The sequence below is a fragment of the Chenopodium album genome, chromosome 5 (assembly GCF_948465745.1).
Source record: "Chenopodium album chromosome 5, dcCheAlbu1.1, whole genome shotgun sequence".
In the NCBI taxonomy this organism is placed as follows: Eukaryota; Viridiplantae; Streptophyta; class Magnoliopsida; order Caryophyllales; family Amaranthaceae; genus Chenopodium; species Chenopodium album.
This window is the reverse complement of record NC_137838.1, coordinates 35,584-105,893: the sequence shown is the minus strand read 5'-3', so window position 1 is coordinate 105,893 and position 70,310 is coordinate 35,584. Positions and strand designations below refer to the sequence as shown.

Genomic DNA, 70,310 nt, shown 5'->3' with positions numbered 1-70,310 from the left:
AAAGATCTCGGCCGTTCTGGAGGGACTGCTGCTTCCCTGTCTGACAATATTGACGATCCGTTTCAGCCGTTATCTCCAGAAGAGCAAAAGAAAGCCTTTTATCGTCACAAATTACTAACCGACTGTGAGAAGGCTACTCGCCCTGTTAACCCCTGTATTCCGGAGGGTACAGAAATTCTTGATATCGAACCAGTGAACGTCCGTTATCATCTGAGGAGTTTTGACAACACGCGGTTCGACCAATACGGCTCTAACGTTGGGAATATTGGTGTAAATACCACATTTATGCCGAGAATGAAACAAACAAGTTACCAACCCGAGGTCGCGACCAGAGAAGCTGCTGAATCAAGTAAAAAACCTGGGCAAGGTCAGGTGGTAAGTCCTAGCTCTTTTGATTCCGACAGAGAAGAGGGTCCCTCATCTCGGCCTGAAGATCAAACATCTCCCGTTCATGAATCCGCAATAAACTCGGTTGAAGATGACGATAACTCTGACGACGAGAGTAGTGACAATGTCATTGACTTAACCGCAGAAATAATTCAAGAGGAGAGACTGGACGAAGAGTACAACTCTGAGACCGATGACAATAATTTTCGGCAACCTCTTGTCTTGCTGAGGAATAGTAAAGTAGGGAAAGCCATAATAAGCGAGAAATTCCGAAAAACTGCAACAGAGAAAGATTACTGCCGTCGTGCCAAGCGATTTTATAACCTTCCTAACGGCTATGACCTTTATCTTCCAGCCGCAGGATTTTCTGTTCTTGATTGCCCTGCTGGTCATGTTGCCGTTTATGCTAAGCATATTGATTTTGGTTTACGATTTCCTCTTCATCCATTTGTAGCAAAAGTTTTAAAAGCTTGGAATGTCTGCTTAGTTCAGCTAACCCCTCCCACAATTCGTGTTGTAATCGCTCTTGTGTGGGTTTTGTTGTATAGAAATTTTCCCCTAACTCTTAACGCTTTCCAGAAGCTGATGACCCTGAAAAGAGATGGTCAATCTGAGGGTTGGTGGTCTTTGTACACTGCTTCTAGAAAATATACCGTTCACCCTAAGTTATCTAGTTGTAAAGGGTGGCAAGACAAGTTTTTCTTTTTATCTATTCCCGATGATTACCCTATTCGGAGAACTTTTTATCGGCCACATCCTCGATTTGACACTATTCCCGAGAGGGAACTCGGCCGCCATGAACTTAGAGCTGTCAATTACTTTGACATTATTGAATCCCAAGATGATGAAGGTAGACCTCGCCTTGCTCCAAAGGTGTGGGTTCCTAATGTGGGATACATTCTCGGCAATGCCCCATTGTCACATGTTGGTCTGTGCTGGACTGACTGTTATGGTACCAATCCCTTATTTGTAATTATGTTTATGATTTGATTTTGTGCTGTCTTTTATCTTCATAACATCAACTTTATCTTAACCTTAACCCCCCTTTATATGTGCAACAGGTGTTGACAAGCTAGATAATAAGCAGCTTGGATTGTCAGCTGACGGCAAAAGGGTTATTCGGAGGTGTCCTAGAGCTCCTAACCCTAGTTACGACACACTTGCTTCATATTGCAGTCGCGCCTCTCCAGTCAATCCAAAGAGAAAAGTTGAAAAGATGGCTGATGATCAGTCAAAGAAGAGAAAACTGTCCACTTTGAGAAATCGTCGAGGTGGTAATGTTGCAGCAGCGAACACCAGGGTATCTGACACCCAGGCTGAGAAGAAATCCAGGGCAGATGTCAATAAAACCACACACTCCTCTCAGCCTTCCAAGCCTTCTGCTGTCGAAGACAAGACAGTAGTTCAAACCGAACCAATTACCAAAAAGATGACCGAGAGGGTGGAGATTGAAGATCTCACTCGAACTTCCGAATCTCCCCCGCCGCAACCTACCGAGACAACTCTACCAGCTGGTCCAAACATCCCCATTACGGCTGGTGGATCTGATACCAGCATTCCTGGGTTTATTTATCGATCTCAGCAATGGATCGAGCGCCCAAAAGGGAGGTTTCCTGAAGTTGTCCTGAGAGGGTTCTCTGTCCCGCCTGGCCATTCTAGGGATCGATGGCAGCCAAACCTTGACGTGTACCGAAATGAATCTCTATATACCGATGATCCGATGCAAGGTGGTAATCTCGGATATCGGCTGTTATGCAACTTGGCTCCTCCCCTGGACAGACCGGTGGGCGAAATCGGTCCCCTTGCTGTTGTTCATATGCATAATATGATGAAGGTACTCATTTGTTTTATTTAACCACGATACTTTATTTGTATGGGCAAAATTATTATAACTCGGCTACGAGTTTATTATTATTTTTTGTTATTGTTATTTATTATTATTTTTTTTATTTATTTTACTGTATTATGTTCTTATACTGAGACAACTTTTATACGTAGGCAGTCATGTCTGGTACGGAACTGGTTGAGATGTACCGCTACTATCAGGAGCAACATCATCAGTCTTCTGCCAACCAGAATGCCTTACAAACTGCCTTAGACAATGCTGACAAGGCTTTAAATTTGCTGAAAGAGGTCAATAAGAGAGATGACCTGGAGTTGGCGTCTCTGAAGGACAAAGCTGGCAAGGTTGAAGGACTTGAGAAGGAGGTTTTACAGTTGAAGAGCCAAATTGTCGAAAAGAACCTTGCTCTTGAGCGTCTTCCTATACTTGAGAAAGACCTCAGCGATTCTAAGGCAACGATTTAAAATCTTGAAGAGAAGGTTAATAAGATGGAGGCTGACAAGCCAGGTATTCGGCAAAGAGCTGTCGGTCGCTACTTGGCTTCAAAAGAATTTTGCACTCGGTTACAAGATCGCTTTGATGGCGGTTGGACGGCTGCGCAGAGATGTATTGCCCAAGCCGCCGGTTGGAAAAAGGAAGACTGGGCTAAGGTTGAAAAAGCCTTTGATGATGAAGCCTTCAAGATTCCTTCCGGTTTTGAACAACAGGAATTTGCTGAGGAGGATCTTTTCAACGCAGAGCCAAGCGCTGATGAAAGCCTGAAAGATCCTAGCATTTTGGACTCCCCGACGACGTCTGATAATAAACAATCTTGAAGGGGCGGGCAGTCATCACCGACATCTTCTTGTGGGTCTTGTGTTGTTGGACCTTATCGGTCTTAGTTTGAAGTATTTTCTTTTCGTTTTTATCAAACTATTTTTGTATATTAAAGCTGCTTTATCGGCATATGCCCTTTTTGTGGTGGTGCCTGTCGATTGTTCTTGTACTATTTCCAACATTTAATCGTTCTCTTTTAACTTACGCTATTTTTATAACTGCCAACGTTATGTATTACTGATAACTTATGAACTTTATATTATTACTCTACTAGTCTTAACGCCCTTATTTTAACATTATGAGCTCAATATTTTATTCTCATTTTTATATCCATCTCGTCAGTAAGATAAAAGTTGAGACAAAAGATAATTTGAAGCAGGTGCTTATTAAATTAAGCCTTTTCTGTACTTCTTGCTACACTTCTTGCCCCCCTAGTGCATATGCTTGTTGTACAGCCATATGCACTATAATATTTCATGTTACTGATTCAGAGCATAATACCGGTCGCTTGCTGCACTAATTTAGTCAGTCAAGCACCCTCTCGGTTATCATTATCAGAGCTACACCTCTTGTCGGTGTATACTCGATTTGATTTGACCGGAATTATATTTTGAACCAGCAACCTCGTGGGGTAATGACTACAACTGATCAGGTTGCGTTTTTATTACCCTCACGGAAGTGGTTTTTAGCTGTCCGTCCTACTTAACGATGTTTTGTTAAGTAGAGGATGCCTTTTCAATCGATAGAATTTACGGTAAAACACATATGTATTCCCACTGTAATTATTGCCGTTATTGATTCAAAATTTCATTAAACTTATACATAATACTTTTTTAATACTGCAGTATTCCATACATTCTTCAACGGTTTTCCATCTATTGTTTCTAAATAAAACGATCCTTGTATCACCATATCCCTTATTCGGTATGGTCCCTCCCAATTAGCTGTTAACTTTCCATCATCATTTCCTTTCCCTGTGGCCGATGTTCGTCGCAGCACTAGATCTCCCTTATTTAATGGTCGATAAGCGACTCTTTTGTTATAAGCCCTCGACATTCTATCTTTGAAGGCGGCTGATCTGACTACCGCTTTCTCACGTATTTCAGGGAGAAAATCCAACTGTTATCGCAGAAGCAAGTCATTTTGATCCTCACAGTAATGTTGAATTCTGAAAGTTGGCAACCCTACCTCTGCCTGTACTACTGCCTCTGTTCCAAACACTAAGTTGAATGGCGATTCTCCTGTTGCTTCTTTTGCTGTAGTTCTATTTGCCCACAAAATTTCCGGTATCAAATCGGCCCATAAGCCCTTTGCATCCTCTATTTTCTTTTTGATCGCCGCTATTATCTGTTTATTTGCCGATTCTGCTTGCCCGTTCGATTGCGGATGACAGACTGCTGCATATGCAAATTTCACTTTATACATGGATAACAAGTCCTTCACCGGCTTACAGTCAAACTGAGTTCCGTGATAAAAAACCATCGCCATAGGCAACCCAAATCTCGTGAAAATATTTTTCCAGATGAATTTTTTTACTTCCGATGCAGTTATCTTTAACACTGGGTCCGCCTCTATCCATTTTGTAAAATAATCTACTCCTACTATGAGAAATCTCCTTCCACCCGTTGCTGAGGGAAACGGTCCTACTATATCCATTCCCCATTGTGCAAAAGGAACTGGATTAAGTATGGGTGTTAGATCGTTGGACGGCAAATTAATAGCGGGTGCAAATTTTTGACATTTCTTCACATACTTAACGGCGTCTTCATTCATTGTTGGCCAGTAGTATCCCCTTCTCATTGCTTCCCGGGACAACGCTCTTGCATCGAGATGATTCCCGCAGGTGCCCTCGTGTATTTCTTCGATTAATTTTACAGATTCTAGATCCTTTATGCAACTTTGTAATGGCAGCGAAAATCCTCTCTTGTACAGCTGGCCTTGATACATTATGAACCATACACTGTCTTTACGCAATTTTCTTGATTCCTCCCTATTTGGAGGTAGAACTCCGTAGAGTAAGTATGCTAGTATCTTGTCAAACCACTGTGTGCTGTAATCAACACAGCATACTTCCGATTTCTCCTCTATGCTTTTTCGCTGTAAAATTTCAACCATAACCGTTCTTTCAAAGTCATTGAAACTTGAAGATGCCAGTCTTGCCAAAGCATCAGCTTGCACATTCTGTGCTCTTGGTACTAGTCTGATTTCGAAATGTTGCAACTGTGCCGTCAACTGTTTCATTTTTTCAGTATATTTCACCATTGTTGGCTCCCTTGCTTCATATTCTCCTGAATAATGATTGGACACTAATTGAGAATCGGTGACCAAAATTATTCTCTTTGCTTCAGCTGCTATTGATAATTGGATCCCGGCTATGGCCGCCTCATATTCAGCCTCATTATTGGTGGCTTTAAACTTGAATTTGATCGCATACTCAAAAGTTTTCTGATCTGGGGCCGTTATAATTATTCCTGCCCCTGAACCAGTTGACGTTGCAGATCCATCTACTGATACCTGCCACATTGTAAACTAATATTATATGTGCAATATTTCAGTATCTTAAACATTTAATCTTTATATTTATATTTATATGAAAAATTGCAAACATTGTTAACTGCTGAAACCTTTATATTTATACTTATATTCAACATTTAACCTTTATATTAAACATTTAAACATTATATTTAACATTCTACAAAATACATCATAAGCATAGGTTTATTAACCACTGAAACCTGCCAAGTTCCCAGTTCTTCTTCCTCATCATTGTAGGTAGTTTCCACTATGAAGTCCGATAAGGCCTGCGCTTTTATTGACACTCTCGGCTTATAATTTATCTCGTACTCCGATAGCTCTACAGCCCACTTTAGCAATCGACCTGATGTATCCATTTTGTGCAGTGATTTTTCCAGTGGATGGTTTGTCAGGACATCTATTGGATGCGAATCAAAATACGGCCTCAACTTTCTAGCCGCTACGACTACTGCCAATGCCATTTTTTCTATTACCGGGTACCTCCTTTCAGTTACACTCAGAACATGACTGACAAAGTATATCGGCATTTGCATCTTCTTTCTTTCCACTAGCAATACTGCAGCTATCGTCTTTGGTGAAGCCGAAATGTACAATTGTAGCAACTCCCCCTTTTCCGGCCTTGCCACTGTTGGAAGAGACCTTAAATGATTCCTTACCACTTCCAGAGCATCTTTTTGCTCTTTTCCCCACTGAAACGCCTTGTTCTGCCTCAAAGTTACAAAGAACGGGAGTGCCTTGTCAGCTAATTTACTGATAAACCGAGTTAACCCTGCCATCCTTCCAGTTAACCTTTGAATATCCCGGATTGTTTTTGGTTGCTTCATCTCGAGGACTGCACTCACCTTATCAGGATTAGCATCTATACCCCGCTCGCTAACCATAAAGCCCAGAAACTTCCCTAACCGAACACCAAAGACACATTTCTCTGGGTTCAACTTCATCTGATACTTCCGCAATGTCTCAAATGTTTCCTTTAAATCGGCTATGTGATCCTTCTTTTCCTTGCTTTTAACAATTGTGTCGTCCACATACACCTACACATTCCGGCCCTTTTGTTCTTCAAAAATCTTGTCAACTAACTTGTGATATGTTGCCCCAGCATTTTTTAACCCGAACGGCATGGCTTTGTAGTAAAATACCCCTGCATCCGTTATTAAGGCCGTCTTTGGTCTGTCGGCTTTGTGAAGGCTGACCTGATGATACCTCAAAAACGCATCTAAAAAGATGAGCATCTCATGACCAGAAGTGGAATCCACCAGTCTGTCTATCCGGGGCAATGGATAACAATCCTTAGGACATGCCCTATTCAAATCGGTAAAAGTCGACACACATCCGCCACTTTCCCGTCGGCTTTCTAACCATGACAACATTTGCCAACCACTCCGGATATGTGCACGGTTCAATAAAACCAGCCGCTAGGAGCTTGTTAACCTCAGCCTGTATAGCCTCTATCTTCTCAGTAGAGAAGTTACGCCTTTTCTGTCTTATCGGCCTAAACCCTCTATTAACATTTAATTTGTGTTCCATCACCCCTGGGTGTATTCCTGGCAGTTCACTCGCCGAGAAAGCAAAGACATCAACATTTTCGCGTAACAGGCTTATCAGATTGCACCTCATGTCCACATCCATATCAGCTCCAACCCTAACCGTTCTGCTGGAGTCACCCGGCTGCAACTCAACCTGCACCGTTTCTCCTCCCGGTAACGGTCTCGGAGCTGATTCTGGCCTTGTATCAAAGTTCCCCATGGATAAGTCACGTACTGTGGGCTCCAACTCCTTTTTAGGATTACTCGGCACTGATCCACCTCCAACCGGATTTTTCAAAGCAGTTAAATAACACGACTTTGCCATAACTTGCCCCCCATGAACCTTTTCTACGGCTCCTAAATTCGACACATAAGCTATTGTCAAATGGTACGTTGACACAAACGCTTGTACATCATGTATTATCGGTCTGCCGATAATTGCATTATAAGCTGATGGGACATTGATCACCAGAAACTCCGCCATTACATCCCTTGCAGTCAGCCCATCGCCCAATCGCACGGGTAAGACTATGCTTCCTTCTGGTCTCACTGTCGACCCATTAAACCCGATAACTGGGTAAGACACCTGCGTCAGATATTGCCTTCCAATCATCATTTCGTTGAACGCTTTCATGAACAAGATGTTTGCAGAACTGCCCCCGTCCACTAGGACTCTCTTAACATCTGCTCCGTTAATCTTTGCAATGAGTACCAACGGGTCATCATGCGGAAATACGATACCCCTAGCATCTTCTTCCGTGAACACCACGTCTGGGATTGATGCTGGCCGAGGACGATTGTTGGTATCTAGGGCATTGATAATATGTCGGTGCTCAGACAAATGTTTCTTGGCTCCACTGACAGTTCTCCCATGAACTGGCCCTCCAGTTATCACATCTACTCCCCTTCCAGTCGAGAGGGGAGGCATTCCGCCACTTCCCTGTCGGATTACTCCTTGCGACCTCTCAGGCCTTGCCTCCAGCTGCTGCCTTTCTACTTGCCTTGGAGGTGGTTGAGTCCCTCCTGCCCCTAACCGATATTGAGTCAAGTGACCTTTCCTTATCAGCTCTTCAATGTTGTCTTTTAATTGTGTACACTCTTCAGTATAATGACCCACATCCCTGTGAAACATACAGTATTTCTTAGCATCTCTTGGTTTTGCCTTCATCGGAATCGGCCTTGTCCATGCCTCTCTACTCTGATTAACTGAATAAATCGCCGTTCTTGGTGTATTCAAGGGTGTGTACGTACTGTACCGCATTGGCGGTTTTGCAACTCTGAACTCTTGCCGATTTCCCCCTCCCCTTCCTGGGGTCTGAGCTCTCGGCCTACCACTTCCAGACGCCGACCCTTCAAACTGCTGCTGACCCTTTCCAACGGTCACGCTCCTGCTACTTGTTTTCATCAACTCTTCACTCTTGATATAATCATGGGCCTTGTTAAATGCGGCTGCCAGCGTTGAAAAATTCTTTCGCGTAAGATAACGCTTGAATTCAGAGTCATTCAGACCATTCATTAAAGCCATTACTGCTATTTCTTGCTGCAACCTTGGAATTGTGTTTGCCTCGTTATTAAACCGTCTGATATAGTCCCTCAAAGACTCATCTGCCCTTTGCTCCACCGCCATCAATTCCCCTGATGTTCTCTGCCGCACACTGTTACTAACATACTGCCCTATAAACACCTCAGTTAACTTTTCGAAACTATCTACCATTCCATTTTCTAGGTTGTTGAACCAATCGGCTGCAGCCCCAATCAACGTGGTTGGAAAAACTTTGCACCACACAGCATCTGTATTTGTGTAAAGCATCATATGCCCTTCGTAGGACGTTATGAACCTACTTGGGTCTCCTCTTCCATCGTACCTACATGTCGGCATCTTGATTTTTTCCATTGGCTGACTCAAGATGCTCTGCGCAAACGGGGATGCCCTTAATTGTACCACAGTTCGCGGTACCTGCCCCCAACCTGGGAGACCCCCTGCTGATGGGCTCTTGTTATAACCGTACGACTTGATGATTGCCCGTCCGAGTGACGCGGTGTGGTATGCGTCCTTATCGGTGTTTCTTCATGACGGTGTCTTGGCGAACTTGTTGCTCGGTTGAACTGTTCTCCACGATTGGCTAGCGACACCTCTCCTTCTGCCTGAGCCATTTCTGCCTCTTTTCTTTTTTTGCTCATTGCAGTCATTACTCGTGCTGCCACTTGTAATTCTTCTGGCGTGAATTCTGCCATGGGATCTACTGTCGTTCCCCCCTGCCTTTCTGGGGTTAACGGCATGTGGAACTGATTTTCCTCTAACGTATGTGTTTCATCCTCTACTTCGATTGTTGGTTGCGTTATAATCGGTCGGTTTACCGTTTTGCTTATTATGGGTGTTGCGTTGTTTTCAGCCATTGCTATTGTTACTTTTGTATGTGTTAGGCTCTTAGGCGATAGAAGTGATCACTGCCCCCTCCTTCTAGCGCCAAATTGTTTCTGTATGATCCGATAACCCGAACCTGAGATCCAGATACTTCTATCGGCAAGCTGAGAACCTACACAATGAACAGAAGTCAGCTAACCCCGGGGTGATCCGGGGAAAACCACTCTGATGATAAAGTTAGAAAGTGTTTATAAGATGATAAGTAAGAGAGAGAAAGAAGAGAGAGAAAGATAGAGAGAGAGAGTAATTAATGCTTACCATTTAATGAAGCTTACCCTACTATTTATAATAAACCTCATGACAGGTGGCTATAAGGTATGCAAGGCTTTCCTCGCCAAGTGTCAACAAAAAGACTGCTACGTGCCAAGTACTGTAGGGCCCGATATGGCCGATATGTCTGCTTTTTATAGCTTATCAGCCCTTTCCTGGCCGATATCTTTCTTTTTTAGATGATATCAGCCATCGTCATATATCATCCCATACATGCTCTATTTTCATTCCCCTCCATTTTCATATCTTTCTTCCTCCTCCTTTCCCAATATATTACTTCATCTTGTAAGCCAACAACAATCACCCTTATAATTCCGGCGGTGAATTAAACAAAAACCCTAAGAAAAATGTAGAAATAAAGGGCATGGTTAACCCAAAAGTATCAATGTTAATTTCCTCCGTTGAAGCCGATTGTCAAGTTTCATTTCACCATTGAATCTCTTCGTTCCTTCATTGATGCTCTTCTGATTTTACTTGAATACAATGATATTCTAGATAGTTTTACAATTTTAACCCCATATTACTAGTTAAAATGACAATACACCCCTTTGAGATTGCCTTTGAGATATGTGGTACATGGGAAAGCCCAAAGGATATCTAGGCTTGGTTGCTACTTTTTAGGTCAAAATCCGTTGTGATTTTTATAGCCTAAAATGATGTCCATGCACAAGTTTAATGATTAATGTGTGTGTTTATCGATAAGTAAAATTATTAAAAACTGACATTATGTAAAAGGAAAATTTAGAAATAATAATCCCAACTTTGCTCCATTTTCTTTTAATAATCCCAACTTTGGATTATTCTACAATAATCCGAACTTTTGGGGTTGTTTTCTTTCTTCAATCCCAAACCGTTTAACAAAATTCAATGACCTCTAATAGTAGGTTACATTACACGTGTCATCTTGTCAATGGTGCAAAATTTTTTTTTTTAAAAAAAAAAAAACCAGAAACCACCTAGCCTCCCACTGCAACCCCCAACCACATCCACCGCCTTGCCCTCCGCCACCACAAAACCCACGCACACACCCCGAAAACACCAGAACTCCCCTGAAACCTCCCCCTGCGTCGGAGTCCTTCGCAGTAGCATCAACTTTTTCCGACTCCGCCGATCCAACATCTAACCTTCGCCACCTCGATCGAAACCCACTTCGGGTTCTCCGCAATAGCTCAATTGCCTTTGCCGCCCCAATCTTCCCGTTGGTCACCCACCTCTACTCCCCTCCCGTCGCCCGTCGCCCTTTCTCCTTGAACCACCACCCTCGTGAGCGCACTCCCCCTTCCCCGTCGAACCACCAACCCCGTGAGCGCACTCCATGAGAATAATTCGAAGTTGTTACTGCTATTGAATGCCGAAATTGATGAAATTGGTTGTTGAATTTCTGATTGCAGGTGGCGAATCGATGATGAGGTAGAGAAGGGTGTTGTGGTTGACGATTTAGGCTGGTGGTGATGGTGGTTGTTTGGCTATTTGCGAGTTGTGCGGTAGTTTGGGCTGAGTTGCTGGTGTTTGTTGTTGTTATTTATGGTTGTAGCGTGTGTGGAAAGGGGCGGCTGGCCGACGGGAAGAAGGCTGGAGTTTTCCGGTGGGTGGTGAGGCTGAGGTTTTGGTGGACGGTGTGGCTGGGGTGGCAGGGAAGGGAAGGGGGTTTCTGATTTTTTTTTTTTTTTAATTTTAAAATTTTTTATGGCTAATTAACTCTTGACATGTGGCTTGTATTTAAAAAATAAAAAGAAATTAACCTGTTTAACAGGTAACCGGTCAATGGGATTGAAGAAAGAAAACAGCCCCTAAAGTTCGGATTATTATAGAATAATCTAAAGTTGGGATTATTAAAAGAAAATGGAGCAAAGTTGGGATTTTATTATTTACAATTTTTCCTATGTAAAATACCCACAATTCTAATAAGATTACACATTATGTTTTATCATAACTAAAATTCACAAAACCGGTAAAACAAAGTGACAAATTTACGTAATACTCCGCAATATTTATTCCGTTCACTTTTACTTGCAATGACATTGAATAATATGATACTTTCATATCTCAAATTGTAAGATGAATTCTTTCAAAGTTTAATGATTAATGTGTCTGCTGTTATTAATCACAACTTCCATTTATTTTCAATCACTCCCAACTTTGTACTCTATTAATTTTTAGGAAAATTTGCCAAGAATAATACAACCTTTCAGCGGTCTTCTAAGAATGGAACAACCTTTAATTATTTCAAAAGAAAACGACTTTTAATACACATTTGCCGGAAATTGACCAAAAAACCTGTAACATGTTTTACAGGTTACTTTTAACACGTGTCACATGTGTGATTGGTTAAAACGTTATTTATTTTATTTTAACATTTTTCTTTAATAATATGATTTAAAAAATAAAACTTAAATTAAAAAAATTTAAAACTAAAAAAAAAACGCTCCCTTGCCGGCAGCCACCCTACCACCACCTGCTATCCCCCTCCCCAAACCCGCCAGTGGCCAGAGCCTCTACATGGCGCCTGCGGGCTGCGGTACCCTCTTGACCCAGACCCCTACTCCGACCACCCATCCACTCCCCTTGAACCACCACCCGAAAATTCAATGACCTTACACCACCAGTTGATTTTAGGTTTTCGAGTGGTGGTTCAAGGGGGGAATGGATTGGAGACGAGCGTCGGAGGGGCGTAATGGATTCGCCGGCACAGGGGAAAGGGTTGGGGCGCTGGCCGGCCGCGAGATGAGGAGATGTGGGTTTTCAGGGGGGGTTTAGGGTGGGGGGAAGGTGGTTCAAGGGAGGGGGAGGGGTTGTAGGTTCGGGATCTAGGTCAGGAGGGGTGCGTCGTCGCCGGGGGTAGAGGGCTCAGGCTGGAGGCCAAGGGTGGAGAAAGGGAGAGCAGGTGGTGGTCGAGTGGCTGCCGCCTACCGACAAGGGGAAGATTATTTATTTTTTATTTTTTTAATTTCAGTTTTCTTACTTAGTTTTTAAGTATTTTTTTTTATTTATTTATTTTTTATAAAAAAAAAACAAAATTGTTAAACAAATTGACCAACGACGTTGTGACACGTTTCACTAGTAACTTTCTAAAGAGGTTACCAAAATGTCACGTTCCATTTGTGGCAAATATATGTCAAAGGTCATTCCATTTTGAAATAATCCATATGTCGTTCTATTTATGGAAGATCGGTGAAAGGTGGTGTTATTTCCGGCAAATTTTCCTAATTTTTATCACCCCCAATAGGTCATCTAATTTGATATTGCAAGTTAATTAAAAAAATTAAATCCTAACCCTACCCACCAGGTGGTAGCCCCTTCCACCTCCGGCAGGCAGCAACCCTTGCCTCTTCCTAGCCCAGACCACCGGAACCCGCCCACCTCAAATTCTTGCAGCCCTAAATGTCCAAAACGAAACCATTCGCCACGAAATCGGCCACTAACGATCGAATTCGGCTTGTTTAGGGTTAAAATCAACCATTCAGCCCTAAAACCCGCCCATTTCAGCCGTTTGAGGCCAGTTTTGGTGGTCGTTTTCGAGGGGAGGAGTTTGTTTTTTTGGTGGGTAAACTGCCATTTAGGGCTAGGGTAGGTTTTTCGCCAGTCGTGGGCTGGGAAGGGAGTGCGCGTGCGTCGGAGGTGGGCAGGGAGGAGGCGTGGTCCGTCTAATTCTGACCATCCCCTTGGTGGTTCCGAGAGTGGGGTTAGGAAGGAAGCAGCTGGGACTTAAGGAAAGGAGGTTGGTGGTGGTGGTCGATGATAAGGCTAAGGGATGGTTGGGGATTTTTTTTTTATTTCACTTTTTAACCAATTAGGTTGCGACATGTGTACAACTAATCCCAAGTCAGCAAGATTTACCTCCTCAACCGGTTTCAAGTCATTCGGAGGTGATAAAAATTAATAGGGTACAAAGTTGAGAGTGATCGAAAATAAAATTGAAGTTGAGATTAATAACAACGGAAGGAGCAAAGTTGGGACTAATGGTGACAATTTTTCCTTTACTAATATACAGTTTTCGTAATAAAATCTACAAATACACGAACCCATAGTCTATAGATCGTGTATAGAGAGGCGAATCGTGCAGCAGATTGAATAGCAAATGTAGGCCATTTAGTAGCAGATTTCATGTTAATTAATTATTGTACTAGCTCTAATTTAGCTTCCATACTTCAATCTGACGCATTAGGGATTCCCCCATGAGGACGATTTCCTAATGTTATTTCTTCTTATTTATTTATTGTTTTAAAAAAAATCGTTGAGCTTTAATCAATGCTTTAATCTGTGACGAACTAGTGTATAAACTCCGTAGTGTATAAAGTATAGGAAAAATTGATAAAATTAATCCCAACTTTCACTCATTCGCTTTTTTTAATCCCAACTATCGTTTATTATTTAATAATCCCAACTTTTATATGTCTTCGCTTTTTTTGGGCCAAATTGACTGGTGACCGGTTGGAACAGTCAAGGGAATTAATTTCCCTCCTAATCTATGCTGACTTAACTCCTCTCAACTACCCATTAATTTTCTCTATCCCCGCCATTACTCCCCTGCTTCAATTAATTTTTTTTCAACCATTTTCGTACTGGAGCTGACACCATCATCTGAAATTGGCGAAATTGGCAAGCTTTTTAGAGTAAATTGCGAAGAATCGTGCAAGGGTATCGGAGTTTCCATAAGATCTAAAGTACAGGTACCCCATAACTCTTAAACCAAAACTCGTGGGTTTAATTGTGTGTAAACCTTGCTTAACTGATTAATTATGCATAATTGAACTTAATTAGTGACTGTAATTGCTTGTTAATGACATAAAAACATTGTCTTTTTTGGTTGATATGTGTTAATTGTTCGTGTTTTTGATTTTGAATGTTGTGGTTGCTTTTGATTGAATTTGCGTGAAACCCTAGATTCGTGTTTGTTGATTAATTGGTTGTGTTATATGAATGGTTGTTGTGTTGTGTTTGAAAACATAGGATTATGAACAAAAATAGGAAGATGAAAAGTCCTTTTGACACTGTGACCTTGAAGTTTTGGCATGGTGGACAATTCAAGCATATTGCAAATGGCCATTTAGTCTACGAGGGTGGGAGTGGTAGTAATAAACAAGTTGACCCAGATGAGATATGTTATTAGGATCTTATGTTGCTGGCAAAGGAAGTATTAGAGGGGAAAACAGTTGAGGGGGTGTGTTACCTAGTTCCTGGATTAAGTATGGAGAATGGGCTTAGGAGGGTGGTTAATGATAAAGATACCCTGGAATTAATCAAGTTAGCTGACAAATATAGGTGTGTTGAGGTGTATGCTATTCATGTGTCTGAGTCACCAAACCTGGAACCAAGTGAAGAACCAATTGTTGAAACACAATTTCAAACTTCACTAATTGAAAATGAGTCCCCTGGCAGTGAGTTACTTACCCAACAAACATCACCCAATAATTTACCCTTGAAAACAAAACACACCAAGTTACCAACTAAAAGGGCCCCACCAAAAAAACATGTTTCCCCAGTGAGATTTAGTCCAAGAAAGAGACCTCTTTCAGTTGAAAAAGAGGCATCTGCCAGCTCATCCCACAACAAAGATTCCCCCATTTCAGCAGCTGTCAAAGAGCATGTGAATCCTATTTCTTTAAGTACAACTTGTCAAACCAACACACAATCCTTATACAAACCCAGATCTACTTGTGCTGAACCATCTTGTATTATATCTTCTTCACAAAATGACCCTAGTCACACAAATATTTTTGATTGGGAAGATGATAGACCTGAGAGTCCCATACCTTTAAATGATCTTATTCCTGATTTTGGTGATAGTAGTGATGACTCAGACACACTTTATCAACCTGAAAGTAGGAAAGGGAAGTCAATTATAGATAAAGATGCTGATGGAGCTGTTTATAGTAATAGTGAATCTAATGATGTTTTAGAGGGTGAAGCTGAGGGTGGTGAAGTGTTAGCTGATGAAGTGTTGGATGCTGGGTTTGAGCTCAAAGATCTACAATTAGAGGGTGAGGAATATGAGCAGCAATTAAATCAAGAGTTAGTGTTTGAGTCTGATAATAGTGATGATGAGTATAATACATCTAGGGAAAGAGTTCAGCTTTGCAAAACTCAGTTGTCACAAAAGGCTCAACAAGTGCAATTAAGTGCAGCACAAGGTCAATTAGAGTCTCAAGACCAGACTGTAACTGATCAACCAGCAGGTGGGACCTCAGAACCGGCCCCTTATCAGAGTGATTATGAAGACAGTTCAGAGGAAAATGACACACCACCTGTTAGTGGAGATAAGGGTGTGGTAGTTGGTAGGAGAGAAAGGAAGTCTTTGTTAGTAAGTCCGCAAACAGATTTTTCACAATTCAAGTGGAGGGTTGGAGAGAAGTTTGCTAATAGAGAAAACTTTAAAGAAGCAGTTGCAAAGTATGCTGTGTTTCAAGGTAGTACATTAGCAGCAACAAAAAGAGAGGACAGAGGTCAGCAGTCAGGTGCATAAAGGGATGCCCTTTTTATGTGTATGCATCTTGGGATACTAGGAGGGCAACACTGGTGGTTAAAAGGGTGTGTGGTGATCAGAGCTGCCATAGGAATATGAAAAGAAATAGGCAACTTAAAGCAAGTTGGGTTGCTAAGCAATTCTTGGATGTGTTTAAAACAAGACCTCACTGTCCTGCACAAGAAATTGTGGATTGCATCAGGAAGGCATACAAGATTTTGGTGAAAAGAGACTTTGCTTACAAAGTAAAGTATGCTGCTCACAAGCTTCTACATGGGTCAATGCATGACCATTATAACAAGGTTGGGGGTTATTTAGCAGCTGTGAAAGCATGCAGTCCTGCAACAGAGTGTATACTTGTAAGTGACACCTCAAAGAATCCACCAGTATTTCAAAGACTCTTCATATGCTTTGAGGGTTTGCAAAAATGGTGGAAGGAGGGATGCAGGAAGGTGTTGTGTGTTGATGCTTGCTTTCTTAAGACCTCCCTTGGTGGACAACTTCTGTCTGCTGTAGGAAGGGACTCAAACGACAAATGTATCCTTTGGCTTGGGCCATAGTGGAAGGTGAGAACAATAGTTCCTGGGAGTGGTTTTTCACTCAAATTCAGTCATGTTTGGAGCTAGGGCAGGGGGATGACATAGCCATCATTTCTGATGAGCATCAGGTGAGCATCAATATACCTTCAATTGAACCTTAATTTTGAATGGTTGTTAATGTTGCAATATACCTTCAATAGTTGAATGCTTGTTTGTATGTGGTTGATGTTGCAGGCAATCATACATGCTGTCTCCAGTGTCTTGCCAAATGCAGAGCATAGACACTGCGCGAGACATATCTTTGCTAACTGGCACTAATCTTTCAGAGGAGAGGAAATGAAATTGCTTTTCTGGAAGATTGCCAAATCGTACAACATGGCAGACTACCAAGAAAATCTGAAAGAGCTACATGAGCCGAATGTTGAAGCAGCTGAGGCCTTTGTAGCATATAATCCTGAGTTATTTTGCAGGGCATTCTTGTAGACAACAATCAAAACTGATGCTATAACCTCCAATATGGCAGAAACCTTGAACGGGTACATAATAAATGATAGGACAAAACATCTACTATACATGCTGGAAGAGATCAGAAGTGCCCTTATGCAGAGATTGGTCAAGAAAAGACAAGAGATGGTTAAGTGTGGCTCTGTGCTTTGTCCCAGGATTCAAGCAAAGTTGGACAAAGAGAAAGAGAAGGCATCCAATTGTGAAGTTCAACCATCATCCAACCACCTGTTCAATGTGACTTACTATTTAAATCAATTGGTGGTTGACTTGGAAGCAAGGTCCTGCACTTGCAGGAAGTGGGAAATGGTGGGAATCCCTTGCTGCCACTCAATTGCATGCATATTTTTCCTAAATAGGCAAGCTGAAGATTTTGTGGATCCTTGCTATAGAAGAGATACATATCTGAAGGCATATGCAGGTTAGAATGCTTGATATGTGGCATTGTTAATTGTGTGTTAATTATGTAGGTTCTTTACATAGCATTTGAACTTGGATCTTTTCTGTGTAGGATCAATTCCTCCAGTGGAAGGGCAGAGGCATTGGCCTAAAGTTGTTTTCCCCTTAGATCCAACTCCTATTAAAATAGGGCCAGGTCGACCTAGAAAGAATCGGATCAAGGATCCATTTGAGCACCCAAAAAAGCCTGGACATTTTACCAAGTCAGGTGTAGAGATGACTTGCAGTCTTTGTTCTGTGAAAGGTCACAACAAGCGAAAATGCCCTAATAAAGACACTGCACCTGCAACAGCAAAAAAGGCAAGGGGAAGGCCTAGGAAGGATGGCCAACCACCTGCACATACAACAACCACATCAACTGCTGCTCCTGCACATCATGCAGCAAGTGCTCAACCAACACAATTAGGAAGAGGTGGAAGAAGTATCAGAGGAGGTAGGGGGTCAAGGGGGGGGGGGTGGGACCTCTGCACGTGGAGGTGGGACAGCAGGACATGGAAGAGGAAGGAGCAAGGGGAAGGTATTAATATCTCATCTTGAACTTGGCTGTATTTTTTTTTTTTCAATTCCCTGCTACTGTCTAATGCTTATGGTGATAATTTTCAGCTGCCAAAGGGAGTTGGGGTTTTGTTTGCAGCAGATGGTTCTGTTGTGATAGCTAGAAGGGGGAGAGGCAGGCCAAGATCAACCCAGTTGCAGCAACCTGGTGTCCTTAGCCAATCCAGCCAAGCATCTACTGTACTTCAGCATACTCAGTGAATATGTGGAACACCTAATGCGAATTATATGTACTAGTGATTGGTGTTTCGAATTGCCTTTTAAATTTAGTATTTAGAACCTTGCTTTGAATTTCATTTTTTTTTACTTGCCTTTTGAATTCAAAACATCTATGTAACTTGGATAACATTTGAACTTATTATGATAAGCACAAAGCTTTTGATGGATTTGCTTTCAATTTCTAAGATGCACATGAACACAAATGAAATTAAAACACATCAAGGATTTCAATGCATAAAAGTACTTTAATGAACACAAATAACTCCTTTATTTACTCATAACTGCCACATTCTATAAAACATTACATACACCATTCAATTGTCTTATCAAAGCAACTCCATACACTTATTTTAAATAAAACATCACAAAGCCAAATAAAACCCATGAAAATAGCAGTGCCATTGACATGTGCCTTTCATTCCTAGCACTCATTAGAAGCTCAACCCTTAATTGAGAAATATCAGCCTTCATTTGCTTCACATCATCTTCCAACTTCTCCTTCTTCAAAACCAGTTTCTTCACCCTCTCTTGCAAGTCATTACGCTCGTACTCCATCTCAGCCATTGTAGTATCTCTTTCAAAGATTTGAAATCGAAGGTCGTCAACTTCAGTATTGCAATCAACCCATTTTAAAAAATTACAGTTTGTGTCCTGCGCCAAAACCAAATCAATTATAAAAAAATCAAAATTCTGATCTGCTTTAAACCTTTGAAAAACAAAACAAGAAGACTCAAATTATATTACCGGCCATTTTGGACAACCAAAGAACTTCCTACCAACATTCGGCCCTTTTTTCACACTACGTACCACCGCATCAGAACCGCAATTGCACTTGGTTCTCAACCCACCAAAACTCCTTGAGGTTGAAGATGAACCACCAGATGCAAAAGACCGATCTCCTCCTGCCATATTAAATTAAGGTTAAGAAAGAAAGGAGAGAAGAGAGAGAGAAGAGTGAATAAGTGGGATGAAGAGGAGCAGGGGAAAAACGAAGACAGGGGACATAAGGGTTTAATTGGAGAATTTAAAAAAAATAAATAAAAGAAACTGATATTACTCCAACGGTCATTGACACGTCAGACTAATAACCTGCTACAGTAGGTGTTTTACCTGTTGGGCCCAAAAAAAAGCGAAGACATATAAAAGTTGGCATTATTAAATAATAAACGATAGTTGGGATTAAAAAAAGCGAATGAGTGAAAGTTGGGATTAATTTTATCAATTTTTCCTAAAGTATAAACCTCAAAAAGAAAAAAGAAAAAAAAGAAGAGAAGAAGAATTAGCGGGGAAAAGATTAGAAAACGTGATCAACTGCCAACTCGGCATTTTTTACTCTGCTTCTCCCTCTTCTGTTTATCCGTGTTTTTCTCTCCCTATCTCTCTTTCCATCTTCCCGGCGATACTTAAGCTGATGACCGACACACATTTTTAGGGTTTTCTCTCTCCATTTTCCCCCAAATCTCGTTAGATCTTCCCCCAAATTCTAATCTCCAATCATTCTACTCTTCCTATTACTTTCAATGCTACTACATTTCCGTCCTCACTCTCACTGATTCGACAAAATCTGTGTCTAATTTGCTCGTAAACTTCGTTTTCGATTGAATTTTATTGCGGAAGAATTTGAATAATGCCGACTCACGATCCTGCTACACCTGGCCAGGTTCAATTATTTTCAATGTTGGAAGTTTTTAATTTTAATTTTTGTATGATTTTATGTTTGATTTGAGTTTTATGCTGTATTGGATTTGATCGCTAAAATGTTGTTGTTGCAGTGTTTTTGGTGGTAAGTACGTAGAAAATTCCGATCTTATTGTGTTGTTGAATCTGAGTTTTTATTATTTAGAGGATAAGGCGTAAATCATTGTTGTTAGTGTGATGATATCGAATTTTTTGATGCGGATTTGCGAGGAAAGTGTATTTGATTGATGTTAGTGTGATGTGTTAGCTTAATGTTTTATTCTCTCGGTGGAATATGCTAGTGTGATGATGCTGAAGTTTGATTCGAATTTATGAAAAATCGTATTGGTTGGTGTTATTGTCATATGTTAGCTTAATATTCAATTTCTCACTATAATATGTTAGTGTGATGATGCCAAAGTTTGATTCAAATTTGCGAGGAAATAGTATTCGTTTGATGTTCAATGCAGAAACATTGAGTAAAATCAGTGGTGTAGCTGCAATATGTCTTGTGAAAGTTCAATAATATAAATTAGTACTTGTATATATTACAACAATTACTTGGAACTATAGGTTTTAGAATAAAAGCTTACAACTGTGAATTTTAGATATTTAACCTATGAATTGTTAGAAATAGTAGCAGTATGAATATATGATTGAAATGTAAACTTTTTTTATTTTTTATTTTTTATTTTTTATTGCTACTAGGCCTACTACAAGGAGAGCCTATAAAATTAGAGATGGAGACAAATGGAAACAAGTACGAAGTACAATATAGGACATTAATTATGTACCTAGTAAAAAGAGGATAGTTGGGTGTGGATGGTAATTAGTGGGAAAAATAAGCTATATTGTGTCATATTTTGATGATCACTCCCATGCATCCGATCTTGCGGTCACAAGTTTATGCTCTATCTATTGTGTCAAGCACAGTATGACTTTGTATGTGACTAGTTAGCTTCGAATTTATATAATTTACTATTACTGTAGGTATGGTCGCATGGACATATCTAAAATGGTTATGCACACATTCTACATTGATGTGATTTTCTATCGAATTGGTTTTATTGGAAAATGTGATCTGGATGAGTAGTTTTACTGTATCAAAGGTGTAGTAATGGGATCATAGATGATAACTTCCAAATTTCTATTTTAAAACTATTGTTTTTGGTAAACAATGACAAGGCAAATGCTGTAAGCCTCATTTTCTACCTGGCTTTTTATTTGTTTTTGGCTGGGTGGGTGGGTGGGTAGGGGTGGAAGGAGGGTTGCTTCACTTATTTTTAATTTATGCAACATGCTGAGTTCCACTTTACTTGATTTTGTAGAACAGACACTAATAAGATCACATCACTAGTGTTGAGACCTAGTTCAGTCTCCATTTTTTTTTTCCTCCTGACATTTTTTTGTCTTTCTGTTACTACAGTTTATTTTATTTATTTATTTTTGCTTTCTAAAAAATATCTTGCAGGTATCATTTGTCCTTGGACTTGTTCCGGTTCTTGTGGCATGGCTATATTCTGAATTATTGGATTATAGAAAAAGGTCTACCATCTCCAAAGCGTGAGTTCCAATTCTTGGCTTTGTTTAATTTATTTGAGGGCATATATACCGGTGTTGGACCCACTATAATTGAAATGGAATATGTAGGATTTGAATTGATATTGTAATCCATGTGTTTGTTTTATTTATTTATATACTTATTTCTTTTTTTTTTTTTTTTTTTTTTTTTTTTTTTTTTTTCCTAAATGTAAACTAGTGACAATATGTAATAGCTTGGTTAAATATATGAATAACGAGAACTTATACCCAGCAACGATATATGGATTTTGGCATGCAGCAAGAAATTACTATCTATGCCAAGTAAAGCCTTCGGTGAAGTTCAACTCTGTATCGATCTTCTGTTGATGTTAGACTCTAATGCAGGTTGGATTTTAAGGAAGAATATGGTGTCTTGTGATTTTTTTTCCCTTCTAGTGTTTTGAGGTCAAGGACTATTGATAAAGAGAACTTCCAAGTATTTATCAAGCTGCAACATTTCATACACTTATCTGGCCAAGTTTTATCTTTCTGGAAGTATAAAAAATTGTTTAGGTATTTAGTTTGTGGTGAATGTTATGATAACACTTTTTTGTGTGAAATATAGCTTTATAGGCAAGGGGAAAGAGTGTTATTATCTGAATTCACCGGTCCTGTTGTATGGGTGTTAACCTGTGAGTGCTGTATACCTGCCCAATAATATTGTGAACTTGTCATGTGGGCTTGTTTATTGATACAAAATTTTCCAATTACTAGGTTAAATGCTACTCTTTGGGTTATATAAATATTATTGCCTTCTATGTTCTTTTAGCAGGCATTCTGAAGTCAATCTGGTTGAGATTAGAAATGGTGCAAGTGCAACTGAGGAAAATGAGAATGCTGTTTTGCTGGAAGGCGGAGGAACAAATTCAGTGCCTTTGGGAGCTCGAAATGAATCTTTCATGCATCATATCTCAAGGTTCAAAGATTGGCTTTCTTCTCAATTAAAGAGTTGTTTCAGAAGTTTGCGTTCTACTTTGTTCTGATGAGTCACTGTCTTATGTGTTCAGGTTTCTTTTAATGGACGAGACTTTCTTGCTTGATAATCGGTTGACATTGAGAGCTATGTGAGTAAATGAATTTTCATTGTGCTTCTTGTATGTTAAGACTTGTTCAGGTGGTCATTGTAGATTGAATTTTTTGTTTGAGTTTTGTTCAGGTCTGAGTTCGGTCTCTTTTTGGGTTACTTCTACTTCTGTGACCGTACAAATCTTTTTGGTGAATCTAAAAAGGTACTCTCCTTCCATCTTGTTATGCTTTTGCTTTGACAAGTGTAAAATTGTAAATAGAAACTAGATTAGAAGGCGGAGTGGCTAATTTTAATGCATGTAGTTATATACTGCTATCTGTAAATACTTAATATGCATGCAGTTTCTCGTTTTTTTTTTTTTATTATTTTTATTTTTATTTTTAACCTCTATCAATTGTTAGATCTGAGCATCTGACCTTAGCTTCTGAATCCTTTGTTGTCAATTTTGGATGCAGGATTACAATCGAGATCTATTCTTGTTTCTCTACTTTCTACTTATTATTGTTGCAGCTATTACATCATTTACAATACATACGGACAGATCACCATTTTCTGGAAAATCTATTCTTTATCTGAATAGGCATCAAACTGAAGAATGGAAAGGCTGGATGCAGGTTTGTTCCTCTTAACATTGATTGTTCCTCTTTGTATGATTAAATGAGTTTTATTTTCTGTTGGCTTTATATCCTACTTCGATGCACGTTCTTCAGTAGAAAATGATTTATGGGGTATTGTCTCATCTTATGGGTTCTTTCTTCGATTCTCAGCCATTTGTAATTTTCCCCGGCAGGTGCTTTTTCTGATGTACCACTATTTTGCTGCTACTGAGGTTTATAATGCTATCCGTGTTTTCATTGCTGCTTATGTATGGATGACTGGATTCGGGAACTTCTCCTATTATTATATCCGCAAGGATTTTAGCTTTGTGAGGTTTGCTCAGGTGCGATTCGCTTAAATTGGGATATTAAATCTGCGATAATTACTTGTTGAATTGCTTCTGATTTATGTTTCTGCACAAGCAGATGATGTGGCGGCTCAATTTCTTGGTGATATTTTGCTGCATTGTCCTAAACAACAGTTATATGTTGTATTACATATGCCCAATGCATACTCTTTTTACTCTAATGGTTTATGGTGCTCTTGGCATTCTGCACAAATATAATGAGATTGGATGGATCATGGCTGTAAAAATGGGTGCTTGTTTTCTGACTGTTATACTGATTTGGGAAATACCTGGGGTGTTTGAACTGCTCTGGAGCCCATTCACTTTTCTTCTTGGTAAATATATTTGTCTAAAATGGGTGCCTTCAATTTAAATTTATTCTTCATATTGACTCTCTAGATCTAACAAATGTTCTGAAACTGAAGGTTATGTTGATCCTGCAAGACCAAATCGTTCTATCTTGTATGAATGGCACTTTCGCTCAGGCCTTGATCGCTACATATGGATAATTGGAATGATATATGCTTATTATCACCCCATGGTGAAGTTCATTACCTATCTTTCTCTTTTATAGCTCTTTTCCCTTTTCCTCCCATTTCTACAAGCAACTTCACTAGAGTCTTGTGGTATGGAAATGGCATTACTTATTAGAAACTTTTGGATAGTTTATATTGATTTATAGGTCTTTTGGGCTGTTGAGCTGCCCTTCATGTCTCAAGTTCTAAATATTTTTATTACAGGTTGAGCGGTGGATGGAGAAACTAGAGGAAGCAGAAGTGAAACGGAAAATAGCTATTAAAGCAGCTGTCGTGATTAGCTCTCTGTCGGTAATATCCCTAATTTGTATCATTGGCCATCTATTGTAAAGAAATTTTATGTTGATAAAAGCTGGGATGATGACATAATCTCACTCTGACCTTTAGGTAGGGTATATCTGGTTTGAGCACATATACAAGCTAGATAAGGTTACATACAATAAGTATCATCCTTACACCTCGTGGATCCCAATTACGTAAGTATCAGTTACCCTATCTGTAACCTTAATTGCTGAAACCTTAACTTTGAAATCCCGATTTCTTCGTAATTTCTGTCATCAGTGTCTACATATGCTTGAGGAATGTTACCCAGCACTTCCGAAGCTACTCGTTAACACTTTTTGCGTAAGTAGCCTTCAAGACTACCCATGTATGGTTAAATTTGGAATAAAATGTAATGATATCGTGATATCGGTGGTCTTTGCAGTCTTAATTGTGGTTGATTTTGGTTTCGCAGATGGCTGGGCAAAATCACATTGGAGACTTACATATCCCAGTTTCACATATGGCTAAGGTATTACACTGATCATCTTATATTGGTAATATGTTAGTTATCTGCTGGAATTATTATCTGGTGAATTGCTTGAGAATTGAGATTGACATGCGATGTTGTCTCCATTCCGGCTTATTCTCATTTTATGGCCTTGAAGAGTCCATATTTTTTTTATACCCATTTTGTTTAGTCTTGGAGTTCATTATCCAACTCAGTTTAAGTAATAATAAATTCAGTCCATTGCTCCATTTTCAGATCTAGTGTGCCTGATGGACAACCCAAGTTGTTGCTGTCATTTATCCCAGATTACCCGCTGCTGAACTTCATGCTCGTTACTAGCATTTATGTAGCAGTAAGTTAATTACTTTTTAATTTTGTTTGTTTGTATGCCTTTTCAACACTTTTCATTGTGTATGCTAAATGTGTGCAGGTTTCATATAGGCTATTTGAATTAACTAATACATTAAAAGTGGCATTTCTTCCAAGCAAAGATGACAAAAGGCTAACGAACAACATAGTTGCAGCTTTGGCCATCTCTTGTGTTCTCTACACACTGTCACTAATGCTACTAAAAGTCCCTCAGATAATGGTGAGAATGACTTCTTAAAAGGTTCTATTATCTGTTATGGGTTTGCGTTCTGTAGAAGCTCATTTGCTCATGATAGCATTTTTATTCTCAATAAATTTCTTACTCGGTTTCACAGTTGTTTCTATTACTAAAAATTGGTTGTACTTGAATGGTCTTTTAATCACTGTTTCCCAGCATTGGATGAATTTAGCAATATTCTCTATCTCAAAATAAATTCTGTTTGTATATTTTGGTATAATTCTTGGGTTATGGGCTTATGGATGTGGATTCAAGAAATTCACAGGGTGCCATTTTTTCCTTTTCCTTAACTGTGCTCAAATGTATACTCAAGCTTGAGCATTTGACGTTACGTACAGTGTGTTCAGTCCTCTAATTTCCTTTTGTAGTTAACATTAATTTACTTTAACTTTGTGCACTTTTGTCCACATATACTCTTCATTAGTTCTCTTCATTAGTTGATGGTGCACACTTTACCAGTCGGCTACAGGCCTATAGCTATAAGGATGGTGACTTTTTTTTTCGTGTGTGCATGCGTGTGTGTGTGTTTTCCAGAGCTATGTATGCTGTACTATTATGCATCATCTTATAGGTTCCTCGGTTACAAAGTTAAAGAAAAAGGGTACCTTGTGAATTTATCACAACTCAGGGTTATCCCATGATTTTCTCTTTCTCATTTTCCCCCTTTTGCTACTCCTCGACCTCTCCCTCTTCATTTGTGGTGAGGTGGGGGTGTTGATTCTTTTGTTGTGCTTTGCTGCTTAATAGACAAAATTAAAAATCTTATTTGATGTTTGTGCTGATTCTCATGTGGTGTATATTTTTGTTTGTCAACAGGTGTGATTAAAGAGCTGTATAAGTATTGAAGATGCTTGCAGAATCCAAGTCTACATAATTGCTTAGACATTGATATGTTATCATCTATCACGAAAAAACGTATCCGAAAAAGAAAATCAGAATATACTATTCGTATGAAACCACGATGAAATTGAGGCCAAGTCTTTCTGATTTGTGTACAGGAGTAATCTGAAAGGCTGGTGAACACGTGCGCACAAGAAAAAATGTTACATTCATTTTATAGCCATTCTTTTTATATACTCCCAAATCCAGATGTAATATGCTAAAAATTATCAAGTGTTAGATGTGGTTAGGATGACTCTTTTGTTGCAGCTTTTATGGTAAATTAATTGTGCTCTATGAACTATGCGGTTGTATAGGTGGTGTCACCTCTTTGATTTTAACATCAGCTGACAGTCACTTACATTTTATTTGAATGCTATAGCAAACTATCAAGTGTAGAATTGTATGAGTTGGTTAGTGATCTATGTAAAACAGTATATTATTAGTGAATGCAGACTTCACCTTGGAAGTGACAGCTTCTAATGACAGTAGGCAATAATTAATACAAGTACTTTGTATTTCAGAAACAGGAATGTCAGCAAGAGTCTTCATACAACTGATTATGCCTTACACCTTGTACCTGTGCTCATAAGGTACAAGCACGTGGGCAAAGAAATACCCTCAGTAAAACCATTACTTTGGACAATTGGTTGTACATTGAAAATTACGCTTGTGTGGATGGGAAATGTTGCACAAAACATCTTTCTAAACTACCCTTATGTGAGCATGTTTCATTTGAATATCTTTCTTGAACAAAAGACATTATAAAGATCCAAATTCGTAAGTGTAGGCACATGTCATTATCACAATCTAAATACGGATGATGGCCACATTACTATATTGTGGCCACGCCGGATTCTAAATGAAAGTTTATTGATGCCACCATGTTGCCATATAAAATCTACCGAGAGGAATGGTAAGAAACTGCACCTAAATTCCTTACTAGAATATAATACTACATAAATATAATACTACATACATAATAAGAAAAAAAGAATATAAAGTTATTTATCTTTAAGTCTTAAAAAAGAGTGAAACATGTGTCAAGTTTTTCTACTCAAGAATCTGTCTACATCAATAACAAATATAACTGAAACTCCCATCAGCTGTAAGTTCCTCAAACAAAAAGACTAGCAAAGTCAAAATTGACCTAGAATATCATAAGAAACTGGAAATGACATCTGCTGAAAGAGAGTGTGAGTTCCATTAAAAATTCTGAATATGGAAACAGCAATGCAAATTGGGGCTGCAAGGGGAGCAGCAGCAGCAGCAACAACAGCGACTCTTAGTCTTGTAACATGCAGTCCATCAAAAGATGTGCACAATGTCATAGGCAAATCTACTTATTGTCAAGGAAACAAGCAGCAGGTTTTAATGCATCGTCAACATTTTGGTAGCACAGTAACTATAAGCTAGTGTTGTTTTACAGTATATATATGCATAAGCAATTACAGTAATAGAGCAATGTTCAGACTTCAGACTGTGCTTAAAGGCTAGTATTCAGGACCTAAAAGCAATACTAATCAGCATCTTGCATGAGAGACTGCTTAATTTCAACTGACAGGATTTATGAAACTTAACAATACTATACTCAATAAGACAATTAAGACATTAGCACACAGGTTGACAGCTCCAGCAGGTAGAACTGTAGAAGAGAACTATTGAGGGTCCGCCTGGATTGAGGGAATTGGGCAGTAAAAATTAATGGTGTAATGAATATGGACTTAAACCTAGTACCTGAAATGGGGTTAATTAATTACCTCAGTAATAATTCCCCCCATTTTGAGGGTAATACACCACCAGCCACCACCACGCCAGATCCCACCCCTCCCCCTGCGCCGGTGGTCCATAATCGCCGGCGAGGCCACCCCCCACCCTTCGACACCCCCTCCCCTACCCCCAGCCCCTTCTCCCTCCGTTTCCCCTCCCCCACCTCGAAACCCCCCCCCCCCTAGTGTAACGATTCACCTAGTAAAATGTAAAGCCCAACCTTCTTTCATCTCTCTCTTTCCACCTCTGATCGCTCATCACTTCCATTGAAGTTTACTCCGACCTTCTTTCCTCCATGACATTATTACTGCATGCAACCTTCCAAATCCAAGTAAATTATTCATAATTCTTTAATTAGGTATTCAATTTTATTTTTAATTTCAATTGTATTTCTGAATTTTTTTTTTTCAATCATTGCTGATATTTTCGTGGAAACGTTCCCTACTCAGCGACGCACTGTACTTCCTAGACCCGAGTGTGCGGGGTATGAGGGAGCGTAGGAGAAAGGAATTTAATTTACGGATTGGTTCTTGAAATGTGGGGTCTCTTACGGAGAATTCAGCAGAAGTGGTAGAAGTGATGAAGAGAAGACGTGTAAACATCTTGTACCTCCAAGAGACAAGGTGGATAAGCAAAGGAGCTCGATGCTTGGTTTTGGGGTACAAGGTGTGGTACGTTGACAGGTCATGAATCACATGACTAGGAATGGTTGAGTTAGGAATGAAGTTGGTGTGTTTCTTGATGAGAGGTTGTTAAAAGAGGTAATCAAGGTTTATTAGAAGAATGACAGGTCGATAAGGGTGAAGTTGCTATGTAGCAAAGAGATTGTGAATGTTATTAGTGCTTATGCTTCCCAAGTTAGTTAAGTTGGTTTAGATGCAGAACAAAAATGACAATTTTTGGAGGATTTAGATATATTGGAGGTGATCTAAAAGGGCATGTTGGGTGAGCCAAGATGGCTACAAGAGTATTCATGGAGGCTTTGGGTATGGGCAGAGGGACGTAGGTGGTGAGGCTATTATGGATTAAGCCCAATTTTATGATTTATTTTTTACTAATACTTGGTTTAAGAAGTGAGATTTACACTTGTTAACTTTCCGAAGTGGAGCAAATGCAACACTAACAGACTTCCTGCTCACTAATAGACAAAGTTGCTTAAACTACAAGGTCATTCCAAGAAAGAGTGTGGTCACCTAACAACTTTTGGTTATGACTATTTGTTTAAAAGAGAAGGGGAAGAAAAAAGGAAGACAAGAGGAGCCAATGATAAGATGGTGGACTCTAGGGGATGCAAATGCTAAAGTTTTTATAAAAAAAAAAAAAAGGTAATGAAAAAGGCAGATAGGGATGAAGAGGTGAATCCAGACATGACTTGGTGGACTCTTAGAGGAATCAATAGGGAGAACTTCGATGCAGAGAGATACTTCGTGGTGGAATGAAGAGGTAAAAAGCAGTAATTAAGCAAAATAAAGAGAATGCTATCAAGCCTTAAGAAAATGTAGGAATGACGAAACCTTTACAACGTATAAGGAGGCAAAGGGCATGCCCAAGATAACCAATTTGGTTTTCTGTTTGGGAGATCTACTATGGAAGCAATCCATTTGATAAGACAAATGATGGACTTTCAAAGGGTAAAGAAGGATTTTCATATGATCTTTACTGCTTTAGAGAAGTCATATGATAAGGTGCCAAGAAAGGTTCTTTGAACGGCACTAGAGATTCAAAAGAAGTCGATAACTTCATCTTCGACATGGAACAATACTTCCTTATATGTAAGTTGGAGGACGAGCTAATGGCAGATCGTACTGCCACGATGTATTCGGTGGAAGACGCTAAACTATGGTAGCTCACCAACTACGCCAACATCCAAGCAGAAAGGACATTGGTAGATACTTGAGAGGATATGAAGAAGGAACTCATGGCGCAATTCTATTTAGAGAACACTGAATTTGTGGCCCGCACAAAATTAGCAACCCTGCAGCACAAGACCTCTATTCGAGAATATGTGAAAGAATGTTCGACGTGCATGCTAGAGATCCATGACATGTTTGAGAAGGACCGTCTATTCAACTTTGTGCAGGGCTTGAAAGATTTGGCTCAAAGGGAGATATATCATCGGAATATGAAGGTTGATGGATTACTCATCCGATAAGAAGAAAAATGGTGGGTCACAATCAAATATCCCAAAGAGAACCATTGGAAATTTGTAGGTTAGCTCGAATAGTGATACAGGAATAGGGGAGAGGATTCGCGAAAGAACGGGGCCGCCTTGTCCACAAACAAAGGTGGGTCTTCCGGCTCATCATTATGGAACAAACCCCTCACTTGCATACTTTGTCGTGGGCCTCATAAATGGTTTGAATGTCGGCACAAAGGGGTGATCGATAATTTTTAGAAGAAACTCTCCCTTGTCGAGGGGGAGACAAAGAGGAAGATGTGGTCAGTGAAGAAGAGCACATAATGTATTATACGTATGCTATGGAAAAAGAGACTTCGAGAGAGAAGGGGGGTCGTGCAACATGTACGTAGATGTATTGATAAATGGGAAGAAAGCCCAATGATGGTTGATAGAGGAGCTACTCATAATTTTGTCACATAGATTGAGGCGAACAGATTAGGGCTAAAAGCCGTGCATAGTGGTAGTCACATGAAAACAATAAACTCTGACAGGTGGCAAAGAACGTAAATACTAAGATTAAGGACTAGAGTGGGAGTCCGGACTTTACGGTGGCAACCATAGATGATTTTGAAGTGGTCCTTGGGATGGATTTCTTATACACCAATAAAATTATCCCGATACCCCACCTAGGGTCCTTGTGACAAGCAAGCAACCAACCTTGCCTCCTGCGGACTCATGCTCGTGGTTAAGAAGGAATAGAATTAAAGATCCCCTCCTCTCTACAATGCAACTCAAAAAGGGAATGAAAAGAAGCAAGCCTACGTTCCTTGCCACTCTTTCGATGAAGGATGAGGAGCTCGGGGGAGACATCCATGAGGTGGTAGAAAAGTTGTTCAGTCAATATGCGGATATCCTTCCAAAGAAGCTCCTGAAATCTCTCCCTCCTCATAGAGGCATAGATCACAGTATTGAATTGGTACCGAAAGCTAGATCGCTTGTGCGAAGTCCTTATCGGATGCCCCCTTCGGAACTCGCCCCCTTCGAGTTGCGAATGGATTGTTAGAAGCCGGGTTAAGCGCTTAGCGCTCCTTATGGAGCACTAATCCTTATTCAGAATTGGCAGGATCGGAGTAGATTGTGCATCGACTATAGGGCCTTAAACAAGCTGATTGTGAGGAACCATTACCCAATACCCTTGGTGGCAAACTTGTTCGATTAGCTATAAACCAAAGATTGCTTGCCATTTGGGCTAACGAACGCTCCCACAACATTTTGCACCATAATAAACCAGGTCTCCACAACTACCTTGACAAGTTTGTGGTTGTTTACTTAGGCGACATTGTAATCTTCAACAACACCCTTGAAGATCACTTAGAGCACTTGAGAAAGGTGTTAGAGAAATTGAGACAACATCATATGTTCGTGAAGCGAGAGAAATGTGCTTTTGCGCAAAAAGAAGTAAGCTTCCTTGGACATTTTGTAGTAGGAGGTCGTATAAGGATGGATTCTAAGAAAATTCAAGCCATTAGTGATTGGCAAGCTCCAAAGAACATCTCTGAATTAAGGTTGTTCTAGGGATTGGCCAATTACTATCGCCACTTCATTCAGAAATAGCGAGTCCTCTCACGGACTTGTTGAAGAAAGACAACAAGTGGAATTGGTTGGAGAAACAACAACGGGCTTTCTCAAGCTCAAAGAAGCAGTAATGAAGGAGTCGGTCTTAGTGGTCCCTAACACCAACAAACCTTTAGAAGTCGAGATAGACACGTCTAACTTCACGTTGGCGGGGTCATACTGAAAGAAGGCCACCCAATCACTTATGAAAGTTGAAAGTTGAATGACGAAGTTAAAGTTGAATGACGCAGCGAGGAGGTATGCGGCATAAGAAAAAAGAACTTCTAGCAATCGTTCATTGCTTGAAGGAGTGGAGACATTACTTGTTGGGGCAAATTTCTTTGTTCACACGGATAGCACGTCCACTTACTTCCTCACCCAACCAAAATTAAAGGGGAGACAAGCCAGCAGGAGATACTTGCAAAATTCGATGTGAAGTTTACATACAAGAAGAAGCTAGTAATAGAGTCGGCTATGCCTTGAGTTATCGTGTCGATTTGCCCCCCTACCAAGGTTATCCCCCCCTCTATGCCAGCTTAATGATATAACCTCGGTCAAAGAACAAGACAAACAACACCTCTCAAAAGATCCCAAGACGAACACCATTAAAGGGTGATAAAAGAAGGAAAAACAAGACGATTTTGGATGGATGATGTGCTCATTTACACTGAGGGCAACAAGCTATTCATACCGAACGAGAGGCCTACGGAACAAAGAATGTCATGATACCATATGGGTTGGGCACCCAGCTTACTCTCCATGGGGTATTATTAGCCGGGAATGAAAAAAGATGTCATCAATTACACCCAGATTTGCTTGGTTCGTCAATAGGACAAAGTTGATCTTAAAAATCTAGGGGCCTCTTAGATCATCTTCCTGACACGTCCATGGGAAAGCATATCTATGGACATTAAAGTTAAACTTACTTATGTAAAATAGACATTAAAGTTAGACTTGTTTTTTAATTACTTAAAGTTGAACTTAATATTAGAAGACCACTCAAAGGTTAACTTATTGTTGTTAATTTTTCCTAATCAAATTTGGTTTAAGTGGTCGACCCCGCTTATGGGATTAAGACTTTAATTGATTGATTGAAAACATTCTGATCATTGACGTGAAATCATAGTGTTTTTTATTCCTTCTAGTTTTAATTTTTGTATTTCAATAATAAAACAATATCTTAAATTCATTTTTTTCCTTCGATCTTAATTTTAATTTTATTATTAAATCTATGAGATCTATCTTTTAGGTATCTTAAATTATTGTTTTATTTTCTTTTGAAGAAATTGATTTACCGTATGATTTGGAATAAGATTCAATTTTTTTTTTCTTGCGATTTCAATATTTTTTCAGTAGTAATAAAAAAAATAAACAACAACAAACAAACAATTTCTTTAATATTTTTTAGCAAAGTGAATTACAAGTGATTTTATTACCCTCATGCCAAACAAATAAAAAAATAGAGCCCTGAAATATTGCTCCCCCAAATTAGTTTCCTAGTAGTTTGTTCTCCATCAAATTCTACCCCCATGATTTTTACACCATATCCAGGCGAACCTTGACTTGAGGGATTCTAAATGCCTCGAGGGATTTCACTTGGCATTAACTGAATCTATGTTTAATATAAGAGATACTATATATCACCTTGTCTACAATGCACATATATTTAAAGTAGCAACACAAGTTTTCTTAAATTATACCTCTTTGAATTTAAAAGTGGTGTATTGACTATTGGATTGCATGTAGTAAAAGCTCAGTGATAAAGACATGAACATAGTAAAATAGAGTGTATAAGATGAATAGTAAAGGACATTAGAAACACTCTTAGCTCTACAGTTAACCATATTTATACATGCAAAAGATATAAGTAGAAAACAAAACAGATCTCTCAACCAAGCAGAAAATAAAAACTTAACTTATAAGAAGGATACGTCCAAAACAGCACGAACGACTGCATAAGACCAAAAGAAACTCATTAATGAAAAGGTAATGACAAAGATTTTGTTTTTTTTTTTTAAAAGCATAATAATATGAGCTTAATATGCGAGCATACTTCACAGGAAACAATTGAAAGGAGCTGCTGGAAGGCCAGAATGCTAGAAACCAAATGTCCATTGTCTTATATAATTGAAATAATGAGACATAACAAAAAACTGACACGCCTAGAGAAAACAGTGAACTGAAAGAGAGTGACCATGGCATTTGATTGGTAAAAGAGAAGTCAAACAAAATGGAAACAAAACTCCATTCATTACATGAAAGTTTCTTTGTGCAGACTCGAATGGCCTTATCCCTCTCCTTTCTTGGTTTATTAGAACAGTATAATAAAACTCGACTTAACGGTTAAAACTAATATATTCTCTGTACAACAAGGAAAAGTGGAAAACATTTCAGGTCCTTTGTCTCTCTAAAATGCCTAAATGTAAAGGTGAAATTTACTTATAAAAATCCTATGAGGATTGGTTGAAGATGAATAGAGAACAAAGAAACTAGTAAACAAAAGAGAACAGTACCATAAGGCCACCTAAGAAGCCATCGAGCAAAATGCGATTCCAGCTATCAAAGTAAGTATGAATTGAGAATTTCGCCTTGGCTGTAAGTCCCACTGAAGTTACCGCCATCACAAGAAAGTAGAATATAAACCCAGTTAGTCCAGTAAATCCAAGAATCCCAGCAATGATTCCTCCTACTATTGACATAAATGTCCGGCTGCAGACAGAGAAAACAAAATGGTCAAAGCTTCATCAGATGCATTTTGTACTTGCATCACAGGAAGTCAAAATTCACAAACTAACAAAGAAATGTATTGTTACTTAGAAGATAAACTAGAAAAAGATCATAGCTTTCTGAAATTCCCCAAACTCCCAAAGTCACCTGGCGCACAATTTTAAACATCCACAGAGCCATACCAAAATACGAAAAAATACGAATAGAAATACAGATGGATCATAATTATAGAGTGTGCAGGAAAAAAAATCTATTGATAAATTCACTACTTCCTCCGTTTTTTAGTTGCATCACTTTTGTTTTTAAGGACTCGTAGGCAATGTTTGGAGTAGAGAGAGGTAGAGAGAAAAAATAAACGGGGCCCATGTGGTAAGAGAGAGATAGAGAGAATTTATTAGTTAAGAAGGAAAGTCATGCAACTAATTTCAAACCTCCTTTTTAGGAAAGTGATGCAACTAAAAAAAGATGAAGTATTATTTTTCGTGGGACAATGGTCTAGAATATAAATTAGAAGACAGAAAAATTGAAAGATCATATACAAAATAAATTAGCTAAAAATCCAGCAGCTTATAGTCAACGATCATCCTGTGATGGATCACGTAAAGGGTCAAGATGCGGCAATCGAACCACAAGGACAACAACGGCAACAAAAAAGGAAACTTGAAGAGACTTGAGCCAACACAAGCAACAAAGAGCAAGAGACAAAATCAATTAAGAAGAAGAGAAGGAAAGAAAGCAACCTTATTTCTATGATGTTGATTTATGTTTTTCTAATTTTGCTAAGTTTCACATGTTAAGCCTTAAGGTCATCTTTGACCATCTTAGTATAAGTAGTATGAGTAGTGTTAGTAGAAAGGCATCCAGAAAATTGTAAGGCAAACACTAGAGAGTTGCAACCTCAAGTTGCTTGGAGACTTGTAGCTTCAAGCTACTACCACTATCACTTGTAAGCTTTCGATTGCTTCTATAAACAACCAGTCCTTCTTCTAATTTGAATGAATTTCGTCTAATCAAACCCAGTCCATAACAACTTGGCATCAGAGCAACATTTCTGGTGGTCATAGGCCGAAAACCTCCACTATGATATCTGAAGTATTAAAAAAAATGATGGTACCTTTGTCGCAGTGCGCAGACGTGTTGGATTAAAAGGTGGAGGAAATTGAGTTAGGTTGACGACGATCGAGGGAAAACTCGATGGCCAAGGTGCCTCTGAGCGTGGCGGAAGAGGTGAACCGTGAATGCCGCCATGGCGGATGCCCGGAAAACCATGTCCGAACAGGTGAATGCCGCCATGTCCGAACATTTCTCAACCTTGTTTGAAGCCGAAAGGAAAAGGATGGAAGAGGTGCTGGCGAATAGCTCCACCAAACTCGAAGGACGTTTAGACCGGTTCTGTATCGACATGGAACATCAAGCCCTTTGATCGAAGAAAGGTGGACAAATTGCAGGAAGAGTTGAAGGCGGTTCAAGGAGACCCTCAACCGCGACCCCCACAGGCCGAGAGCCACCACATTCTAAACGAACACCGAGAAGACGAGGTGCGCCCAAATTCGGAATGCCAGGAGAAGAGATCTGCGAGGGTGGCCACATCGATGGAAGCACAAGAAGCTTGACATGCCGGTGTTTGAAGGGAAAGATCAGGATAATTGGGTCATGAGGGCTAAGATGTATTTCGATTTCTATCGGTTGATGGAGGAGGATAAAATTTCAGCGGCCGTGGTGGCGATGGATGGCCCGGCGCTGCAATGGTTTCAACAGGAGCAGAGGCGACGACCAATTCTTTTCTAGACGGACCTGAGGCAGCGATTATTGAAGGAGTTCCGACCAACCCACGCCGAAACAATACACGAGCAGTGGTTAACCGTAACTTAGACGACGTCGGTGGAGGAATACCGGCAAAAATTCATCGAGATGGCCTTCCCACTTGAAGATGTGCCAGAAAATTTGATGAAGGGACAGTTCGTGAATGGGTTGAAGGATGACATTAAGGCGGAACTCCGTTGAACCCATCTACCTTGGAGAACGCCATGAATCCGGGAGGGAGGATTGAAGAGAGAAATAGGGTCAGTCATGTTAGTGGAAGTGGATTGGGCTTATTTCAAAGTGGGTCAAAACTAGGTCCTTAAATCCCACAAACTCAAATGGTAAAGGTAGGAATTTTGGGTTGATTCAGACTTATGGAATCCCAAGACAGTCCAGACCAGCAAAAACATGGCCTGAGGTCCCACCAGAATCTCAAGGTTCAATTAATCTTGCCAAGCCCAATGAGTTCTATTAGCAAAAGCAATGAGACGAGGAGGCTCACAGAATCTAAGCTTCAAGAACGATGAGCAAAAGGGTTATGTTTCCGTTGTGACAAACAATGGAGAGTGGGTCATCGATGTGCGCGAAAGGAGCTCAGTGGCGGCCAATGACGATGATGAGGGAGAAGAAAGTGTTGAAATTGTAGAGGGTGGAGCGGCAATTAAAGGATTCTTTGGCGCCATGATGGATGCATCCAACCCGAAAATCATGACACTAAAGGAAGAAGTTGAGGGGCAGGGAGTTGTGGTAATGATTGATCCGGGGGCAACCCATAATTTTATTTCTATGATGGGTGTGTGTGAAAGGTTGACCTTGAAAATGGATGGCGGTGTGACGATTGTGGAAGAATTTTTTTTCCCTTACAATTGGGGAACGCCGATCTTATTTTGGGGATATAATGGTTAGAGAAATTGGGGATGATGGCCATTAACTGGAAGACTCAAGAAATGCAATGCACCATGGCTGGGCTACCAATCACCCTCGCCGGCGAACCGACTTTGGAGGCTGACACATCGTCTCCCTAAGTTCCACCTTGAGGACAAGGTGAATCTTGAGGCGGCGGGTAATGTGATGGATCACGTAAAGGGTCAAGATGCGGCAATCGAACCACAAGGACAACAACGGCAACAAAGGAGGAAACTTGAAGAGACTTGAGCCAACACAAGCAACAAAGAGCAAGAGACAAAATCAATTAAGAAGAAGAGAAGGAAGAAAGCAACCTTATTTCTATGATGTTGATTTATGTTTTTCTAATTTAGCTAAGTTTCACTTGTTAAGCCTTAAGGTCACCTTTGACCATCTTAGTATAAGCAGTATGAGTGGTGTTTGTCAAGCCAAAAGGGGATAAGAAAAGGGGAAGGAGGGCAAAATCACAGAGAAATTAGGACTTAGGACTCAGGAAGATTACTGATTTCAAACAATGCAGAGCAGAAAATAGGCTAACAGGGCATTTTGGTAGAGTTTGATACTTGACCAACATGAACACTACAGTTCCAAAACATTCTTGCTTAGAAAGTCTAGCCTTAAAAGGCTACAATTCAAAATTTAAACCTATTGATTTTAGCCTATAGAAACAGCGAATGTTCCTAATATGCCTTATTCTAGTGCAAAAATCAACATCCATTCTCCTTACAAAATTATGTACCATACAAGCTTCATCTTGCTCTATAATTCAAACGTATTTCTTCCTTGATGTGATAGCGTGATGCCAGTGATAATATAACTTTTAAGAGGCTACAACTGAAATAGAACCAGAACCTGCCAGCTTATGATAATGTACCTGTAATAGATGACTTTCATATTACTCTGCACATTCTCAGCATTGATGTAAGGTGCATTAAGGTCCCCTTTAAGATTCTGGGAATATACACTGGATGTAGCGTCTGCAGACATGCTTTTCTCTTATAACAAAACGAATACCACGGCCTGCAAAAAAAGAAAAAACAAATCTATAGTAAACAGCAAGTTTATCATGGACAAATCTAAGGTCAACAACAAACTAGTCATATTACGGACAAAACTCTCACTTCCTTTCCTCTAAATTGGCAGAATCATAGCATGGTTTATAGAAATTAGCTCGAGCTCCTCTTGAATGCCCGGGCCAACAACTCCCGTCCCTCCCCCTCGGTTTTTCTATGTTATTATAATAATCTTATTTGATTATAAGCTCAAAAGCTCCATAAGTCTCCTATGTGAGCAGCCAAATACCAACACACATTCAGATGACCATAATCAGAAAATACCCAATTCCACAAACTCATCTATATCTCCGATCTCTGACCAAATCATCCTAAAAACAGGCCCGTCCCTGAGGCAGGGCAGCCCTGGGCCCAGGGAAAGAGCTCTGATTTCATACTTAAATCCTAACATTAAAGTGTTGTGCAATACATTAGCAACCAAATTTGATTCATAACTTTAGGGATATTTGATTCAATTATCGATCTCATAATTTTAGGGGTATTTGATATGATGATAACAAATACAAACAACTTACCTCAGAAGTCAGAAGCTGCTTCAATGGGGTATACAAGAACTAGATTCACGCCAACTGCGCTTCAATGGAGAACGTTGAGTGCGCTTCAATGGATATCTCACTAATCTGAGAGAGAGCAATTCTATGGATCCCTATGCTATGACCCGCCAAAGTTATTAAAGAGATATATCCGTCAAATAAAAAATAAATGGGCTGAGTCTTTATAAGATTGTCCAATTATAGGTCGTGCACACTTTCTAATAATTTAGAGTAAATCTGTTTTTAAAAGTACGAGTATAAGTTTAAATTTACACTTCCTTTTCCCAAGTATTATCTTCACGCATCAAATCTTGTATAATTTGTATTGTAAAAAAAATGTATAAATTGTTTGTTGTTGTGAAAATAAGGGAAAACATCCTAACTGAGAAAGAATGCTTGAGACCAGGAAAACCCAATGTGGGACAAAACCATGGTCAAGGGAAAAAGAGTGCAACGCGTATTTTCTCCCCCTGATGAATACATAACTTGATATCTTCTAGTCTTGCATCAATGAATCCAATATAGTTGAATATCTTCTCATATGTGGTAAAATAACATTCGTTGATCTTCGATCCTCCCAAACTGAAATTGCATCTTCAAGTCTTCACATGAACATGTGAAAGTGTCTTCATTTCACCATACATGTGTTTTTCTCTAATCATCATTTCAAATCTTTATTTAATAGTTGTATTAATATTCCTTAGACATTTCATAATTGACATGATATTTCTCTTGCAAATACAGACAGTAAATCTCACTAACTTTTATATGCTCAATCTTTAGGTTGAGATGTCAATGATGTAGTCACGTAAACGAAAGTTTGATAAAAATTACAATATTCAAAATAAAAAATTTGTAGGGTTATAAATACATTGCATATAAGTTCTTCAGGAACTTTTCTTACATGATATTAAATCGATGTCATTAACAATTTCATCACAACTGTAAGCCCACTGAAATATAAATATCTCTTTGAAAGTTCATATCAATGTTGTAAATAAGTCATATTATATTTTGGACGAACATTCACACATACCACAATAATTATATAGAAATTAGTGCATGCAATATGCGATATCGAAATCATGATAAAATATTGAACAAAATATACAGTGAGTAATGCATCTAACAACTTCCTACACATGCAATAAGTATCTGTTAACCTATGACTCACATATGCACATGAACATAAGACTCAAAATAATGTAAGCACTGTACAGTGTGGATTTGAAAATCCATATTTCATTGAACTTCTGGTCCTTGATAAACTTATGATGATTATCATTATGTCGACATCAAAATGGACATATATTTCAGATCCCTTATTCACTAGTCCATTATCATGCATATGCATTATTTATCGGTTCCATCAACTTTGTATGTATTTGATAACAACTCTTTGAGTCTTGCCTACTCTATATTTATTTTTCCTTAAATTGTATGTCAAGTCTCATATTGCGATCAATTCAAAATGATGGCAGTATTTAGTATTTACTCATAACTTGGTGAATCCTTGTAAATTCACAAGCACTAATGAAGAGTTTGGGGGCTTATTATTAACCCACATGCCACATACTCATCAATAAACATTAATTCATTATATATATTTCCACAAAGTTAGACTTATAATATGTATTCATCAATTACTCACCAGTTCAATAACTCACTAAAATTTATAACTTGCTCAATCTTTACCTTAACAAATTTGTCTAAAACAAAATGAACATGAACATTCTAAATCCTTGCATTGTAAAATCAAAATACAGAATAAATTATATCTCTAGACAAAACTCTAAACTATAAACCTTAAAAAATATATACTAGTAGATATAATAAAATTAAAAAAATATATAAAAATAACCTTGAAAAAATGACAAAGTCTCCTAATAATTACCATCTTTAAAATCAAGGAAAAATTGGCCGCAACAACACTAATTATGACAAAGGTGCGTGTAGCAACACAACCTTTTGAGGGTGCACTGAAATCTAAACATCACAAACTATGCACTTGGGTGCACATAACAACATAAATGACATTGGAAAAATTTAGATTTTTTATTATATATTATGAAAGTGAAATCTTAAATATTTTTAATGCCTTTTTGTTTAAATATATTTTTGTTTCATTTTTTTTTAAACCATTTTTTGTTTCATTCCATTCTACTTAATTTTCCATCTCATGTAATTAAGTAACCACTAAATTGAATTATTTAAAAAAAAAATGCCATTATTTTCTATCATTTGTTTATTCAATTACTTTTTTCAACATCTCATGTGATGATTGACTTAGTTTCTCTTCCATTACAATTAATTTTTTTCCCTTTAAATTATTCTAGCTCTCTCAACCTCCACAATTGTACATCAAAAACAAGAAAATCAATTTGGCATATCCTAAAATCCAATTCTAATTTTATGTTTTGAATTAAGTATTTAAAATCATTTTGTGGGGTTTGGTATTAGAAAGTTACCTATGTATCCTGAAATCTTATAGAATAAAGGTATTCAAATGATTTTTTTTTTTTTTTAGTTTATCAATTTAGTATTTAACTAAGTGGAAAAGGAAAGGAAACTAAGTCAATCATGTGAGATCGATATTAGGAAAAAGTAATTGGAGATGCAAACAAAGGAAAATAATAGCACAACTTTTTTTTTTTTTTTTTTTGAAGGAATCCGCTTAATAAAATGGTGGAGGTTAAGAAATGCTTAAATGAAAAAAATAGATAGAAAGTAAGGCTAATTTAGTCAAGCATGATGGGAAATCATATAAGTTTAAATAATGTTTTAACAATCATATAAATAATTAATATTCCACTTTTTTCCATGGAACCTTAGTTTATTAGAGTCATTTTTGCTAATATGTGCACCCAATTACATAGTTTGTGATGTATGCCGCACCCTTAAAAAGTTGTGCTGCTACACGCACCTTTATCATAGTTGAATTGGTGTTGTTGCGGCCAATTTTTTCTAAAATCAATCAATTTAATCTATCATCATTCGAAGTAACATTCTTAGGTTAAAGATAGGATTGTGCAATGTAACCATCAGCACCTTTAGGAAAAAACCCACCAACTTTCTTCGGATCACCACTTCCATACACAATGTTTAATACTTCTATTGGACTTCTAGGGTACCCCAAAGAGTTCTCATCCCCTACAAGTATATTTCCCTTAATCTTGCCTTCTGCACCGTCTTTCTGGTCCACGAATATGCCTTCATCCCTTGAGCCTAGGTCACTCCCTAGCTTGTTCCTTAGTTTTGAAAGCCGGTTCGTGAACTCTTGCACAGTTATTTTGTAAGGTACCACCCTTTGTAATCGTCGTTGGTAGAGCAATGATCGGATCACTGCGTCTTGGCCTGATTCCACTGCTAGCAATCCTGCTACTAGCTAGTTTTATGGGAAGGGGAAGAAAATATGGGAGGTCAAAATATGAAGTAGTACGTAATTAAGAACACATACAATTTTGAAGTACGCAATATGAAGTAATCTAGTATGTATTCCTTGGATCACTGACATATTAGAAGTGACATTTTATATTAGTTCGTCTTATAATGGTATACCACTTTCTCTAATTAATTTTGAACTTTTATAGTATATATTACCTTTAATATGACCCTTGTAATTCAAACTCCAAAAAAATATTTATAAGACAAAGATTGGGTGAATGCTCAATAGTCAATAGGTAGGCAAAACAAACACTATCGAGTTGTGAAGTTGCTTATGGGAGGTCAAAGAAAATATGCATGGAGGGGTTTCCACACAAAAATTAATAATTTGTGAGCAATAGTATTTGAACCCATGACCTCATCTTCATTAAAGTTAAACTCTAACCATTACTCCAACAACAAATCTTATGATAATAAAGTTGTATTAAAAAGAGTTATTCATGTTCATAAATACAAAAATTTAAATAGCCAACTTATATGTGTATATTTTGACAACAATATAATTATAAAATTAATTTCATTTTTTTCCATTACTCAACCTTTAGTATAAGTTATACACTTATATTTAAGTATTAAAATGTGTAACCCAAATTTAAATAAAGGTTTTTTTTTTAACTAAGAAATTTGTTACTAGAAGAAATTTTAATGATACGATATAATATTTAGTTACTTCATATTAATTAATAATTAACAAATGGTCGATATTGTTTTTATAAAACCACCAATGTATGTAGGTGGCTGACATGGGCGGTTGCCGGATTGGCTAGGTGGTTGGGCTTTGGCTGGTGGGTTTTGTTCTTAATTTGTTTTTAAATTTTTTTAAAAATTCTTTTAGCCAATTGATTCGTGACACGTGTCACTTTAATTAAAAAAATAAATAAATAACTCATTCAACCGGTAACCGGTATTTGGGATTGAAGAAAAAGGAGACCCCCCAAAGTTCGGATTATTCCAGAATAAATGAAAGTTGGGATTATTTTTTCTAATTTTTCCTTTTTAATATAGTATTTTTATATGCATACAATGACCCAGGGCAGCGCCCGGGCCAAAAAACTAGTTAAGATTTAAGAGCACATACAATTAAGTATGTAATATGAAGTAATCTAGTACGTATTCCTTAGATCACTAACATATTATATTAGTTCATCTCAAAATAATAGACCACTTTCTCTAATTAATTTTGTGTACATATATTTCCTTTTATATGACCCTTGTAAGATAAAGATTGTGAATGCTCAACAGTCAACAAGCAATATAAACACTATCGAGTTATGAAGTTGTTTATACACATATTAGAGGTAAACTACGTTTACAATCTTACACTTTTAACATGATTGTCGTATACATAATTTAAAATATAAAGCATGTATCGCGTACGTGCAATTAGCTAGACGTGATAGTTAATTATTAAATAGAATAAATAGACTAACAAATCAAAATAAAGGCCAAAAATTAAGTAGTGAAGAAGGAAAACATATACAGGTACTAGCTACTGCATACTTTTCTGGATTCAACGGAAAGAAGCTTGGGAATAGTGCCCACGTAACCAGTAAGACCAACGTAGGGAATCAAATAAGAGGCAAGAAGGTAATTTATTGAATTTCTATAAGGGTCAAATGGTGGAAAGAGTGGGTGTTCAAATGCTGAGTTCACCACTTCAGTAAATTGTGCACTACTTAGATTCAATGTTGGTCTTGGAAATCCCTTCACCACTTCCTTGATTGCTCTACACACAAATAAATCATCACCTTTAGAAAAAAGGGACTATATAAAGTGAAATTAACAATTTGAACCTAATTGATCTTTTACGGTCTTCATCTTAAAACGAATAATCTTAACTTTCGATCAATTGAACAATATCCTATGCATGTTTATAGTCCATTTTGTTTAAAAGTCTATCTTGGATGGTTACTTAGCTCTCTAGTTAGTTGAGGTAAGTGAAGTATGGTTTGTGGAATTGATTATGCATGTACGTACAAAATTTCAATATTAACATGAAATTGATAAATTTTACTGATCATTTTTTTTAATGAATATAAATTTTGCTGATCATGAACATATGATAAGTTTTGTAATTATTTTTAATCTAAATAATAATAATATTAATTACAATGAAACTAACCTTAAATGACCAACTTCTTGGAGGGCAAATTGGGCGATAACATCATTAGTGAAAGGGTCAAGAAAGGCTTTTCTAACTCCAATTGGAGGAGGACCTCCCTCCGCAAGTTCAGGGGCAATTGTGTCTAATCCCCTTCCAATAGAACCCCATAAGAAAAACTCAGCTTCTAAGTATTCCAAATTCAATGGGAACTCCAAATAATTTGTATCCCATGTTGGAATATTGGATTGTACCGATTTTCTTTGGTGTTCAACAATTTTTGATGAACTACTAACACCTTTCGATAAGCATAATACATTAATTAAAATAAGAAAAGGTATTACTATCAACTTTAAGGTGAAAGGCAATGCCATTTTTTTAAGGTTAATTAATACAGTTTTAATTAATTTAACCTAAGCTCCCTCTAAAATAAGTACTAAGGTAATGTAATGTGTTATAGTTGATGAGAAATGAGAATAATGGGACCTATATTTATATATACATGGGAACAAAATCCTCTAACGTAAGCAATTGTACGTGTAAAAATTGTAGGATTTGAGGTTGTTACATTTATGCTTAGTCAAGATCCTAAGTTTATGCCTCTTGGATTATATCTTGGATTATACGAAATACTTCATATTAATTTACGACTATTTTTGGTCATACTTTTAGATTTATTGCGTTTAGGCATGTATATAGGTAGTGTAGTTCCCTAAAAGAAAAAAAAAGAAGAAGATAGTGTAGTTTGCAGTTGCCATTTATTTTGGCAAAATCTGATCTCAATTTGTTGGGTCTAATTTATTATTATATGGATGTTTGTCTTCCATTTATGACGGTGAGATTTTAAAATAATAATTCCCCCGACCTATTATGAGTAGTTTAATTTGCTACGATAAATATTACCATGATAATAGTATTAAGACATACGTTACTTTATATTTGTAACAAAAGTTTGATCTTGTTGATACGAAAGTACTATAAACTATCAAAATATATATCATATTTGATTTCGCATGTAACAAACATTTGGTTAGAGATGAAATTATCAATTAAAGGTAACTCTTATCTTGTATGTTACGAAAGTACTATAAAGTATTAAAACGTAACTTTTTATATGTAACCAAAACTTGATTAGAAATGATATTGGGTAACTCCAACCTTGTCTTCTTGTTATGAGGTATATATAGGTTATAGGCAAGTACTTATGCTCATATGTGAATAATAACATAATAATACTGGTGAACCTAAGAACTTTTTTTTTTAGTATGAAAACTCGAGAAGTGATAAGCTTGAGGCTTTTTTCAGTTCGAGTAGTAGAGGCATGTTGTGATTTAATTTACTGATCTAAGCTGAACTGAACTGATTGGAGTTGAACTGAACTGAAATGAATATTTTATGAGAGAAGGAAATTAGAAACTGAACTGAACTGATGGAACTGATCTGAAACGATGGAGCTGAACTGAACTGAAATTAAGTTGAAGAGAACATGCCCGTAGTTTGAAATTTTGAATAGCTTAAGTATATTTAATTTGTGAAATGATTAAATTATTACTAATTAATGAGGGCATGAGGGTTTATGGAAAATAATAGATGCATGCAAACATGGAGATTAAAAGGGAATATAATTAAGAATTATTAGTACTAAATACTAATAGCATATTAATATCAATCAGCATGCAATTTTTATAATAAAATTTTGAACTTACTAAGGTGGCTAACAATGGAACATCATGCGCGCCATAATTAGCCATGTTGGGATTGAATGTTCTCTAATGATATAAATATAAATAAAAGTATATTTATTAATATGGAGTATTTTATTAACACTGTTTTTTCTTATATCATCTTCTTCGTCCCTTCTTCTTCCTTCTTTTCCCATCCAGGCATCCACCTTCACCTTCTTCTCTCCTCTTTCTATTCGCCTTCATCTTCATCATCCGTACTCACCTCACCTTCCATCAAAAATACCATTTTCACCATTTTCAACGACACCGACACTTCCATCTTCTTCTTCTCCATCACCATTTTCGGCGACTTCGCCCCCAAATTAAACGAAAATTCTAAGAAAAAGGGAAAAATAAAGGACATGGTCAATCCTAGAGGATAGAGGTGTTGTGTTCCTCCAATGAAACGGACTTTGAGCTTCTGAAATCACTATTGAAGCTTCTAAAATCACCCATAACGCTCTTTTAAATCCCCAGCCTCCTTATTAAGACCTTAGTGTCATTATTCACAAAGTTAACTTCTGTTATCGCTTTCGTTAAAATAATAATAATAATAATAATAATAATAATAATAATAAAAGCGACTTTTGTCATCACTGAAAATTACAATCTTGCCCCCACTTACTGAAAATTACAATCTTGCCCCCACTCACTGAAAATAACAAAAACATGAAATTACCTCCACTTAGGCGAAGTGAATTTTATTTTATTTTATTTTATTTTTTTGATGCAAATGAGGGGCAAAGCCCCGAGGAAACAAACTAAAATAAAAGAACTACGGGGGAACAAAACGTGATAAAGCCACACCTACGACATCATCATGTAAAATTCTCCCTAAAGCTAAAGGGGGGACTTGAATCAACTCTATGTTGTTGTTCTGAGACACTCCTTGATTGGTTAGCAAATCAGCTGCTCTGTTAGCTTCTCGGTAAATATGATGAACTTCGAATTGCCAGTTAGTTTCTTCTAAAATCTTCTTGCACCTTGCAATGCTATGAACTGCTTCACCTACATAAGGATTTGCATTCTTTAATGTTAACATTAAAGCTTGGCTGTCAAGTTGAATTTGCAGTTTGCTTGGGCCCATTCTAGCTGCCAACTCTAGCCCATACTCTAGAGCCTTTACCTCAGCCAACTTGAATAAAGTGAATTTTATTCAAGTTTGGTTTACTATGTTCTACAATTATACATTCCTTCATTCTTTGTTAGGAAAATTTTGCAAATTGCAGCCATTTAAAGTTCGTATTTTGCAAATTGCAGACATTTAAATTTTTTTTTGCAAATTGCAGCCCAAAAGTTCGTACAAATTGTAAATTGCAACCCGATTCAATTTTTTCATCGTTTTACATGTTGAAAAATCTTCAGTTAAGGTTGTAGGGGTCATTTTAGTACTTAGGGACCCGAATTGAGCTCGGAATTAGCAAAAAATAACGTAAGTGTCTCATATTTACAGTTTCCCACAAATCGATACATTTTTGTTACGCAAAACGAGATATTTGCGTTATTTTTTTCTAATTCCGAGCTCAATACGGACCCTTAAGGCCTAAAATGACCCCTAAAACCTTAATGAAAGATTTTTCAACTTGTAAACCGATGAAAATATTGAATCGGGGTGCAATTTACAATTTATATGAACTTTTGGGCTGCAATTTGCAATTTTTTTTAAATGGCTGCAATTTGCAAAATACGAACTTTAAATGGCTGCAATTTGCAAATTTTCCTCTTTGTTAATTGCAAAGTTGAAGTCCACACTCTCCGGTCGCCAGCAATTGAAAACCCAACACAGCCAGCTTCCCATTCCAGGTAACAATTTCTCAGTTTTCAGAACTCCCCATTTTCTGGCCAAGTGTGTTAATTTCTGCTTAACTTTTGTTCCCAATTCGAGTTTTTGATTATAAACATGTATCTGAAAGATGGGTGCTCCTTATTATTGAAAATTCAAAAACCCTCAATTCCATTTCTTCTTAACAAAAGAAATCCAATTCCTGATCCTAAACCTTACCTTGAAACCAACAAAAACAATTTCAATGAATATACAGTAGTTAAGAATTTGAGAAAAGAATCTGATATTAGCTTAGCTTTGAGCTATTTTAAGCATATTTCCAATTCAAATTCTTTCAAACACACCCCTGAAACTTATAGAATCATGGTTCAAAAGCTTGGGAAACATGGGGATTTAGATGGGGTTCAGTATTTGTTGCAACAGATGAAATTAGAGGGTGTTAATTGTTCTGAGGAGTTGTTTATTGATTTGATTAGTTATTATAAGGATATGGGTTTAGCTGAGCAGGCCTTGAAAATGTTTTATAGGATTCGAGATTTAGATTGTAAGCCGACGGTTAAGATTTATAATCATTTGTTGGATGCTTTGCTTGCTGAGAATAGGTTTAAGATGATTAATCCCCTGTATAGTAATATGAAGAAAGATGGGGTTGAACCTAATGTGTTTACTTATAATGTGCTTTTGAAAGCATTGTGTAAAAATGGTCATGTAGATGGTGCACGCAAACTCCTTAAGGAAATGTCTAATAAGGGTTGTGCCCCCGATGATGTGAGCTATACAACAATTGTATCATCCCTTTGTAAGGGTGGGAAGGTCCAGGAAGCTAAGGAAATTGCTGAGTCTTTTGGTGCGGTTGTACCGGTTTATAATGCTTTGATTAGTGGGTATTGTCGAGATTGCAACTTTGTGGAGGCATTTGCTTTGTTGAATGAAATGGCTGAAAAAAGTGTTGATGCGAATGAGATAACATATACAATAGTAATTAATGCTCTATGTGATGCTGGGATGGTTGAGTTGTCTATGGCTATTTTAGGGAAGATGTTTTTCAGAGGATGTGAACCAAATATTTATACATTTTCTTCATTAATCAAGGGTTTTGTCTCTAGAGGTAGACTGAATGAAGGGTGTGATGTGTGGAATCGGATGGTAAGGGTGGGAGTTATGCCCAATACAGTTGCTTATAACACTTTGATACACGGTCTTTGCTCAAATAGTTCCATGGCTGAAGCCGTAGCACTTCTCCATGAAATGGAAAAAAGACATCGTATACCAAATGTGACAACCTACAGTACCCTTATAGATGGTTTCGCAAAGTCCAAGGATTTGATAGGTGCATCTGAAATATGGAATCGGATGATAAGAAGTGGTTGTCAACCCAATGTTGTCGCATATACATGCATGGTGGATGCCCTTTGTCGAGTTGAAATGTTTGATCAGGCTCAAGATCTCATTGAGTGTATGATGCAGGAAAAGTGCACCCCTAATACTTTGACATTTAACACATTTATAACAGGACTATGCCATGGTGGACGAGTTGATTGGGCTTTAAAGGTTTTTACTTCAATGGGAAGGTATGGTTGTTTACCTGACACAACTACATTCAATGAGCTTTTGGATGGCCTTTTTAAATCAAACTGTTTGGAAGAGGCTTTTGGGCTATTTAGGGAGATGGAAAAACTGGAGATCAAGTGGAATCTAACAACTTGCAATACGACTATACATGGTCTTTGTCAACTGGGTAGGTTTAAAGAAGCGCTGGTGGTGGTAGGAAGAATGTTGAGAAAGGGAAATAAACCTGACAAAATTACTTTCAACACCCTAATTAATGCCTACTGTCAGCATGGTGACATCAACGGAGCCATTCAACTAATGGATGTAATGAAGGCAGGAGAATGGCGCCCAGACTTGGTTTCTTATACTTGTCTTGTATGTGGCTATTGTAAATGGAATGATACAGATAATGCTACAGTTTTGCTTCAAAGGGTGATGGATGAAGGATTTGCTCCAAATATTACCTCATGGGAGGATTTAGTTCGAACATTATTCAGCAAATCTGACATTTTCTACCAAGAATCAATAAATAAACTGGATATGGTAGCAGGACTTTCACACAGAAGTTCTGTGCACTAATTCCTTCTGTGCTAAGGTATATTGGGTTGAGAATCACTACCTTGGCTTTTTTACTATGACAATGGGAAAATATTCTAGCAACCTAATCCTTTTAGGGAATGATATACATCCTATAGCTCTAAGTTTGTAACAGAGTTTTTAGTTTTTGTGTACATAGAAAATGCCCTACTGTACTGTGATAATCTTGCAGCCCTTTCCTCTCAAAACAAATTACATACATTCTGTGGAAATTAAGACTGTCAAGGGATGACTCTTAGAGTTAATCTTGCCATCTGAACCAAATCCCGGGTATTGCTGTTGGTTCTAGCTGGTGCATTCAGATAATTTGGAGCAGGTTAGAAGGTAGGGTATGTTTCTAGTCTCTCTCATTAATGTTACTATGAGAAAGAGGATCTCAGCAAATGTCTGATACTCTTTTGTTCTTTCAGAAATATCATGTGAAGAGAAACAACAGCTGTCCGCAATTTTAAATACTGAAGATTGAAACATGACTGTCCATTACAACTTACAGCCTTACAGGGTATGAATTGTTATCCTAGAAGCATTAATTTCTATTAAATCTTGTCTACCTAAATATGAGCTATCCTTAGTGAGTTGGATAACTAATACAAGTGCTTGTTTTCTGGAATTTTATTTTTAAAGTACTCCGTAGGACATATTTTCATTTAGAGTACACTGGTCAAAGTTTTGATATTCATAATTAGACAGGTGAATTATTGTGTCATTTTTGCTGGAAATTTGTGATCTACTGCTGTTAAGCTAAGGAAGTCTTATGGAGGCTGTGTAGTTTGTATGATCAGTTACCTTACATAATTTCTTCATATGCAAACCTATGCTGCGTTATAATATGCATGAAATCGTCTTCTTTTATAAGCTCATCATCCAAGAGCCAATAATACATGGTTTAGAAGGCATGATAGTGGGGCATTGACTATGCATGCTAAGGCTTCTTAGTTGTGTTCAATTTCAGGCAAACCTATGCTGCTTTATAATATTTTAAACTAGGTTCAGAAAGTTAAGTAGCTTTCTTAATTATTGGTTGAGTGTTATCTCTCCAGGGATCAAGCATTGGTATCTAGAGCTTTGAACTGTATTTTCCAGGAAGTACTTTTATAAAAGCAAGCATACATCTATGTAGGTTTGATCTGTCACAAAGCGAGTGTTATTTAGGGTTTGATCTGTTACAAAGCGAGTGTTATTTAGGGTTTGATCTGTCACAAAGCGAGTGTTATTTAGGGTTTGATCTGTCACACTCGCTCATAAAAGCATGCATACATCTATGTAGTTTTGATCTGTCACAAAGCAGGTAGTGCAGTGGTCAGACTGCTAAAGATTGCTACTTGAATAAATCAACCAAAATACTTCGTATTGAATAAATAGGCACATAGCATAATAGCAGCAGATGACAAACATAAATTGTGCTACAGGGCCACAGGGGAGTCCACAAACAGATCAGCTACTCTTACAGCTTTACGTTATCATATTCAAATACAGTAGAAGCATATCACGCTTCATGTGCTTCAACCACAAGGATGCATAATTATATTAATCGATCTCTCTTTGAGATAACCATCAGACAGTTACCAGCATTCTTGAACAAAAATGGTCAGGGCTTGTTCTAGCAGTTGTGTCTGATGTCCTGAGCTTTTCTGACAGCACAATCCTAAGATAATACATACTGAGGTCTTATCTAATTGCCTGCTCACGTTTTAGGTTCTCTTTGCCCTTATTATCAGTCCCTTTGATAGCATAATTGTTGTTAACATCTTCATTAGTAGCGGTATCATCTTCATCGCCTTCAAATTCTTCGTCATCCTCATCATACCACTCATCATCATCATCATCGTAGTCTACTTCAAACTCATCTGTCATGTCAGCTCGTAGTGTATGAAACTCCGGAGGGGGTGGGCAATCTTCCGTGATCGCCTTCTCTCTTTTAATCACAAGATGACGAATCACTCTCTCATCCTGGTCTAACATCTGCTTGAAGTCATTTATCCACTGGGCTGGCAGCTCAAAATTCATCAATATATAGTGGGCATGTGTTGTCTTTTGTATCTTGTAAGCTAGTCTTCGCATACCCCAATCGCTAAACCTCCAAACTCTGCCTTTCTTCTCCCTTAAAAAGTCTGCAAAAGTATGTGCTATGAGGAACACTGTCGAGTTTAAGAAACATTTCAGGCCTACAAGAGAGCTCAATTTCTAAGATATATATGAATTATGTCACATTGTGTTAAACTACAACCAAATCATGCCATTGCTAGATTAAAAATTCAAGGGTAGCTGATGCAGCATTCTTTTCAATAAACAAAGGAAATAATATTGCAGAATCATATACCTAAATCATGCATGAATCTGAAAGAGTGAGCAAAGTGTGACACTGTGAGACATACAATGTTAAAACCAATAGCACCACTTAAACTGTAGTCTAAACCCTCTAAAACAAACAGTCCTTATCTGTTTATTTGAAACTCAGTAGGATCAAATTTTCCTTCATCAAACTAATTAGTTTCCTGTCACTATGCCTGTCATTTAAATAATAATAAAAAAAATTCAAAAAAAAATTGCTTCATGCCATTTACATTAGCAAACTTCAATTTTCAAACAAAAATGCCAATCAAACTAAAAGATGGTTTCAAAATTGCATTAATAACCGATTGCAATTGGTGTTAGTTGATAAATAAAATTTTTGCCTTTTCTCAGGAAAAAAAAAGACATTTATTAAAGTGTTAATTTTGTTGAAACTCAAACAGACATTAATGCACATGACATTTGTAGTGAGACATCAGACATGTAACTCCATAAATCTTCTACTGAGCTTTATGGAATGGTTCAAGTTCTCCAACAGTAAGGAAATTGAACAGGCATGGCCCACTTAGCACATTGCAAGTTTGCAATAGCAAGCATTGATGTCAAAAATGAGAGAAGAAATCCATCAGACACTAAAGGCAATGTTTGATATAAAAAGAAATACATAGCAATTAATTACCTTGTATCTTGGAATTCACATCTTCAACCTTGTCCTTATAGTCTTGATGGATTAAATAAACCACTTCATAGTGACGCACTGTATCAGACAAGGGAAAATATAGATGAGGATATAGCTTCTGAAGGTCATATAAAGAAGCGCAGTATTAGCTCTAGACTTGTAACGTTGTAAGAGTACTTCTATGCGTGAAACCAAACAGGGGATAATTACATAAAAACAGCAAAAGAAATGTCAGAAGAAATCAGAAGTATCTTTGTTTCTTCATTATTCTCTCTTTACTGCCTTCATCTTTCCTTAACTAGTGATTGTATAGCAGTACAGGCACTTGCACAGGTGCGCATTCCATTAGAAATATCTATGAGGAAGGCAAGAACTCCTAGGATAATGTATTTAGATCAACTCTCAGTTAATAAAGGCTCCCCCCCACCCCCCCACCCCCCCCAAAAAAAAAAAAAAAAAAAAAAAAACTTTTTTTTACAAAAACACAAGGGTTTATTAAAACAAATCAACTGATTTTGGCTTCATTTTGATTCCAGCTTCACACAGCAATAAGTCCACTTAGTTGGACAGGAGAAAAGTTCTTTAGGGAAAATATTAACTTTTTATAACTAAAATTTTTTAGTCAAATTATTCCTCTATTAAATTTGGAGATGGTGTTCAATTGTTCATAGCTCTATTCTTTGATAAATACAAGTACCAGCAACATGGTGAATCCACACAAAATAATGTGCAATTTGACTACACAAACTTGCAAGATAATCTAGAGTCCGGACAGAACAAAAAAATAAGACGAATATATGGTACATGGAACTCCCTTACTTCAGTTTCATTGTTTTAGAGCTGCTAGTTAGTTAATTTTAATCTGTTCAATTGCAATAAAATGTATACTATAGCTGTTTTATCACCGTGTCAAAAACTACAAAAAAGTACATGGCATTGGCAAGTAAAAAATCAACGCGGACTGAAAAAAAAAATGGCCAGAAACAAGAAGGGTAATAGCAATATTACCACTCGAGCAACATCATTCGTCGATTTTATTCTTTTCATTTGGGGGATGTGTAACAAAGAGGAGTACATGTATAGTCTTTCACATCACTTGTAGCCTTGTGGACTGTGGCCTTTAAGTTGTGAAATACTGAATTACTGATAGCCAACATAAATTCTCAAATGGACTAATAAACTGAAATGTTGAATGGGCTTACTCTGATCAACATTCAAATCACTTTCCAGCTGAAGGTTTAGAAATTCAAATAGTTCTTCTGCAAAAGAAACAGATAGATTTAGCCATAGCTAAACTTATTTTACACAAAGGGACAGAATCTCAAATTTAAATCACTTACGCTCTTCATCATCAGCAAATTCAGGCAGAGCTCTACCATCATCCTGAACATTTTTCTGAAAAACACAAGGAAATATATAAGTAGTTTAGTTGAGTTTACTTATGAAATCGAACATTGAAGTCATCACTCAACTATAATAAGCAATCTAGAAATTCCAGCAACATCAATTGTGAGCACACTTTTGAGCTCACAACTTCGTTACCAAGACTCTTCATTTCACCCAAGTACCCATTGTCATATCTCTAACAAACTGACATGGGTAATGACACTTCAAAACATAACTTTGGGCCAAAATCATGAAAACTTTTCACATAATATCTGAGTCCAACACTTAGACATGTACCAGTGTCTAAGTAGCTAAGTCCAAGTAACATAGTATAACCAATGCTAACCTATAAAGTACTTCACCCGAGGAAGACAAAAATATTACAAAATCAATTACATGTACAGAAATAATTAACGATAATCAAAATTTCCAACTTCATTACGCAGAAATTAGGATCCAGCTAAATAAATTTGAGAAGCTAACAAATTACTCAACAAAAACACCCTCAAATATCATAAAATTATGCCGAAACTAAGAATACAAACAATTTCAAATACACAATTACAAATAGAAATTACAAAATAGGAAGCAAAATTAATGAAAAGATTGAAAGTAAACCTCTCTAAGTAAGACAGCTTCAGGAAAAGGGCCAATAGCTTCATCAGGTTTAGGAGCAAAATTATGAGAGTCAATCTTATTGTTCTTGCTCTTTTTATCGTCACCCGTTTTAGCTTCCACCATTAATGACCTTCTAAAAAGTACCTTATTTGATGAAATTGGTCCAAAAGATGAGTACCCATTTCGAAATTTGAAGTAATAATTGTGCGACGAAGAAAACCCAGATGAATTTTTAGGGAGAGGAGAGAGAAAAGTGGTAGCTTTGGAGGATGAACCAAAAAGGGTCTCCATTGGAATTGAGTAATGGAGAATTGGGGGTTGCCTGTGGAATATGGATAACACTGGGAGCGCGCCTTCTTCTACTGGAGTAGGAAAAATAGGGATACTATTGACCTATTGTTACTAACTTACTAGAGATGATTTAGAACTAACTGCGATAGCCTTTTGACTTGTGCAATAATTTCTCCTTTTTATTAATATTGCAACAATAAACTTTTTGTACTATTCATCATTCTTATTTGACCATATAATATGATTTATACGTTAGCAAGTCACGTGAGATCTTGTTGGATTCGTCTCATAAAATACTTTCATAATATCAACTTTTTAAATTTTTACTCTTATACAATTATTGATATTTAGCGTATAAAATGTGTTTTAGGATGCGTAATTTCCTCTTTGTTGCAATATTAATAGAACGGAGGAAGTATAAAACTTGTTAATGATGGATGTATTACATGTACGGAGTATTATGTATAGTGATAAGTATTTTATACAAAGTATATTTTAGAATTTGGTGCAAAGTTCATATCAATTTAACAACATCATGTGTACTTTGATATAATGTTACTCCATTTTATTGATTTATCCTACTTATTATAACCCTTATAACTATATTATTTCCCTTATCCCTTATAAAAAAAAATTTAGGAGCACATATATATTTCATTTATTAGTGATTTGCATTTGAATGAATCAAATGAGGCCCAACACTTTCCACAGCCAAAAACTAGTAAGAAGTGCTAAAAAGATTGAAGATTAAACACGTTGGCTTAGAACTAGCTTCGGTCACAGACAAATTACTGATATAGTGATATGCAGCAAAATTTCCTAACGCTTAACTTGACATTTTAAAGTTGCATTAGATTAGATAATATAAGAAAATCAGAATTAAATTTACAAGGCTAGGTTGGTAAACTTCTATATTTTTTTGCCTGTTGATCTTACGATTCCGGAAAACAGAACAGCCATTTCTTTCAGAGCATTACATTCTGTCTTGTATAATGATAATCTAAAGACTGTCAAACAACAGAAAATATACAACCTGCGCATGGCTTTTTCAATTGCAGTGTACATTTTCACACCACATTACAAGACCGGGTATTCGACATGTCGAATCTCTTCATTTACACTCTCTCCTGCTCTCTCACAGGAATTAAGATGGGTCCATAAAAGGAAGATTGGTTAAGTTTACCACGGTTTTTTACCCTTTTTCTTTTTCCTACTGCTGCTAGCACTACCACCACCACTAGTATTTGCACTACCAGTTTTTGTGTCGTTTTTGGTGCTACTTTGTGAACTCTCATTCGGATTAACCCCATCAAAGTTCTCAAACATTCCTGATTGCATAGCGTTCTGTAACCACTCAAAGAACTCTTCCTCACTCATATTTTCTTCCATATTTGCTGCTGCTGCTGCTGCTGCCTCCGCCCCACCACCTCTATGTGATGTAGACGATCCTTTCCCAAAACTGTTCTTTGTTATGCTAGTGTTAACATGAAAACTTGGTTTGTGTGAGTTAGCCGGGCATCTCAATCCCTACAATGAAAATTTGCAGCAGTAGAAAGTCAAGCTCATGGAAGATGCAAAGATTGCAAAGAATGAACCAGTATTCATAGCATCATTGCAGGGAACAAAAAATTGAAATTTTCTTCCTGAATTCCAAAATATTGATTACAGATAATATTTCCAATACATCATGAATCCGAGTTTCCTACAAGGGCTAGGATATATACCTGACAAATATACCACTCAGTGGCATCATATACTCTGCCATCGGCACAAACATATGCAACAGGTACATCAACCTGCAGGTCGTTTACATCAAAATCAAATGAAAAACCTCCAGTTGGAGCAAAAATAAATGCATCTTTTTCATGTGAGAGACAATTGCATGAAACAGAAATATTCACACTCAGCATTTATTCAACATAATATTCTACTACAAGCTTACACATCTTCCTTGTCTTTTCATTTTGTATGCTTTTGAGAGAAGGGAGGAGACCGGAAAATAAGGTAAAACTAAATATCAGCACCATGTCATCATAAGATATAAATATGTGTTGTCTGTAATACCTTCCGTAGTATTCCGAAAAGCAAAGGTTGGGAAGACTGTTCAACCCATCCATCCCCATCTTTAGCTTGATGTAATTCCTCACAATCCTTCAGCATTTTATACGCAATCAGCATATACATATCAATAATAAAGAGGTAAGTTGTTCTCTACAGGAGCTGTGATAGAAAAACTAGGATAAACAGCACAAACCTGGCACCATCTTGCTTTTAATTTAGATTTCTTTGTTTGGAACCATATATGAAAGCTCCCACACTTCTTGCATGCAATTCTTCTTGCCTCCCCTAGAGGGTCTTTTCCATCCCCCTCTGAGCGTGCAAAACCATTAGGAAAGAAGCCATGACGTCCACTCTACAAATCAAAATATTCCAAAATTAAGGCTAAAAACTTACATTGCACGCTTAGTTTAAGTTTCTTTGCAAAATCAGCTCATGTTAAAACCGAAAGTTTCCCAATTGAATAGAAGTTGTGAGTCCAAATGAAGGGACAATGAATTTGTTTCTTCTTGGAATGTTGAAATTATAAAAATGAATTGTTTAATGAAGAAAATTGTGTAAATTATTAACTTTGGAAAGCCAAAGCAGAGAAGTGCACCATGAATCTTATTACAATCAATTTCTGTTATTAGGGGCTTTTTTCCCTTTTCGCGAGAATACTAAAACTTAGTACTCTATGACTAGACCACTATTTCTATTAGAATCAATATGTTACTTGTAAAATTACAGGTTTTTTTTATTTCTAGTCATTTTTTACTTCAAATAACATATTTTTGCAGGTCTATTAACGAGTGAGTAACCATCCTGATTCAGGTTAGATAGAGGTGAAAGGAAAAGGCTGCAAAAATTTGGAACTCCCACACTCCATTGGTCAGATCCAAACAGATTATTATTGATCGCAGTTGCTCTTAAGATGACAAATCATAGGGTAACCAAAGATGAACTAAATCTGTATAAAGGGACATCAAAATTATACAAACAAATCAAACCTTTTGAGAAGAACGCTGAAACCGGCAGAAATAACTCAGTAACTCTTCCTTCCTAAGTTCATCATCGTAAGCTTTTCGCTTCAAAGAATCTAGCAAAACCTATAAGAACAATACAACTTCATTAAACTTCCCAACAAGTTATAAGAAGCTAAAGTTAAACTCTGCATAACACCAAAAGAACAGAGAGTATATTACCTCATATGCATTTTGAAGTTTCTTAAAAGCTTCTGCAGCCTTTTCATTTCCCATATTTTTATCAGGATGAACAAGCATAGCCTGATGAAAAAAATAAATAAATAAATAAATAAAATAAAATTAAATAAATAAATAAATTTACTGAAAAGGAAGTATGTATTAAAGAGCTGTACACAAGCAGAATAATAGTGTTAAAAAGAAAAACAAGCATGGTGCTCAGGGAACCTCCAAACAATGAGAACTAATCCCAAACAATCCTTCCATGTTCCATGATTAACAACTTAATGGTATGACTTTTTTACACATATATTCATTACTACAGTTGTGTTATTTCTATCATCTTCCCAGCACTTAATTTGAGTAAGGTTACATTAAGAAATCAAATCATAAACTATACTTTATTAAAGGAAAGGTGGCAACTTTTTGGGACATCAAAATAGTGCAAGTGGTAATCAATTTCATATGGAGACACATATAAGGTTATAAACCCATCACCCAAAAGCAAACTGTAATGGATTGGGTCAGCAGGGTCAACGGGGTCAACGGCTCCAAGGAACCACCACTTTTGGTGTATTCCAGGCGCGCAAAACAGGGACAGCAAAGGTCAATTGTTGGAAGGAACAATGAGCAACAAGACAAAGCTAATTAAAGGGAAGTTAAGAAAAGAAAGCAGCTCCCTTTAATCATGACTATTGTGGGTTTCTGTTTTAGTTAATTAAGGTCACATGTATTATCTATGCCTTGAGTATAAGTATTGTAATGTAGCAGTAGTAGAAATCATCCAGAAAATTGAGTGTAAACACTAGAGAGATTTGTAGCATAAAGCTACTGTGAGATTCATAACCTCAAGTTATGCTTATCCGTTGTAATTCAATCATCCATTAATCAAAATACTCAAGCATTCGACCTTAATTATAAGTAATTGCGTTTATTACATTAAGCTGAGATCAATCTATAACACAAACACAGAACATTATTGTACCTTTTTTCTGTACTCTTTCTTCAGTACAGACTCATCTACTTGCTGATACCGAGACAAGCCCAATGCTGAGTAGTGATCAGTACAATTTAACAAACGAACAACTTCATCTTCAGATGTAATCTCAGAATCAGCCCCACTGGTAGAAGCAACACCAGCATTACGATCCATTGACTTTCCTGAACCAACGTCCGGGTACTGAAACTGTGCTTCACCGTTAAAAAAGCTTCGATCACCTTGAACTCCATCTGCTCGTTCAGATGACTTACTTTTCCGTTCATCTATGTTATTTTTCAGGAAGTATATAAGTGCATCACTTGAAATGAATGACAGATTGAAACCCAAAAGCACCCCAAGCCATCCAACATATGCCCAAGCACAATATACTGAATATACAGTAAGAACTGATAAGGAAATGCGTTCACGACTCAATATAAATGCCAATCCTGCATAGTTTACGTGAACCAGAAGAATGTCAAATTTATGGAAAAAATAGTTGAATATTCCAAGATATAAAGTCAATTCGAACCCGTGAAAAGATTAAGAGCCATCACCGGCAAGAACGATGACAAGAGATGTCGTCCAAAAACTTCCATATATCCATAGGAATACTCCTCCAGTAATCAAGATTACCAACAATGAAATGATGTAGCCCACCAAAACTCCAATTAATGCAGCAAAAGCCTGCATAGAAATTTGTCACTAAGGAAGTGGTACATCCTATAATCCCATAAGGTAAACATGGGTACTGTAGTTGCATTTTCATCATGGAAGCAAATTAAAAATTGTTCCTTCAAGCGAATATGAACATCAACATTCAGTGAATATGGTTCTTAAAACAGTTGGAAGACCATACAACTTCACTAATGTCAAAATCTAGCCACATTATTCTAGACAATGCTCAAGTACGCTCCTTTAGGATGTCCCTGTCTCCTTGATGACCTCACAGATACAGAATTTTTATTTTGTGGGGTAATTAAAGATAGAAAAATACATAGCTGCAAAAGATCAGAGGCGAATATTATTCACTTTAAATTTGGTACGAACAACCCCTCATATGTACATGTTAAATCTAGATTAGCCCGTGAAACACACTTGAACAAACCCCTTGAGCAGAAGAAAGCATGGAATCTATAGCTATATTTATAATAATATTATTAAAATTCATATGGACAACTTGCTAACGCCATGTGTCACCCTTCCTTATGATTTAGTGCCACATATGCACCATGTGTCACCCTATGTGTCATCACCCTTCTCTCACCACATTGCATTGTAGTAATGTTTAGTCACTTCGAAAGTTCTTCATTGACATGACTTTAATTTTCTATAATAATGTTTAGTTTACTTGAAAAACTATTCATATGTATAACCTACCAATTTAAATTTGACATATCTTGTATATATTAATGAAAGATTATTATATTTTTCATTCACTTATAAATATTGTTCAACATTAACCTTTCTTACTTAATTTTGATCAAACTTATAAATGTATAATGTACCGGGGCATTGCCGGGTCAATAACTATATATATATATATATATATATATATATATATATATATATATATATATATATATATAATTCTTATAAATGTATAATGAAAAGGACCCAGTTTAAAGTTTAGACAATGATATAGGTGAACAAAGGGCTTACCAACACCAATAGAAACTTGAACATCCCAATCATTGCAATGACGGAAAGTATGCTGAACCACAGGATAGAAAAGAAGGAAGTTGTTCCCATCCGCAGAAAGGAGTCCATGCCACGAAAAGCACAATCCAACCAAACCATTGACACAAGGAGCAGAATGTTGCCGAGATGGAAAAGCCACTTCAGAACAACAGGATATGTGTGAACAAGTTTTAATTGTATATACTTACGAACTCTGTAAACATTTCTCACTACAGCAGCGAAAACTGGTTGTTGCCTTTCCAGCCATCCACGAGATATCCTTAAGATAGACAGGGCATAATGTCTCAGGTTTTCAAGTACCATCATACGAAAAATCTCCAATTTATCAGTTCTACCAGCTATAAAAGATCCATTTACGCTATGATTATCAGCACCATCATGATTTCCTGAGCTACCGTTACTGACATGTGATGTATTAAAGTCCCTTGAAAGCTTTTCCATACTCTCTCCAGAGACACTGTTGTCAGGGACTGAGGAGCCAAATGCTACACCATCAACCTTAAGCTCACCTTTCTTGGAAACATTTTTAGATTTTTTGTTCTTTTTTCCCCCATCTCCTGCAGCAGAGGTCCTACTAGCACAGTCAGTCAGCGGAGACTTAAGATGTTCACCACTTAGAAGCTCATCAACAAAACCTTTAACATCTGGGTCCTTTTTTTTACTCTTTGAAGAAGTCTGATCAATACCCCTTTTCGGTTGATTTCCTCTCCGAGCCATGAATAGCAGTTTGCAAGTTGTTTGCACAAATAAATAAAATACCTTATCGCATGATCATCACGCAGCATACAGTACAATATTCTTACCTGAAATAATAAGTGGTGTACATTCAGATAAAAAATAAATAAATAAAAAATTACTTGATGCAATTTCATTATCATTACGTACACACACAGCATGTAAAAAAAAAGGATGGAATAAACAAATGTCATTCAGATTTAAGAACTCGTGACAGGCATGGTGTGTCCATGAATTAAACTCGACTATTTTATTAAAAAAAAAATTCCAAATCATAAAAGTAAGGTATTCATCAATTGCCGGTTCAATTTGAGCTAGTAACTCAAAAGCAATGAAGAAAGGGATCTTCCATTAAGCGAAAAGTATTAGGTCTACATTGATAAGGTAATCTATCTATCTGTATATTGTATATAGATGAAATGTACAATATATAAAGGAAATTTAGCTATTTAATTGATAATTTTCAACAACAACAACAAAGCCTTAGCCCCAAAATGATTTGGGGTAGGCTAACATGAATCGTCATAAGGAATCATACAATATAAAGAAACGGACATAACAAAATCATCATTTAAATTAATTTGAAAACAGGTGAATAAAGTGAGTAAACGAAAGAGCATTTAAGAAAAATAAGGAAGTTGTAAAGGAGAATCATGAATAAAATTCAAGAAAGTTTTAAGAGAATGGTTAAAATGTTAAGTTAAAAACATAAAGGTTTGAGAAAATTTTAGCAAAAGAAAACAATACAGTTCATAAAACATCGGTGGGCTAAAATAAACTTTAAAACAAATATAAATTAAAAAGTTAAATATACGACACGTCGTTGAAGTGAATTTTCTCTCTCCACATCGCCCTATCCAATAGCATATTTCCTCAATCCCCAAAACACCATAATTTTCACACTTAAATATTTTTCATAAAGTGAAAATAAACGAAGATAATAACAAATTCTATTGTTATAGTAATTTAATACTCCTAGAAACACCCTGCAAAACCAAGTACCTATTTACAGTAGGAAATACTATTGCAAATAAGGTTGATTTTGGTCATCAGGTTAGTTTTTTGTGTATTGAGTTCACTCTTTTCCATGGAATTACAAAATAAACAGTGGCGGATCCAGAAATTTCAAAATGGGGGTCGAAATTTTTTTAAAATTATATAACCTAAATAGATGTGGACCATGTTGATCAATATTAATGTTTCAATATTTTGTGGTTTTCTTACTTTAATTCACATTTAGCATGTTAGTCTATATACATCCTCCGTTCATTTAACACTGCAACATGAGGGTAATTACGCTTCTCAAAGCACAATTTAACCCTTAAAAAACTTTAATTATATAATAATAACAATAATAGTAACAAAATAATAAAGACGAGTCTAACAAAATATAAAGTGGCTATTTTTCTTTACTATACTATCTTTTATAGATTTACGGTAATTTATGGTCAAAGTTTTTCAAGTTTGACCTAAAAATAATCACAATATATGGTTACAGAAGAGTGTGAATAGTGTATAAAGTGCAAACGTTGTAAAATTTAAAAAACGGAAATATGTGTAAAAATGGAGATGCTGCTATTTTACATGACACTGAGGTGGGCTTGGGGGCTGTTATAAGAGACTCTACTGGAACTGTCCTTGCTACTGCTGTTAGAAGGCGAGTTGGGAAATGGGAGCCGAGTGTTGCGGAGGCTGCTGCTGCATGTTTTGGTTTGGAATTAGCAAGTCGTTTCGGCTATCAAAAAGTATGGTTGGAAAGTGACTCACTTGGGATAGTGCAAAAGATCAGAGGCAAGCAGGAAGGTTTTAACTATATTTTTCTGTTTACAGATTATGCTTGTAGAATTGCATCTTCTTTTGAGTATTTTCTTTGTAGTCGTGTCAGAAGGAGAGGGGGGGGGGGGGTAACACATTAGCTCATTTAATTGCTAGAAGTTGTCCTCCTACTGTGATGGAGCATGTAACTTTGGAACCGTTCCCGCAAAGCATGTAACAGCTTTACATAAATACCCCGTACCCTCTTCTCCAATGAGTAGCTACAACCAAGTTAATTTGCTATTTTTTCTACTTCCTTTCCTCACCCTCAAAGCTTTTATCTTCAATTCTTACAAATTCCTCCATACAGAGTAAAGCACTTAGTATCTTACAGCTCCAACAGCTGCACAGAGAATTACAGACAGCACGCGACAAAACCATCAATTGTCAAATGCCAGCTGTCTTTTCACTCACTTGTGACTGTCCTCAACTCCAATTAATCAGTTTACTCTATTCACTGAGGTTAATTCTTGGCAGAAATTCCATCAACATTCCTCCAACAATATTATTAAAATATCCACTCCCCTAAGCTTACAATACCGCAAAACTTCCCAACCTAGATAATCTAAGAGCTCTAAAAGACACAATTAACAATTCATTGCCACAATTTAGTTTCAGGTCTCCTCCTAATCTCTAATTCTTTGCTTCTTTCCATCCTACCCAACCTTTCAATCAATTCAAACCCATCAACTCAATCAAAACAAGTTTCGTACAAAAATTGAAAAATTGCAACTTGGATCAACTAAAACACACACAATTCTCAATTACATAGCATCAAATTAACCAATGCCCAATTCAATACTAGAACAAAACCCACAAAATCAAGAACGGAAGTTTTGTAACAAACAAAATCAAAGCAATTCAAAATATGACCAATCACAAAAAACAGCAAAAAAAATACCCAGAAAAGTTCCATAAAACCCAACAAAATATAATAATAAAAAAAAAGGGAATAGTTCATTCAATTCAGAGAATTACCTGCTAAACGATTAGGGTTTAAGAGCAATCGAAAATCGGCGTAGTAGTGAAGCATCAAAGATCGCGTCGAAGTAAGTAGGTTAGCAGCAACTCATTCCTCCAAACAAAGAATTTTTGGCGGAGAAAGAAGAGAGAAATTAACAAAATTGATTAAAAATAGAAATATAAATAGCAGTGATATCCACTGCAAAACTGCGTAACTACGACTTTAGGAAGCTAAACACTTTCTCTCTCCTCGTTTTTTGTTGATGGAGCTTGGGGAAGGGATGCTGGCAAGTTTTGGCCTTTCGTTTTTTCCTGTCTTTTGCCCTTGAAAGTGGAGTTTTTCTGGACTAGTTATTAGTGTGTTATATTCAAAATTAGTTGTCACATTATTGGTAGAAAATTTTGACATTTGCTAACAAAAAAAACACCTCGCTTTACGTTTACTATCGGTTTATTTTTTTTCTTTTTTTTTACTATCAATTTACAAAAAAATTAAAAACAAAAACCAGCCACCCAAAACACCTTAGCCACCCTCCCCCTCCTACCGCCGGCGCCACCTCCCCATGGTCCTCCACCTCGCCGGCGGAAAACTCCACAAAAACCACTCTTCCTCCTTCTCCTTCACACACATTCTCCACTCTCGTTACCCACAAGCTTAATTGAATTGGGGTTTGAGATTTGCTCGGATCAATTAGGGTTTTTGGCTGGGATCGAGGCGGGTTTTCGAGGGGAAGGGGTTGCGAAGGGGGCTGGGATCGTGACACCGGCGCCGATTGTCGTTGAGGCCTTGGGGGTTGCGAATTTGGCTTCGATTGCTGGGGTTTGAACGGGGCTGGGATTGCGATTTTGGGTTTGATTGTTGTGTGCCGATTGTGGGGTTCGAACGGGGTTGGGGTTGCGAATTTGGGTTCGATTGCTGGGGTTTGAACGGGGCTGGGGTTGCAAATTTGGGTTCGATTACTATGTGCGGCGGCTCGCGGTGGCTGGGATTGGGTGTTGGTGCCGATTAGTGGTGATGCGAGGGAACAAGGGAAAGGGGCAGCGAAAGGGTTGGTAATTGATGGTGGGGAAGGAGCGGTGGTTGGGTGGTGGTTGCGGTGGGTTTGATGTTGAACAGTGGCGGTGAATTGGGCAGCTGGTGGGTGAGAAGGAGTGGTGGCTAGACAGTGGTTGGGTGGTGGCTGGATGGTGGTTGGGGTGGTGGTAACGAAAATACTAACGGTGTAAGACAAGTGGTAGTGATTTTTAACAAACTCTGATTTAGGTGGTAGCAAAGTAAAAAAAAAATTAACCGGTAGTAAATGTGAAGCGAGGTGTTTTACCTGGTAGTAAATGTCAAAATTTCCTTATTTTTAACATTGAAAAGAAAAAAAAAGATATACAAGTATAAAATAACAAGTTTTTACACTATGGGTTGATATTTTGAATTAATCGTGATTTTTACTACAAGTATCATACATCTTTAGCATTCATACTTAATTTGTATAGATGTTTTGTGTAGGCGGTGGCGTTATGTATTTCACATCAAATATGTGTTGGTTAATTAATTACTTGGTTACCCATACACAATTTATGTAGATGGTGACGTGTTGAATTTACATCTAATATGTTGAATTTACATCTACTGTGTGACTGTTACCAATACCCGTTTAATTTTATTTAGTGCATACACTTTGATTTTAAAATGTTTACAGGTAACCATACATATAATAACGATTAATCGGATTAGGCATTAGAAACATTATGATTGTTGGATCAGGTGCTCTACTTTTTGGATCATGTTTTCGCATGATTTTGTTTGCTATTAGCTAGTGAGACCAAGATAGAATTTTATCTTTGGTAGGCTCGACGACAACTTAATAAAGACCTTGAGTCCTTTTATGCTTTGCCTGTTTCTAGTTCTAGTTTTACTACTCAAGCAAGTGCTTCTATCAAATTTTGTCATATCTCTTGTGAAGAAGTTTGCTCTTTCTTATTTTTACCTTTAAGAGAACATAAGATAGATCTCTGCCATTTTGCCAATCTCCAATGTATGTTCTCTGTATGAGGCTTTTTATAAATCTTATTCTTGTGATACATAGCTCTTTTTTGTGCAGGTAACTTCTGGTACTGATCCCACTATTGTGCATTCTAAGCTCAAGACAGCCATGACTTCCTCAAATCAAATTTTGAAATTGTCTTCAAATTTGGGTAAAATGAAACTGGACCTGAAAGACAAAATAAACTTGATGGAATTTTCAATTTTTTCCAAACTTGTAAAAATTGAAAATTTTAAAGAATCAAGTGGGACTTTGGTTTATGGTTTAGCATGCTTGTTTGATGGGAAGAACTCATTTAATTTTAGCAGTGATGTATGCTTTGGGTTATGTGTCGAGGAGGTTGCGTTTGTCCTAGGTATAGAAAATACGGGGACTGAATATGTTTCTCCTGATAATGTCAAGTCTCTTCCCGAGTATTTGAAGTGTCTAGAGTTTGAGTTTGATTAAAAAAAAAGTTGAGAACTTGCAAGTTAAGGGCTTGGTTGAAGGAAATGAAGATTGAAAATGAAAATGATCAAATAGAGTTTAGGAAGTTAATGACACTTTACATAAATGATCAAGTTTTACTTCCCTCAACTAATTACCAAATTGTCCAACCCAAGTTTTTTTGGTTGGCCAATGATCTGGAGATGGTCAACACGGTTAATTGGGCAAAAGCCGTGTTTGACCATCTTGTAATTGCTTTGAACTTGATAATGAAATTCCTTGGAGAAGGAAAAGGGAATCAGCATGTTTTCTCTAGTGTTGCTCCTGTCTTGGAGGTATATTTTGAAATTTATTTGTCAATTTGATTTTTTTATTGTTTAGGCCCAAATAAATACATATTAATACATTTTTATTTTTGTTTAGGCAATTATCTTTAGTCGGGTACCTAGAATTGCCCCGAGCATGCAAGGACTTGATTCTCCTATTCAAAATTACAAAACCAAAAGAGTAAAAAAAAAGTCAAGTTTTGGGGGCTAGAAAATCTAACTAGTGATGAGGTAATTTATTATACAAAGGATGATCTTATATATATTATACAAAGTTTTGGGGGCTAGAAAATCTAACTAGAAAATGGAACTTAAACTTTTGGAAAATATAAGAGGAATAGGTTTCTCAAGGTTTGCATAATAAATGTTGTAGCTTGGGCGTATGTTGAGGAAAAAGTGTAATACCCCGTATTTTCATACATATTTTCCTAATTAATTAATTAAGAATTATTTTATAAAAAGGGTATTTTAGTAAACTTATTATTTGGAGCCAAAATAATATTTGAATTTTGGCGCCAAAAGTATTTTGAAAACTAATCATTATTTTGGATAAGATATATTATCTATTTATCCTATTTTAAAAACCGGATTATTTACATATTTCGGATATTTTAGTTAAAGCAAAATAATATTTTATTAATTATTTAGGATTTTCGGATTTTCCATGTATGGAAAATCTGATTTTTCTTGATTATTTATTGGTAAATAATTGGTATTTAATTATTTAATTATTTATTCTATATTTTTATACAATTATTTTTATTCCTTAAAAACCGAGCAAAATCTTCCTAAATATATTTATAGGATTCCAAAAATTTGAGCTATGGTAAGCTCAATATTTTTTGGCCCTCATGAATTATTTTGGGGGAATTTATTTGGTAAAAATTATATTTTTAATTATCTCCCAAAATCTCTTATTTTCCTTAATTTTAATACTCCATCTTTTTAATATCTAATCATCATATTTTCTTGCCATTCATTCTTCTTAATTATTCCCCAAGTATTCTAATTTCCTTAATATTTTTCATGACATACATACCTTCCATATTCATTTATACACAATCTCTTTAATATCAAAACTTTCCTTAATTCTTTTACTCACTTCTCCAAGTAATCCCATAAACCCTACTTACCATAATTCTTCCCAAATTCTCTTGCCATAATTCTTGCATGAGCTAGCCTATAAATACCCCTTATTAACTCTCACATTCTTCACACCAATTCTCTTCTTTCTTTCTCCTCAATTTTACACAAATTATCCCGTTTATCTTTGAAGCCAATTTTAGGGCACTTCTGGTCAGTTTTGGGGTATTGACGTTTCACAGAAAATTGTTCCTCTCGAATAATCCACGAAGGAGTTATAGCCTCTGCAAGTTCTGCCTATTCTTCCAACGCAAATCCAATTCTTCTCTTTTCCTTTGTTTCTTACCTAATCTTATTCTCTTCTCTTATTCAATTATTATTATTATTATTATTATTATGGGGGATTTATAAATAATTATGAGTAGTTTTAATTATATAAAATCAGATTTTTAATGATGTTTATGAGAAATTAATTTAAAAGGTTCATGTACATATATTTGGGGGTTTTTAATTATTTGTTAATCTTATATTGATTAAGGTTAATATTTATTTGTAGGGTGTGTTTGATCAAGGTTCTTGAGGTTCTTTTTGTGTGGTTTTTCTAGCAAGGATCAAGGTACGTTTAGGTGGCTAGATGCCTTTGAAAGTGATTGGTTTGAATAACATGTATTACATAATTTGATTGGTGATTGAATTAAATTGATTTGAATTATGATTTTGAAATAAATTATGTTTGAAGGTATTTATTTTAATAAAAGTATTTTGAATGATTGATTTTTAAATCATGTTTTGAACACCACCCTCTCGTGGCCAAATTCAACCTTTAAGGCCATGTTTAGTAAATGGCTTTTTGGTTAGCTTTTGGCTTTTGGCTTTTTTATGAGGTCAAACAGCCAAAAAATGTGTTTGGTAATTGGTTTTTTAGCCAGTGAAAAAGCTGGCTTTTAAGCCAAAATGAAAAAGCTGCTTTGAGTAGCTTTTTTGTTGGCTTTTGGCTTGTTGGCCCACAAATTATCTAATAAACAGCCAAATTATCTAATAAAAGCCAACTACCGACAATTAATTTACCAAACACTTTTATAAACAACCAGCTTTAACAGCCAATTTCAAAAGCCATTATAAACAGCCAAACATACCAGCTGGTGAAACAAGCCAAGTGAACCAGCCAACAGCCACATGCCAAACAAGGCCTAAATATGATTTTCGAGCAGTTTTTGATTTTGACGAAGTTTTTTTTTACACTTAAAATATTATCCTTGAGTTTGATTAATAAAATTAATTATGTTTAAAGTTAATTAAGCATAAATATATGTTTTTATTGAAGTTTTAAGTGCTGGAAATAGTTTCTAAGTACTACTTTTGATGTTTTATGAAGAGGGTTTAATCACCCATTAAAAAGGGAGATTATTAGGGGTTTTAAAATAATTTTC

At 37.0% G+C, this 70,310-nt stretch overlaps 7 protein-coding genes across 9 annotated transcripts; 2 read left to right on the top strand and 5 right to left on the bottom strand.

Moving 5' to 3' along the window:
• Positions 1-4,168: 4,168 nt before the first annotated feature.
• Positions 4,169-8,986, bottom strand: LOC145631262 (uncharacterized). Its single transcript, XM_081683348.1, has 3 exons — positions 6,941-8,986; positions 5,782-6,615; positions 4,169-5,560 (listed from the first exon to the last, which is right to left on the bottom strand). The coding sequence occupies exons 1-3, from the start codon at positions 8,984-8,986 to the stop codon at positions 4,169-4,171; spliced, it is 4,272 nt and encodes a 1,423-aa protein (XP_081539474.1).
• Positions 8,987-19,797: 10,811 nt separating this feature from the next.
• On the top strand, positions 19,798-27,036 carry LOC145631380 (protein REDUCED WALL ACETYLATION 2-like). Of its 2 annotated transcripts, none has more exons than XM_081683452.1 (16): positions 19,798-20,201; positions 21,690-21,781; positions 22,572-22,715; positions 22,807-22,863; positions 22,956-23,028; positions 23,282-23,440; positions 23,617-23,766; positions 23,849-24,104; positions 24,195-24,310; positions 24,510-24,596; positions 24,693-24,781; positions 24,867-24,929; positions 25,042-25,098; positions 25,333-25,429; positions 25,508-25,666; positions 26,501-27,036. In XM_081683452.1, exons 1-16 carry the CDS (start codon positions 20,169-20,171, stop codon positions 26,504-26,506), a joined length of 1,638 nt encoding a protein of 545 aa, XP_081539578.1. In that variant the 5' UTR covers positions 19,798-20,168; the 3' UTR covers positions 26,507-27,036. The 2 variants fall into 2 exon arrangements, with proteins under 2 accessions (XP_081539578.1, XP_081539577.1); XM_081683451.1 differs by having other exon boundaries at positions 22,569-22,715.
• Positions 27,037-27,546: 510 nt separating this feature from the next.
• On the bottom strand, positions 27,547-39,262 carry LOC145631379 (uncharacterized). Its single transcript, XM_081683450.1, has 5 exons — positions 39,091-39,262; positions 38,377-38,522; positions 34,580-34,775; positions 33,998-34,017; positions 27,547-27,902 (listed from the first exon to the last, which is right to left on the bottom strand). The coding sequence occupies exons 2-5, from the start codon at positions 38,487-38,489 to the stop codon at positions 27,872-27,874; spliced, it is 360 nt and encodes a 119-aa protein (XP_081539576.1). The 5' UTR covers positions 38,490-38,522; positions 39,091-39,262; the 3' UTR covers positions 27,547-27,871.
• A 2,859-nt stretch (positions 39,263-42,121) lies between these two features.
• On the bottom strand, positions 42,122-45,093 carry LOC145629921 (desiccation-related protein PCC13-62-like). Its single transcript, XM_081682162.1, has 3 exons — positions 44,675-45,093; positions 44,053-44,278; positions 42,122-42,493 (listed from the first exon to the last, which is right to left on the bottom strand). Exons 1-3 carry the CDS (start codon positions 45,025-45,027, stop codon positions 42,122-42,124), a joined length of 951 nt encoding a protein of 316 aa, XP_081538288.1. The 5' UTR covers positions 45,028-45,093.
• A 2,994-nt stretch (positions 45,094-48,087) lies between these two features.
• On the top strand, positions 48,088-51,043 carry LOC145629920 (uncharacterized). Of its 2 annotated transcripts, none has more exons than XM_081682161.1 (2): positions 48,088-50,632; positions 50,719-51,043. In XM_081682161.1, the coding sequence occupies exon 1, from the start codon at positions 48,278-48,280 to the stop codon at positions 50,288-50,290; it is 2,013 nt and encodes a 670-aa protein (XP_081538287.1). In that variant the 5' UTR covers positions 48,088-48,277; the 3' UTR covers positions 50,291-50,632; positions 50,719-51,043. The 2 variants fall into 2 exon arrangements, with proteins under 2 accessions (XP_081538287.1, XP_081538286.1); XM_081682160.1 differs by having other exon boundaries at positions 48,088-50,637.
• A 587-nt stretch (positions 51,044-51,630) lies between these two features.
• On the bottom strand, positions 51,631-55,693 carry LOC145631378 (protein REGULATOR OF FATTY ACID COMPOSITION 3, chloroplastic-like). Its single transcript, XM_081683449.1, has 5 exons — positions 55,284-55,693; positions 54,620-54,674; positions 54,482-54,538; positions 53,280-53,357; positions 51,631-52,419 (listed from the first exon to the last, which is right to left on the bottom strand). Exons 1-5 carry the CDS (start codon positions 55,572-55,574, stop codon positions 51,977-51,979), a joined length of 924 nt encoding a protein of 307 aa, XP_081539575.1. The 5' UTR covers positions 55,575-55,693; the 3' UTR covers positions 51,631-51,976.
• A 712-nt stretch (positions 55,694-56,405) lies between these two features.
• LOC145631377 (uncharacterized) lies at positions 56,406-65,323 on the bottom strand. The gene is made up of 10 exons (XM_081683448.1): positions 65,022-65,323; positions 61,455-62,296; positions 60,350-60,479; positions 59,799-60,241; positions 58,817-58,897; positions 58,622-58,720; positions 57,829-57,987; positions 57,639-57,725; positions 57,299-57,370; positions 56,406-57,101 (listed from the first exon to the last, which is right to left on the bottom strand). The coding sequence occupies exons 2-10, from the start codon at positions 62,208-62,210 to the stop codon at positions 56,754-56,756; spliced, it is 2,175 nt and encodes a 724-aa protein (XP_081539574.1). The 5' UTR covers positions 62,211-62,296; positions 65,022-65,323; the 3' UTR covers positions 56,406-56,753.
• Positions 65,324-70,310: the final 4,987 nt, after the last annotated feature.

Excerpts from the sequence above, each read along its gene's own strand:
- LOC145631262 (XM_081683348.1), bottom strand. The coding sequence starts at position 8,986 with ATGCCGACATGTAGGTACGATGGAAGAGGAGACCCAAGTAGGTTCATA. Across the intron at positions 6,616-6,940 it reads GGTTGGCAAATGTTGTCATG|GTGTATGTGGACGACACAAT; the intron begins GTTAGAAAGCCG and ends CGGAATGTGTAG. Across the intron at positions 5,561-5,781 it reads AAGAACTGGGAACTTGGCAG|GTATCAGTAGATGGATCTGC; the intron begins GTTTCAGTGGTT and ends ACAATGTGGCAG.
- LOC145631380 (XM_081683451.1), top strand. The coding sequence starts at position 20,169 with ATGCCGACTCACGATCCTGCTACACCTGGCCAG. Across the intron at positions 22,864-22,955 it reads CGGTTGACATTGAGAGCTAT|GTCTGAGTTCGGTCTCTTTT; the intron begins GTGAGTAAATGA and ends AGTTTTGTTCAG. Across the intron at positions 23,441-23,616 it reads AATGGAAAGGCTGGATGCAG|GTGCTTTTTCTGATGTACCA; the intron begins GTTTGTTCCTCT and ends TTTCCCCGGCAG.
- LOC145631379 (XM_081683450.1), bottom strand. The coding sequence starts at position 38,489 with ATGTCTGCAGACGCTACATCCAGTGTATATTCCCAGAATCTTAAAGGG. Across the intron at positions 34,776-38,376 it reads ATGAAAGTCATCTATTACAG|CCGGACATTTATGTCAATAG; the intron begins GTACATTATCAT and ends CTCTGTCTGCAG. Across the intron at positions 34,018-34,579 it reads GCTTCTTAGGTGGCCTTATG|TCGTTCGTGCTGTTTTGGAC; the intron begins GTACTGTTCTCT and ends GGTCTTATGCAG.
- LOC145629921 (XM_081682162.1), bottom strand. The coding sequence starts at position 45,027 with ATGGCATTGCCTTTCACCTTAAAGTTGATAGTAATACCTTTTCTTATT. Across the intron at positions 44,279-44,674 it reads CAAGAAGTTGGTCATTTAAG|AGCAATCAAGGAAGTGGTGA; the intron begins GTTAGTTTCATT and ends ATTTGTGTGTAG. Across the intron at positions 42,494-44,052 it reads TTTCCGTTGAATCCAGAAAA|CTAGTAGCAGGATTGCTAGC; the intron begins GTATGCAGTAGC and ends CCATAAAACTAG.
- LOC145629920 (XM_081682161.1), top strand. The coding sequence starts at position 48,278 with ATGTATCTGAAAGATGGGTGCTCCTTATTATTGAAAATTCAAAAACCC.
- LOC145631378 (XM_081683449.1), bottom strand. The coding sequence starts at position 55,574 with ATGGAGACCCTTTTTGGTTCATCCTCCAAAGCTACCACTTTTCTCTCT. Across the intron at positions 54,539-54,619 it reads ATTTGCTGATGATGAAGAGC|AAGAACTATTTGAATTTCTA; the intron begins GTAAGTGATTTA and ends TTTCTTTTGCAG. Across the intron at positions 53,358-54,481 it reads TGATTTGAATGTTGATCAGA|TGCGTCACTATGAAGTGGTT; the intron begins GTAAGCCCATTC and ends TGTCTGATACAG.
- LOC145631377 (XM_081683448.1), bottom strand. The coding sequence starts at position 62,210 with ATGGCTCGGAGAGGAAATCAACCGAAAAGGGGTATTGATCAGACTTCT. Across the intron at positions 60,242-60,349 it reads TCTTGTCATCGTTCTTGCCG|GATTGGCATTTATATTGAGT; the intron begins GTGATGGCTCTT and ends TAAACTATGCAG. Across the intron at positions 57,988-58,621 it reads TTCAGCGTTCTTCTCAAAAG|AGTGGACGTCATGGCTTCTT; the intron begins GTTTGATTTGTT and ends TTTGATTTGTAG.